This window comes from Elgaria multicarinata, chromosome 9, assembly GCF_023053635.1.
Source record: "Elgaria multicarinata webbii isolate HBS135686 ecotype San Diego chromosome 9, rElgMul1.1.pri, whole genome shotgun sequence".
In the NCBI taxonomy this organism is placed as follows: Eukaryota; Metazoa; Chordata; class Lepidosauria; order Squamata; family Anguidae; genus Elgaria; species Elgaria multicarinata.
The window spans coordinates 39,917,857-39,989,945 of NC_086179.1; the positions used below are offsets into that span (position 1 = coordinate 39,917,857).

Here is a 72,089-nt window from a genome sequence, read left to right on the forward strand (position 1 = left end):
TAGTTTCTTGGCCAAGTTACCTGTCTTTGAGCCATATCAATTTGACTTCTGTGCAATGGAGCAGAGAACAGTGGGTTCAAAAGGGTGAGTTTGGAGCTCAGATGCCACCTCTGTCTTGTATTTAGGTTCTTGACCAAGTTACTTTTTTATAATCTCACCAGATTGGCTTCTGGGAAATGAGTATTTTCTGACTGGCCATGTCCACCGCTGAAGCTATTTTATGAATGGTGAACTCCCATGGCAAACATTTTGTGAGATTACCCATAGCTCTTTCTCAAAATTCTAAATGTACCCGCTGGCCCCATAAAGTTTGGGACTTCTGGTGTAACTCATGTGTCTGAGGTAGATTAAGCCTTAGTTCCTTAGCAGTAATCATGTCATTACTTCTGAGAGTGGGCTCCTTTGTTTCACTTCTGTTTACCTCAGAACTGCTAGACCTCAGTGCTGCTGTATGGCTTTTAACACCCTCCAACTTTGTACCTCATAAAGGGAAGGGGCTACTGAGGTCTTAGCTAGACCTACCTGATAGTCCACGAAGGAGGAGGGAAGATCTCGCATTGTGATTAATGCGACATCCCTCCTCCATTTACACACGAGGTGCGATGACCTCAGGAAGAGAGGCGTCGCACCCGCCATTTTTTATTTTTTAAGGAAGAGGAGTGCACAAATGCTTGTGTCCTAAAGGTAGGTGCTTTTTAAAAAAACAATTTCATTTCCCCACTCCCCCCACCCTACCCTTGATGGGCGCAGCGCTCCTGAGGAGCACTGCACACCGTGCGAGTAATCGTGGCAATGGGCCACACATTCCACTCAGCCCGAGACCGTGGAAAAACTGGGCCCAAAGGGGAGTGCTCTATCCCAGGGCAAGGGAGGGACGATCCCTCCCTGATCCCGGGATCCCCTGTGTGTCATGTGGACGCACAGGAACGATCCTGGGGTTCACCCCGTGATAAAGCCTGGTCTATCTAAGGTCTGAGTTCCTTGTAAAGGACAGAGGGCCCAAGTGCATGATAGGAAGAAATTAAATAGGTTCTTTTCCATAGAAACTTTCACAAATATTTTGCCCAGTGAGTTTTCATTTTGCTCATGCACAATGGCACTATGCACAAGTGTACCTTCTGATTTTACAAAATCACGGTTGTTTTTAGTCATATGATAACAGGAAACTTCATTTTTTATGCTCACCAACCAGGCCTCAAAGCAAGATAGGCACTAGTGGGCACGCCGGATGATGTAGGAGGAAGAAGCCGCCACTGCTGCCATTAGAGGGAGGCCAAGTCAGCCGCCCCAGTGTAGGGCAGCGTGTCTCTGTCCCTGGCAGCGCTGTCGTGTTCCCTTCCATGCCACCCGCCCCGGGCCTTTCTCGGTGCGTCTGCATGTGGCCTCAACTCCCCGTTTCTCTTTGGTCCAGGCCTCCCTCAGCGCCCCATGTAGGAAGTTGAGTGGGCTTCGGCGGTCGCTGATGTGAGGCCACGGGAGCGGCGGCCACTTTACTGCGGATGGCAGTGGCCACTTCTGGCTCAGGTGGCGGCACTGCTGCTGGCAGGTGAAGCTTCTCCTTCAAAGTGGTTCTCAGCAAGGGCTGTGTGGGGAAGACCTCATTGGTGCTCCGCTACAGCTGAAGACCTTTTTATTCACTCAGTATTTTAACACTTAATTTTAACTTAAATTTAAATTTTACTGTTTTAACTCTGTATTTTAATCTTATATCAACTTTGCTGTGTGGTTTTATCCTGGTTGCGCTTTTTATACTGTATTTCATAATTGTGTTTTAACCTGTTGGGTGTTTTACTGTGGTTTTAATTTTTGTGAACCGCCCAGAGAGCTTCGGCTATTGGGCGGTATAAAAATGTAATAAGTAAATAAATAAATAAATAAATAAATAAATAAATAAATAAACAAGTTCAGTGACAAGCACATCACCACCCTACAGGCATCTTTTCTAACAAAGAAGCTAAATATTGGAGGAAAAAGAGTAAACCTTGCAATTTGGGATACAGCAGGGCAAGAAAGATTTCATGCACTGGGTCCCATTTACTACAGAGACTCTAATGGAGCTACTTTAGTGTATGATAACAGATGAAGACTCTTTTCAGATAGGCACTAGTGATATCATAGCTACTGCTTGTTTTGGAGGACATGTTCAAATTGTACATTTCAGCCTTGATTTCAGCTATGAACAGATTTCAGCACCAAAAAACAACAAAAAGCAAGGTAAACTATAATTGCTTTCTGAAGAGAATTGGACAACCATTTTTTGAAGACGAAATCCCTATTCTTCTGCTAATCCTTCCACAAGTGTTTGCAAAACATTGCTAGAGGCTATTTTAGTTGATCATACTAATTATAGATCATAATTATATCCAAGCCAATGTCTCCCTGTTGCCTAAGATAAGAACTTCCATTACTTGGGTTTGCTCTAAAGGTAGGCATTGTCCATAATTGTCTTTATTTCTCCTCCTAATAGTAGAAAGGTTAAATTCACTTCACCTGGGTATTCCACTTAAATTACTAGAAGTCACATTCCTTCCTTTAGGTGTCATAGAGCCCCACGTGTGTCCTTTTTCTTTCATCTCAAAGCCTTCTGGAAGCACCAGCAGCATCAGCAGCAAACAGTGAATGGTTAACCCAGCCTTCCCAAATGCAGTGTCTTCCATGTATTTTGCAAAACAAAAGAGAAAAAAAAGTTCTCAAGAGCCTGAATATATATTTCGCTCAATGCATTTTGTAAAGAGATTTCTTTCCCCAGGGGTCGCTTATCTTTCCTCAGATGTATCAAAAGCATCCTTCTAATGTTTCTCCTATTGCGAAATGCTGAAGAGAGAGAGAGAGACATTGGAAGGATTCTTTTCAATACATCTGAAGAAATATAACTGAAATCCCCTTCTGAAACTGAGAACTTTTTATTTTCTGTTTTCTAACACATAAGTGCCTTCCCTTCTTGATGTTTGCTCTATGTGTTTTGGATTACAGTGCTGGCCAATATGGCCAATGGCCAGGGATTCTGTCCAAAACACGTGGAGGTCACCATGTGAAGAAAGGTGGTTTAACACTGCTGCATCAATGTGGTTATGTTGTTTAAATAAAAGTGAAACTACATTATGTTGATGGGGATCTAATTTGGGGGCACATAATTTAGCAATCATGGGAGCACTCAGCAAAATTCACCACTAGGTGGGAGCACTCCGCATTAGAAGTGGTAGAAGTTTCTTACTTTTTAAGCTGGATATTGTTTTGGTGGCTTCCACTAAAGACAACAGCAGACCTCCTCTGGAGGCTGACAGGCCACCATTTTATTTTCCTAAGGCTGCATGGGATGCAGCACCATTCCATGGCTGCCATTTATGTCCTAGAATGCTTCAGAAATATGCTGCAGCCAGGGTACTCTGGGAGAAGCATATTGGCAACCAGAAACATAGTGGAGGCAACTGGGGTAAGGAAGGGGGAGTTGTTGTTTTTTTAAGTCACCTCTGCTGCTAATAGTGACCAGGACTTGCCAGACAATGTGAAAGCGAATTGGAGGGAAGGGGTATAAGGGGGGGGGAATCTTCATCACTCCCTCAGTCATATTTTTTTCTGGGTTGTTCTGCTTTTAACATTGCATCATAAAAATGAAATTTGAAGATACACCATTATTTCATATTGTACCCATCTCACCTTCCTTTCTCATGATATAACCTACTCCTTAGTTTTTTAAAATGTGTGTGTGTGTGTGTTTTATCTTCAAGCAGGCATCTTCATTGGGCTGTCAACAATTTCCCCTTGATTTTGGTGCTGAGATGTTGAGATACTTCAGACTATATATGATTCTTTCTTTCTTTCTTTCTTTCTTTCTTTCTTTCTTTTTTCTTTCTTTCTGTGATAAATTACAGGTTCTTTAATAGTCAGCAGGTTGATGAATGAGGATCACATTAAAAAGATGTATCATGATATGGAGCACTGACAGCCATTTGCCTCATATTTAGTAAGTAGAATTATATACATGTAGTTAAATTAGTATTAGAGCTTCATCCCATCAGCCTTATATTGTGCTGCTGCAGTGAATTCTATGCAATGGACTCAAATGATGCGGACGTTATAGTCTGCTTTCCCTGCGAAGGACTCCGATGACGCCGACTATCTCCTGCTGTGATTGCGGTTCTTCTGCCCCTCATAGCAAAATGTTTTGGTGCCTGGAAAGTCTGGTTCTTCCGGTCATGTGAAAGCACATCACTCAAACTTTAAGATGTATTTTCAAACATCGTTTCATTGTGTTGTTTTGTGGGTGTGATTTCAAAGGGGGGGTATTGCTGATGAAAGAGAGGTGTATGCCCATTGAAAACATTTCCTTCTACTGCTTCCGAAATCCCCCATTCTCTCCTTGTGGGGGAAACAGGACTGGCTAATCCCCAGTTTTACAAGCAAAAAGCAGCAGCAGCAACCCTCACCCTCATATATACAGGACTGTGAGGGAGGAAAGGAAGGTGAGGGGGGAGAGAAAGACTCTTTAGATTTGTGTGTGTTTTTAATGGAGCCTTTGCTTCAAAGCATGTGGAAAATGCACCCTCCTTGCCAGCAGCACCCTCACTTTTAAAGATAAAGAGATCCAAATTGGCACAGTGGAAGGTCTTAAGGAGTGCTTTCAGTATACCAAATTTTAATCAGATTGCTTCATCAGTTTATTATATAAGATTTTTAAAAATTTCCTCCCTTAAACCCTTACAGTTTATAGTTTTCCAAGAGCACTATTCAAAGCAATACAAGGCTGGTCAGTTTCACTCAACTGTCTTGTCAGTTTCAAGTGAAGTCCATTGGCTGCTTCTGAATCATGCGTATGTGTGTGCATGTGCATGTGCGTACACATGTGTGTCTTTTTCCATCCTACTCTGCCCCGTTCCCCTACCCCCTCCTTGCTCTCCGTGGGGGTGGGGCTCCTCCCAACATCACAGACACAGGCTGTGTGTCTCTTCCCTTATTGATTCGTCTCCCTAAAAACATGTGTTGCTCTTGTTCTTATTTGAACGGGAGTTGGTGGGGGAAGGACACAGATCGTACTTCCATTCCTTTGACCATGTGAAGCTGAGTGGGGGATGGCAGGAGACACAAACCGGGGGAAGCAGAGATGGAAACATTCTCCATGGAAACATTCTCCTGCATCTCCCCAACTTTTTCTTTTCTTTTTCTTTTCTTTTTTTTAACCAATAAACGGTAGGAGGAGGTACAAAGAAGTTCTGGGGGTGGGGATAACAACATGTGTGAGTGAACCTCAATAGATCTCCGCAACGCGCTACAGCAGAGGTGTAAGTTTACAAGTTTTCATATGCTGTATAAGCACTATAAAACCAAAATGGGATAATTCGAGGGTAAACCAGAACAAAAGTGCATGTGGGATGAACCTCTTAGTGTCATCTGCATCTAGTAAGTATGCACTTAGATACCAGGCCATGACTGAGTCACATTATATATACTATTCCTATGATGTAACTGAATACATTAAGCCAGGTCTACACTTGAATTGGCAAGCTAGTTGCACTTGGAAAGGGGCATGAAAATGAAGAGTGATCCTTTACCAAGTCAACTGCACTGTGCTACAGAACTGTGGGCTGTAGTTCCCATTCTGGCACCAATTGAATCCAGCCCTCTTGAAATGAATGAGTTTTCCAGGCCTCAGGGGTAACTAAAGAAGTGGTATTACTTAACCTAAATATTTCAAGACTATCCATCACAAGATGGGCTTTGAAATGACTAAAAAGAAGAAAAAGGATCTCTTTTATTTGCTCCCTTATTTCTGTGCTTTTTATCATAAAATCACACAATATCTTAAACTTTTTCTCTTAGTCATGAAACTAGAAACTAGGGATGTGCTCCGCTTCTAATCGGACCGGAGAAGCAGTAGCGGAGCGGGGGGCTTCGCCTGCCCTTAAGGCGGAGGCGAAGAGGATTGGGGGGCCGGCGGAGCGTGGCAAAGAGGATCGAGGTGAAGGCGGATCCTTCGCCTCGATCCAGAGCTCCGCCGGAAAGGTAAGTGGGGTTTACCGAGCCCTGCCGCTGTTGCTGTCGCCCATGCAGCGACGGCAGCAGGGCCCGGTAACGCCCCCAGCCCTCTCTCCCTTACCTGCCTCCGTCCGCGGTCCGTCAGCGTCTCCAATTGAGCCCGTGGTTCCAGCAGGAAGTCTGGGCCGCACTTGCGGCCCAGACTTCCTGGTGGAACCACGGGCTCAATTGAAGACGGTGACGGACCGTGGACGGAGGCAGGTAAGGCCCCCCTCCCCCTTGGTCCCTTACCGGGCTCTGCCGCCGTCGCCGCATGGTCGGCGATGGCGGCAGGGCCCGGTAACCCCCCCGCCCTCCTCTCCCTTACCTGCCTCCATCTGCGGTCCGTCAGCGTCTCCAGTTGAGCCCGTGGTTCCAGCAGGAAGTCTGGGCCGTACTTGCGGCCCAGACTTCCTGGTGGAACCACTGGCTCAATTGAAGACGGCGACGGACCACGGACGGAGGCAGGTAAGGCCCCCCTCCTCCTTACCGGGCTCTGCCGCCGTCGCCGCATGGGCGGCGATGGCGGCAGGACCCGGTAACCCCCCCATGGGGGGGACCGGAGCTCCGATCCGGATCCGGAGCTCCGAGCGGAGCGGAGTGGGCACAGGCGGAGTGGGGGTGGGGCGGAGCGGGCCAATCCGAAAATGGCGGATCTTAAAGTGAAGCGGAGTGGGGGGTCCGTGCACACCCCTACTAGAAACCTGCCATTCCCCCATACCCCACAGAAATACTGTAGGGTTTATCTGTGGTTTGCAGTGTAGTTGAATGCTCTGATGTCAAATTAATACAATCTGTAGACATTGTCTGACTGGTTGGTTGGTTAATTGGTGGGTTAATAGTGATTCAGTTATGAAAGAATATAAGAATATAAGTATTGCTTTTTCGGATTGAAACAAAAATCCATGTAGTCCAACACTTTGGCTTGGATCCAAAGATCCATGGTCAGCATTCCACTCATGCAACAGAATTTTCCTTGCCCCATTCCCCTTGCAGCCCCCTATGCTCCCACAAACAATCCTAAGAATCAACCTTGTTTCATTAGCATAAATCACATCCAGGCTTTAGATGAGAGGAAAGGCCTTTATTCTGTCTATGAGCTTCTTCAGATGAGCATTTTATCACATGCTCGCAACTGGCCACTCATGGTTCTTCCCTGGGGTATTTTGACGATGCAGCATTCCTCCCGTGTGTCTCCCGCTCCTTCTGCTCCTTTTTCCATCACAAAACGAGCCTCATTGTATCTGATTTTTTTTTTAGCTGTAACGAAATTTGCTGCCATTTCCTGCTGTGTGCAGGAGAAGCTGTGCGATAAAAACGCCCACTGAATGGGCCACGTGGTCGTTGTTTGCTTCCTCTTTCTTCACCATGTGAAGAACAAGGAAGTTGCTCATCCATATTGTGGGGCAGAAGCAGGAGGCAAAGTGACTGCAGGGAAATGCGATTCCGCCCCCTCCCCCATCTGATGATCCTCTGTGTGTGCTCATCCAGTCTGCCCCAGGCCAGCTGCAGTGAGTGAGAGGCCCTCCCACAAACTTCCTGTCCCAGGACTTCCTGTTCCCTTACTAGATCCTGAATCTCTCCACTTAGTTCCATTGCTCGTGATACATTTTTCCTCTTTTTCCCTTTTTCTTTTTTTTAACAATAAACTCTAAGAAACAGTAACAAATGTTTACAAGAAATATTTACAATCCTTAATACCTTAAATCCTGATCCCATCAAAGGTCAGAGGTTACTAGTACATGACCTTGATGGAGTTACACCTTCATGACCTGATCTGGATATTTTATATTCTTGTCCTTTATCACTGTTTTCTAGATCTGACTTTGCATCTCTTCCAATCTTTGGGTTTGGTCTCTGAGGGAGTTTCCAATTCTGGCAGTTGCTGCAGCGTTTCATTCTGTAACTCTTCTTTCTGCTTGTAAGGCCGCAGATCTCTGTGCTTATGACGTAGTACACGCTAGGGGTGTGCACGGATCCCCCGCTCCGCCCCGCGGGCCGATCCAAAAATTTCGGGTCGGCCTGCTCCGCTCCACGCCGCTCCACCCATACTCCGCTCCTCTTTGCCGCGGAGCTCTGGCTCTGAATCGGAGCTCCGCAGTGGAGGGGAGTGGCGCCAGGTAAGGCCGGGAGAGGAGGGCAGGAGGTTTACCGGGCCCTGCCGCCATCGCCGCCCGTGCGGCGATGGTGGCAGAGCCCAGTAAGGGACCAAGGGGGAGGGGGGGCCTTACCTGCCTCCGTCCGCGGTCCGTCGGTGTCTTCAATTGAGCCTGCGGTTCAACCAGGAAGTCTGGGCCGCAAGCGGCCCAGACTTCCTGGTTGAACTGCGGGCTCAATTGAAGGCGCCGACGGACCGCGGACGGAGGCAGGTAAGGGAGAGGAGGGGGGGTTACCTGCCGGTAAACCCCACTTAACTTTCCGGCGGAGCTCCGGATCGAGGCGAAAGATCCGCCTTCACCTCGATCCTCTTCGCCACGCTCCGCCGGCCCCCTAATCCTCTTCGCCTCCGCCTTAAGGGCAGGCGAAGCCCCCCGCTCCGCTTCTAATTCGCCGGTCCGATTAGAAGCGGAGCACATCCCTAGTACACGCCATCTCCTCTCTGCAATTTCCTACTAGTGTGGGAATGAGCAGATCTATGTGCATTCTTAGCAGAGTTTTAATCCTGCATCCTATCAGGACATGTGCTGGCATCCCCGGGATTGGATATTTTGATGAACCACAAGATGCGAATAGGGGCCCAACTCTGAGGTGACAGCTTTGTGCAGCAGCTTCTTTGCTGCTTTTAACTGCTGACTCTACATTTCCATTGCTCTGTGGATATGCTGGAAAGGAAATAAGCTGGTCAAATTCCCAATGCTGTGAGAATACTCTGAATTCTTCACATGTGAACTGAGGTCTATTATCACCAATGACTGTGTCATTTATTGCATAAATGGAAAAGTGAGCCTTTAACTTCTGGATCACCACTTTGGTTCCTACAGTATATCCTGTAAACTATTGATTTCCCATAAAATCAAATAGTAATCTACAGTTATGATTACAACTTTCCTTTAAAATTAGATAGGCCTAAACCAACCTTCTCCCATGGTCATGTGGGAAGTTCATGTGGCAACAAGGTCTCTTCCTATTGATGGTTGTCACGAGAGTAGCAGGCCTCACACCTTTCTGTACAACAGTGTGCTCATTCAAGGCCAGCACACACATTCTCGAGCTTCTCACCAGGAGCTGTCAACTTCCATATCTGAGGCATGAATATTTTCCATGACTTCCATGTGCAAAAAGACTGGGATGGCAAGAGTCTGCCTACATCTTGGGCAGTTTGTCCTGTCTCTATCCATCTTAGGGCATAGCTAGATGGGGCGATATCCCAGGGATCGTCCTGGGATCGTCCCAGTGCACCCACATGATGCACAGGGCATCCCGGGAGCAGGGAGGGATGATCCCTCCATTTCCCTGGGATATCGCCCTACCCTTTAATCTTGGATGATCCTGAGACCACAGAACGTGTGGGCAGGCGTCATGGGTTGTTGCGGCTCCTTGCGAGTAACCATGAGGAGCTGGGAGCCGGGCATGGGGTCTTTTGTGCACAAGCGCTCATGTGCTCCATCTCCCTTAAAAAAACAAAAACAAAATGGTGGGCCGACACCCCGTTCCTCCTAGGACGTCACGCGACGCATGTATACAGAGGGGAGGATCTTGCGATAAACATATCGCGATATCATACCCCCTCCGTCACGCTAGACCAGGTAGGTCTAGCCATGGCTTTAGACACTGAGTTCTTTCTTGAATTGAAAATACGCTTTTGCTCTTGCAAGCACCAGGGCAGGATCTACACTAGGGATGTGCTCTGCTTCTAATCGGACTGGCGAATTAGAAGCGGAGCGGGGTGCTTCGCCTCCCCTTAAGGCGGAGGCGAAGAGGATTGGGGGGCCGGCGGAGCGTGGCGAAGAGGATCGAGGTGAAGGTGGATCCTTCACCTCGATCCGGAGCTCTGCTGGAAAGGTAAGTGGGGTTTACCGGGCCCTGCCGCTGTTGCTGTCGCCCATGTGGCGACAGCGGCAGGGTCCTGTAACCCCCCCTCCTCTCCCTTACCTGCCTCCATCCGCAGTCCCTCGGCTTCTTCAATTGAGCCCACGGTTCAACCAGGAAGTCTAGGCCGCACTTGCGCCCCAGACTTCCTGGTGGAACCGCGGGCTCAATTGAAGACGGCGACGGACCACGGACGGAGGCAGGTAAGGCCCCCCTCCCCCTTGGTCCCTTACCGGGCTCTGCCGCCGTTGCTGCACGGGCGGCGACGGCGGCAGGGCCCGGTAACCCCCCCCCGCCCTCCTCTCCTGGCCTTACCTGGCACCACTCCCCTCCACTGCGGAGCTCCGATTCAGAGCCGGAGCTCCGCGGCGAAGAGGAGCGGAGTATGGGCGGAGCGGGCCGATCCGAAATTTTCGGATCGGTCTGCGGGGCGGAGCGGGGGGTCCGTTCACACCCCTAATCTACACTACTGTTTATAATGGTTTTGACAACTGTTCAGGCCCAGGACACATTCCATATACAGTTTTCAAAACATTTTTAAAGTGTTTTGTTTCCTGTTTGGTGTAGATCTGGCCTTGGCTTTTGTTTGCAGGCCATCGATTCGGAATTACCCACTTCACTCCTTGCAGTGGTGCATCCTGATCCATTGCCTTTTTAATTTTCTGTGGCTTTGTTGTTTTTGTTTGGAGGAAGTGCATCATGTTGATCAACTCAATGTCCTGATCCCCCTCCCCAACTTCTCCCGTGCTGGGTAGATAAGCACTACTCAGCTTGTATGCTTTTCCTGGACAATAGCTGATCTCTACCTGGTATTTCTATAGATGCCTCAACGTGTGGCGTAAACATGTTTAGGTGCACCAAGGAAAGGCTTTCTCACAATTGTCTGTAGTGGTTTGTGATCAGAAAGCACAATTACTGGGTACCCATATGTATACTGGTGGGAACGCTCTGTTTCGAACACCACACCAGGAGCTCTTTTTCTATTTGTGGATAGTTGCTCCTATAAAAGAAATGCACCAACTCCTTTTCAGATGCATTACACTGCTCTCCTGGCTGACAGTATCTGAAGATAGGGGCATCCATGATTAATTGGTTAAGGGGGCAGTCCCATACATGTTTAGACCAAAAAAAGTCCTACAACTCCCAGCAGGACTGCTTTCTGACTAAATATGCATAGGGTTGCACCCTTTATCGCAGAAATGTTTATTGCTGTGGCCCTGCTCAATCCCACTCTGCAGTGTGTTTTGTCAACTGAAGTAGAGGTTCTGCTTCTGCTGCCAAATGTGGGCAAAATTTAGCCAGGCAGTTTATCATTCATGTAAAGTGCTGAACCTCAATCACATCCATTGGTGGTGGCATGTTCTGAATTGCTTCTACCTTGCTAGGATCTGGCCCTCCTTGTTCAGCTGAGAGCACATGCCCTATGTATGTCACCTGCCACAGTTTGAGTTTCATTTTTTTTCTGGGTTTACTTTGATGTTCTTCTCTCTGCATGGCTGGTTGAGTGTACTTTGTAATTATGGTAGCTTTCTGCCTCTGTAGCATATGTCCCTTCTCCTATAATCACGATGTCATCTGCAATTATCTTCACACTTGGCAAACCTTTAAATGCCTGGTTTAGCTTCTTCTGAAACACTTTGGGTGCTGGCGAGATGCCCATGGGAAGGCGGAGCCATCTATAGTGGCCAAAGGTGGAGAAGACATCTTCTCCATCAATTTGCTTGACTCTTCGTCAAGCTTTACGTGCCAGAAGCCGCAGCCGACATCACAAACTGAATATTCGGACTCTGGAGAGATCCAGCAGGATAACATCAATTGTTGACAATTGGGAAATGGCATCTTTTGACTGCATGGTTTAATGGCCTGAGCTCAATGCAAATCCTCAGTTTGTCTAATGGCTTCTTGACGATGAGCATGCTGCTTATCAGAGGAGCGTGAGATTCTTCTGAGATGACGCTACCCCTTTCCAGCAAACTATCTAGTTCTTTACAAACAGGCTCACCCAATGCTGCTGCTGGAAGTTTCCTCCATGGCAAGCAAACTAGACTAACTATTAGTGGGTCAGTTTCTATTCGTGACTGTCCATGAAAACAACAATTTCCCTTGAAAACATCTCAGTGTGGTGTAGTGGCTAAAGTATTGGACTAGGAGTCAGGAGGTCTGGGTTCTAGTCCCCACTAAGCCATGGAAACCCACTGGGTGACTTTGGGCCAGTCACAGACTCTCAGCCCAACCTACCTCACAGGGTTGTTGTTGTGAGGATAAAATGGAGAGGAGGAGGAGGAGGAGGAGGAGGAGGAGGAGGAGGAGGAGGAGGAGGATTATGTACGCTGCCTTGGGTTTCTTGGAGGAAAAAAGGCAGGATATAAGTGCAATAATAAATAAATAATAAATAAATTGGCTCTCTAGGTCAGAAAGGAGCAGAAGTTAGGCCTAAATCTACTCCTAGTTCTATGGATGATTTTCAGTAGATCAGCAAGGATTTCATATAAAGAAAGCTTGGGATAGCCAGGAGTGGATTCTTGTGTGGAAGGACTGTAAGCTTCATTCAGTTCTGGTACTCAAAAACCAATCAATCAATCAATCACTCAGTCCTGGGCTCAGAACTCTTTAATTTTAGTGTATTTCTTTTTTTATGCCAGGCTCCTGTGGTGGATTTTGGGATTGTAGCCGAAAGAGAAAGAAACCCCAGATACTGAGTGAGCAAAAAAGCCAAAAGGCAAGGGATGCAACCAGGAGTTGTGTGACTGAAGGATTTATTATTGCTGATCTTGGGAATGTAGAAAGAGAAAAAGAGAAAAAAGTAGATCTCTACTAGGGGTGTGCACGGACCCCCCGCTCCGCTTCACTTGCAGATCCGCGATTTTTGGAGCGGGCCGCTTCGCCCCGCCCCCACTCTGCCCACTTCCGCTCCGCTCCGCTCCGCTCGGAGCTCCAGATCCGGATCGGAGCTCCGTTTTCCCCCCCCATAGGGTTGCATTGAAAGCTAAAAAATTATACAACTTTTTTTCTGTGAAAGTTAGAAACCTCACGTTTGGCACCATGACACCTCATGGGGGTATACACACGCACGCCAAGTTTCAAAGCAATCCCATCATCCCCTGATTTTTGGGGAATTTTTGAAAATCGGGCACCCCATTCACACCCCTTTCCATAGCTCCGTCAATTTGCACGTTAGAAACCTCAAACTTGGCACCATGATAGCTTATCCATGTGTCCCCATGGACGCCAAGTTTCAAGGCAATCCCATCATCCCCTGATTTTTGGGGAATTTTTGAAAATCGGGCACCCCATTCACACCCCTTTCCATAGCTCTGTCAATTTGCACGTTAGAAACCTCAAACTCGCCACCATGAAAGCTTATCCAGGGATACATAAGCATGCCGAGACTCAAGGCAGTCCCATCATCCCCTGTTTTTTGGCGGGGCTTAAACCTGCAAAATTTGGAACTTCCAAAACTCCAAGTGAGCGCAGGAAGGACTTCTCCCCTGAGTCAAAGCCAGACACACACAACATCCCTGCGAGGTGGGCAGGGGAGGAGGGAGGGACGGCAGGCAGGCATACATCTGGCATTTCTGGGGGCATAAGGAAGTGAGCCAGTGTTGCTCAATAAACAGCAAGAAGAGCTTTTTTAAAAAGGCTATATCTGTCTTTTACCAGCAATAGGGGGACGTGCCCGGGGGAGGGGGAAGCAGCTGCCAGTTCAGCTCAAGAAAGCCATTGCTTCACCAACAGCTCTGAGCTTGAGAAGTAAACGCTCACTTCAACTCATAACAGGCATCGCTCCACCACTAAGAAGTAAACGCTCACTTCGACTCATGATAGGCATTGCTCCACCGTTTTACTCTCTTTGGAAGGCTCTAATGGCCTTCCAGTGCAGGAGAGAGTGGGGGCACATCCACGATGAGATGCCCTAGGGGAGCTCATCCCCTTGCACCACATCTTTTCAGTTGTTCCCCAAAGTTAGGGTGGGTAGCAGTGCTGTGTTTCTATCTCTTATTCTTGGCTTAGTATATGATTTCAGGTTGTGTTTGTGCATTTGGTGGGGCTACTGTGTTAAAAAAACACTGGGAAAAGTCCGTTCAGATTAAGAAAGAGAAGTTTCCCAGAATCCCAAGTTACCCGTTTTGCCTATGCCCTCCTCTAACTTTGGGATCATGTGATCATGACCGGGAGCTGACTCTGCCCCTCAGCCCTTTGAAAAAGGTATTTTTCCCGCCGATTTTTCCAAAAATTCTAGCGCGCGACCCGCACCACGCAGAGAGGTGAGAGTAGTCTCAAAATGACCCCCATCCACGACTCTCTGTGCACAAGAATTTTCAGAACAATAGCTTAAAAATCAACCCAGTTATCCCCGATTGTTTTCCGCAATGCAATCCTATGGGCGAAATGTTTCAAGATGGCGATCGGAGCGCTCCGCCTGAACTAGGAGCTCCGAAAAATGGCCGCTTCTCTTTGCCTTGCTTCTAGGGGTCCGCGGTCCGCTTCTACTCCGCCTCTGGGTAAGGCGGAGCAGGCCAATCTGCTACTGCTTCTCCGCTCCTAATCGGAGCGGAGCACATGCCTAATCTCTACCCACCTTTGTAGTAGTAACACTACAGACAGCCTTTAAGGTCAAACTTGGTAGGTGTGTGATGGGGTATGTGGAGCAACATGAGATATGCTGAAAGAAAACCATTCAAGGAAGACTCTTCTGTACGATAAAGGGAACTGGATTTTATTTTTATTTTTTTTAATATTTCTTTTTAATATCCCTATTTTTAGGAACACTTGTATCAAAATATTTACAATGACTGCACTTGAAATAAACATTGAGAAATGGCAAGTACAATAGCAGAACATTATCTACCCCATTACAAAATTGTAAATGTAAAAAGAATGTAACAAAGAGAGAGAAAGAAAGAAAGAAAGAAAGAAAAAAAGAAAGAGAATACTGTTTATACTAAACTTGCAGCCCTGAATTTGTCTCCCCCTTTTACATGGCTGGAGTGGTGTACAGCAAAGAGAGTCTCAGCCTCTTGCCATCCATAGTTTCCACTCATTATTCTAACTGATCTAAATGGCAGGGCTACATGGACTTAAAATCCTGATGCAGACCATAATTATGACATAATAATAATTCTTTCCATCTCCATGCAGCCATTTCCTACTTGGCCTTCGGTTTGCAAAATGTAATTAGCTGGGCTTCTCCTTGTCCCCTGGGAGATGTGTTATAGGAGATGAAGGCATGGTGGGGGAGGAGGGATAAGGCAGGCACAACAAATTGAAGGCCTTTACCCGAGATGATCAAGCTAAGCAGAAATCTGACTCAGACACCCTATTCTCTAACCCATAGGCAACATTTCTTGTGGGATAGTAAGCCTTTAAAATAATAGTAAGGTACATACTATAGCATCAATGTAAGATCTGTTATGAAAAAAAACACCCTATTTCATAAACATCCCCTCCAACCCTACCCTATGCAACAATGAGAGAAAGTTGTTTATTACTTATAGGTAGTTGGAATTTGGTGGTGAGAGGTGAGATCCCATGAGCCAAAGTTGAATGCCTCAGTGATCTGACTAGAAACAGCCCTTTCAATCTTACTGTTCATGGAATACACACATCACACACCTAACAATGTGGTAGCATCTGAGGACCCCCTCAGATCTTCAGCAGCTGTGTCAAGTGGGTGCATAGTGAGCTCAAATGGAAAGTCACACGTCTTAATGACATCCCTCTGATCACTAAGGGCTCCATTTGGCATAATTAGGGTCCTCCTCCCTATCCCACCCTGCATCCACTTCTGCTTTCATTCCCGACTGGCAGCTGTTTTCCCTCTGATATCTTCAGCAGCACTGGCACTATTCCTTTTCTTTAAAGAAAAAAAGGAAATGAAGATGGTGATGGCAATAGAAAAGCTTACATTTGTTCTAGCAATGGGATTGGGCCTCACTTCAGTCAGGCTTCTTTTATGATTTCATGTTTTTCACTTTCCAAGAAAATGTAAGTAGGGATCTGTATTGTCGATCAATTTCACCGGCCTGACACACACCTCACTATGACTGCCACAATGAGAAGGAATGGGCAGTGGAATGCCTGGGTGACGGATCCTAGTTGCTGAAGGTTAAGGGAGGGAAGTGGACGAGCTCCCAACATTTCTGTATCCAGGGAGGCAGAACTTCAAAGTCCTTTAAGGTGGGAGGCACAGGTGAGAGGAAGGAGATAGCCTCTGGCTACTTTGGAGGTTCTTCAACCATTGTCATGGTCCCAGCATCCATGATAGTGGAGGATCTGCAGCAGCTCTTCTCTCTCCGCTGGATCCAATTCCATGATTGAGCACGTTAGGTGAGCAATGTATGAATTAATTACTTTTGGCAAACAGTTCTCATAGCAAAGTGATTTCACATCCCTCCCGCAAACCCTCCCCCTGGTTTCCAATCCACCCTCCCAATTCTACTCATGTGGCTGTCTCATTTCTTTCTGAGTATGAGATACAGAACCCCAATGATGAAACTGAAGCAGAAGCAGATCCAGGCGAGTATGAAAGAGTAGCCATGGTGGTCTATATGGTTTTTGTAGTATTGTGGAAACCGGGCAGTGTAGATCGAGACGGCAATCAAAACGAACAGCCCTGTGAAGGGGAAGAGAGAATTGGGGAGGTGCTCTAAATTTAGGGCTCATCGAAATGATCTCAGGAGCCACAATGTGGCACATGTAAATGAGCAGTGAGAGAAAGAGAGAAACAGATTGACTCCCATAATTTGAAGATGGGAAAAATCCATATGGAGTTTGATTGTATGAATTTGTTATTAGAAAACATCAAATCCATAACGTAGCTTTCAATGACTAAGTAGCTCAATAAATAAATAAATTCTGGCCTCTGCCACATGGATGGTCTACCTGAATATTTTGGAATAAATGCACTTTCACTATGGACTAGCCCATTGAAACCCCTGCATGAACATAGCAGTTTACGTTGTCACAAAGGTAGGATAATTGAAGGTTCATCTCTTTCCACTTTGAGGTCATTACCTGAGACTCTTCTCCAAATGCTCCTGCCAAATGAGGTACAGTGCATGGCCATGAATGAACAAGCCTTTTTAGCAGTGACCTCCAGCTGTAGAATGCTCTCACCAGAGAAGTCTGTCTGGTGCATACTTTAATGTTTTTCCAGTGTGGGGCAAAGTATTTAATCCACCCGCCCAACCAGCCTGCACCACAAGCTTTTTAATATACATGGTGGTTTAGTACTGTTTTAGCTCTGTAAATTTCTATTATTCTCCTTTGTATTTTAATTTATTTAATGGTGTGAAGTTGTGTACCGCCACTAATTCTTACATGGCCTTTGTTATGTGAGAAGTTCTTTCATTTGTTTGTCCTCAACCTACAGGACAGTAATTTCTTTGGATGACCTCAAGCTCCAGTATTTTGTGTTAGAGAAGAGGATTTCTTTCCATTTACTCTATGTTCAGTGTTCATAATTTTATAGATCTCCATTATCACATCCCCACATAATCAGCCTCCCACCCCTGAAGACATACTCCAACCTCATAAACCTTTTGTGATAGGGTAGATGCTCCAATCCATCTTCCTAATGATTTGAAGACTGCTTCATATGTAATTCTCTTAGAGTCTGATGCTATGCATGCTTAATCAGAAGTAAGTCCCACTGAGTATACTTGTTTTCAAGTGTGCATGGGAATGCCATCTTAATGATGGACTGCATGAACAGATGCCTCCCTATGCCTGTATTGGGCACTTGTTCCAATATCCACTACAGGTATGAATGGATGAAGAGCCTTGGGACTTACTGAGCTTTACAGTTATGGCAGAAAAGAGAAAGCGGTACCTGCCACCATGTAGTCCCATTTCTCTTTAGCCATCTGTGCAGTTGAGGTAGTGCTCAATCAGTAAACATTTCTGTTTTCCTTAGGTGAGTAAATGCACAGCTATTTTCAAGGCTGCTGTTGATCATCACTGCTCTTCTAATGGCTGGAAAGAGCCTTTTGACCCTAGTTAGACCTCTCCTAGATGGCATCAAGAGGGATGAGAAAACTGCCAGCACTATGGAAGCTTTAACCAATATTTCTTCTGGTTGTCCAGAAAGTTCTGGACAACCAGAACTTTCATCCTTGCTCAGCTACAAGTATGCTCATGGAGGCTGGTAAGATCCAGGTGTAGAGCAGAGGTGTAATCCCTTGTCCCTGTGTTGTCTTTCCTATGGTGGCCTACAAGGCAATGTGGCCAGCAATCACCAATATATATTGTAACCATACACCAGACTTCCCCAACCTGGTGCCCTCTAGTTGTGATGGACTACAGCTCCCATCATCCATGGTTGTGGGATGATGGGATGTGTAGCCCAACACATTTAGAAGATGCTAGGTTGGGGAGGGTTGCCATGCACCATGGTGGGTGGGTGGGGGTGGGGGTGGTGTCTGCGTGCGTCTTACTTACAGCAAACCAGCATAATGGCTCCAGTGATGTAGAAGCGTTTTCCTTTCTCCATAGTGAAGAGCTGCACCACAAACATGACCAGAGAGACAAAGGAAAAGATGATGGCCAGGATCATGAAAGCCTGCACTGCCTTGAGGGCAGCTAGTGACACATGGGAGAGAGGGAGAGAGAAAAGTTTGAGTATGAAGCAAGGCACTGCTGATCTCAAAATGCACCACAGTGTTTCAAATAGTACAGATTATTCAAACAAAAATAAATGGTCTCTTACCGAGATCATCACCAACAAAAGGAAGAGCTGTGCAATGGCTTCCTATGCATTCCGCCCAGAGCCCTGATGAGTTTGTGGCGCCACTGTTAGTCGTTGTCATCCAGACCTAAAACAAAACAGAATAGACGTGCATGTTTCTATTGCCCCTCACTTCAAGAAAACTGTCTTGCATTTGCAGTCCTATACGTGACACATGACTGCTCAGAAGTAAGCCCCATTGACCTCAATGGGATTTATTCCCAGGTAAGCATATTTAGGATTGCAGCCTTACCAAGCAGAATCCTGGGAAGCACAAAGAGGCTTGATCAGCAATGTGTTTTTAGAAGTACCATCGCCAGTTACTGTGCTTTATGTTATAACTAGAAAAGGTTGGCATGTCTGCACCAAAAGGATTTAAATATTTAACTGCAAAAGATCTGACATCAGAGTGCAATCTGGAAAACATGCACACGTGCATTTACTTTGGTTCGTTCTAATTGCAAATTTGGAGTCATTTGGGGTGGCACCAAATGAAAAAGAAAATAGTTTGTTCACATACGAAGACAATCACTGATGTGGTGTTAAACACAAAGGCTGAAATGCAATGAAGTTTTTCCACTGAAGGAACTGCTTCCATCCCACCCCCTCAGCCCTCAAAATCTGCTCTAGAGAGCTGGGGCAACTCTCCGGAGCAGCGTTCCAGGGGCTGCAGGGGGAAGAGGGTGGGATAAAGTCCTGTGAACAGAACAAAAATATCTGACCTTTATGATATAGCAAAGAAAAATAATATTACCATTATTATTTATATAACGTAATTCATATTAGAAATATTATTGAATAATAATAATAATAATAATAATAATAATAATAATAATAATAATAATAATAATAAAAAGCAGTGCCCTGCAGATCACCAACCACAGAGATGAGGCTGAAGACTCAGCCAGCAGGAAAAGGTAGCTGCATCTTTCGACTGATGCTGTAATTAACAAGTCCCAACTGGATGCTAGCCCAGCCCCCCATTTTGGGTGTCCTTTATCCATGGAGCAGGGAACCTAATTTCCAATAGTCAGCAGATGAAACATGCAAAGAGAGAGGCTTATTTTCCACATTTCTACTCTGCCGTCTGGAGTCTTGTGCTATTTGCATGAAGCTAATTATTATTGTTGCTGTTGCAATTGCAAATTTGGGCATGTTTGGGACAGAGCATAGGATGATGGGGGATGAGGCATGAAAGAGGCACTGGAGGCAAGAGAAGGTAAGAGAAGAAGGATAAAAGACTTGTGGCCCCGGAAAAGAGCACCGCTTCTCTTACATGGAATATAGCAACCTTCCCTAATCTGGGACCCTCCAACTCTCAGCAGCCTCATTCATCATGGCGAATAGGAAGTGATTCTGGGAGTTGTGGTCCAAAGCACCTGGAGGGCATTGGGGAAGGGTGGGATATAGGAAGCTGATTTATGTCCATCACAACAGTTGTCTTGACCCTCTCAAGCTGGGTCTTTCCCATCGTCTGCTTCCTGACCCTTCAACTGGAGATGCCAGGGACTGGACTTGGGACCTTCTGTATGCAGATCAAGTGCTCCACCACTGAACGGTGCACCCATTTCAGTGGGTCTAGCACATGCCTTCCTGATCAGATGTGCATTCGGTCCACAGATTTTCAGTCCTTTCTCTCCAACTCTGAAAGCTAGAACTGTTTGAATAAAATAAGAAAAAGAAAGAAAGAAAGAAAGAAAGAAAGAAAGAAAGAAAGAAAGAAAGAGAAAGAAAGCAGAAGGCAAGATTCTTGAGTGCATTCATATCTCATTGGATGATATGCTTAAACGAAGCATGTCTGATGGCCCTTGGTCTTTTTTGAAGGGTCAGAATCTAATAAGCAAGGTGTTCACTGAAGTTTGGAGCAGTAAATTCAGTACAACCTGATGTGAATACTGTAAATGATGGTCAATCCATGAAACTCACTACTTGACTTACTATCACTGTGTTAAATACAGGATAGATCTCCTTCAAAGACTTTGGCTCATCTTCTCTGGCACTAATACAGCTTTGGTGCTTTCTGCCCTCTGGCTATAGCACAGTAGTATACTTTAGTCTGATCATGAATAATAAGAAAAGGGTTGCTTGACGGTCTCATTAGAGTTGGCTTAGTTCCAGAGTGTGATCTGTTATGGGACCCTTCTGAGTTATCATCGTCATTCTGCAGATTGACCAGCTTATTAAATAATAACTTCTGAAGGTAAAGAAATAATCCTTAGAACTATTAAACACCACCTGCTCTGTGGAAAAGATCAAGAAAAGACCTCCAGATGGATCATCCGTGTGTTACGGCCTTGGACAGATGTTTTTCTCCTTTCTGATGTATTTTTGGACTACAACTCCCATTGTCCCCAGCCCAACTTGAAAATGGGTCCTTCCATTTTATTTTCCTTAGAGTTTGTCTAGATGACTATAACTCTGGGAGTCATGTACACACTCTAAATGGGATGAGTTCGACCGTAAAAGGAAGGTTATCAATACTTTGAATAATGTTTTAAAAATGTGCTAGCTGTTGTGCTTCAATTAAAGAAGGTGCCCGTAGTTCCATACACAGTTGACAGCAACACTTTTCAGAGCAGAAAAGTGCTCTGTTGTTTGTGACAGAAGAAAACACAGGCCAGCTTTGCATGATCATGGAGGGGAAATAAGCCATGGTTTGTAAACCCCCACCCCCAGTCACCCACCCTGGCGAGGTTCCAACATCATGGCAGCCCATGCCCAGCAAGGGTAATTATGCTAATTAGGCGGCTTATGACCAGTACACACAGAGAGGGAAAATAAGCCACCATGGCTTATTTTCCATCTGTGATAGTGCAAATCCTATCAGAGAATGAGGAAAAGCAGAGACTGGATAGGATCTTTCCTTTTCTTTGATGGGATTCCTACTTCACTCTAGCAGTTTAAATAGCAACACTTCTTTGCAAAATTGCTTGCCCTTCAAATTAAAAGCCAACCATTTCATTTCAGCTGGCTGAAAAAGAGCCTTTGTTAAACGTCTGCATGTTTTACTAGTTGAATCAATGCAGTTAGAAGTATGATGCACAATGCTCAATAGAGTTTATTCCCAGGAAATTATACATAGGACTGCAGTCATGCTGTTCCTCATACATTGGGTATTCAATGTATTGCTGCTCTTTGGTGTGTTGGTGGGCCTTCCTTGCTCTGCAAAGCAACACCGTCAGGATTATCTCCTTTACTTCAAAATGGTCTGCATGGTCAATGTGGCATGGTCAGTTCCTCATGTACCAGGGAAATCCATAGGGGGAAAGGTAGCCACCTTGTCCCAAATACTTCCTGTATTCCATACCCAACGAAGAGCATGGGGAGCTGATCCCAGGGTGGGTGTGACAATGCTCTTCCCAAGCCTCAGTCTGGGTAATAAGCCTCAGTCTGCAGAACTCTGTTCCCTTGGATCTCTGCTAAGGCAGGAACTGTGCCAAACATTGGAACAACAGAATGCTGAGAAAATAAAGAACTCCCTGTGGTTTCCTGTGCTTTTTGGCTTCAAAATGTCCTTCCTGTTGTTGTTCAATGTTAAGCTGGCTGGCTTTTCTTTTTTTAAAAGAAAAGAATAAATGATAGGCTGTTTTCAGACAGGAGCATCCAGCAGGGGTCATCATAAACTAAAGCAAAAGAGCAATTCTTGGGTTACGTAAATACACATATCGTTTGAGTAGCCATGTGTAAAATTTTCCCGTAGCTTCCTGCCTTTGAAGTTCTATTACTAGTTGGTGGCCCCATAGCAGTCCAAGTCGAACCAGGCTAACTCCCCAATGCAGTCCGGTGAATCCAATGGGACTTACATCCTAGCCAGTATGTTTATTAAGCAGGATTAGGTATAACTCATTTCAACCTCAGTCCTCACACCATTTTTCTATAGAGTAATCCTGGAGACATGGAAGTGTCTCTTTTGTGTCTTTGTTTTTCATTCTGGAAAAAGTGGTTTGGAAAGCACCAGTTTTGAATCTTTCACCAGACATTTCTAAAAAGCCACAAATATTCCTCCTCTCCCCACCCCCCTCCACACCTCTGGAATTGCTTAGTTATGCCATGAAACCATTGGAAACGTGGAGGGTGGCAGTTATACTCCTAGTTTGCTTATCTCGTGGAGACAGCACTTATCTGTGTGACATTTGTCCAATTCAGATTATGAGCTGCCTCTTAGACCACAAGCTGCTTTGGGTCATTTCAAATTGGCTTGCAAAGTGTGTGGCATCGCAGGAAACCAACCTCAACTGAGATGACTGCACTTTGGAGCTAATTTTACAGCAATACAGCATCAACCCTACAGTGACTTGATTGAAATGATCAGGGGAGCCTGAAGTAGCGATAGGAATGATGTTGGGCATTCAAAGAGAAAACAAAACCCTGTGTGACGAAGTGTATCAGATATTTATGAATGACAGCATATGGCTCAAGTCACCCTACATGTAGGGCTTAGCGAACCAATTGGCTTGATTGTCTCATGACATTGGAAGCATCAAGCGAGTTATCAGAATAGGGGCTTTTATACATGAGGCTTTTAACTCGCCACTTTACCAAGGCATCTGCTTCAGGATACTTTGGGGGATTAAGATCAGCTCCTTTCCATTTGTTATATTCTGGGGAGGTTCTTTCTCTGCCTTTCTGTATGTTCCATTACACAATCACTAGGTGGCACTGTGGTACAGTGGAACTGCACAGATACAAGAGAGTTTCATACTGCCGTTCACAGATACACCAGACTTCCCTCATTAGGGGAAAAAAAGTGCTAAAATGATTGCAAACAATGAGAGAGGCCATGCAGAATGATGATAGCATGTAAAACATCTTTTTTCCTAAGTGTAAGCCGCTCTGAGAGCCTTTTTTGGCTGAGGAGCGGGGTATAAATATGATAAATAAATAAATAAATAAATAAATAATAAACATCCACAAATGTTGGACTCTTATGACCTATTCACACACCCATCAGGGGAGGTGGTCGTTGCCAGGAAAGTCAGCTCTTGGGAGAATCTGTGCACCTTCCTCTAATATAGCTATTTTTATGTGCACTTTCCCCTAAAATATACATTTTTGTATGCACTCTTCTATTATATGCATTTTATGCACATTCTATGATTTGCACACCATCACAAATTTCCAAAATGTGTGAATATTGCCATGTAAGTGTATTCTGGCTCGTGTGGAAGGTCAGGAAGTGTGGCTTTGGTAAATTTGCAATAAAATGCACACCCAATCAATCTCTCTCCCATCTCCAGCCTGCACAGCTTAGCTTCCAGATGATTTCAAGGTAGTCCTATACATACGTTCATCCTTAAGTCTGTTCCATCCTATTTCTGCATTAGTCTACATTAGGGTGACCATATGAAAAGGAGGACAGGGCTCCTGTATCCTTAACAGTTGTATTGAAACGGGAATTTCTGCAGGTGTCATATGGAGAACCTGGTGAAATTCCCTCTTCATCACACCAGTTAAAGCTGCAGGTGCCCTGCCCTCTTTTAAATCTGGTCACTCTAGTATAGCTTCTGCAACTATAATTGTTGTGATGAAGAGGAAATTTCACCAGGTTCTACATATATACAAATGACACCTGCTGAAATTCCCTTTTCTATGCAACTGTTAAAGATACAGGAGCCCTGTCCTCCTTTTCATAAGGTCACCCTAGTTTACATTAAAAAAAATAATCTGCCCCAAAATTCATACTTCAATCCAAATTTTAAATGTATTTTCTCTCAAAATGCAAATGTTAAAATGTTATATGTTAAATGATCCAGAGCATTGAGGAAGTGCAAAAACCTGTAGATAACTAAAGGTGTAAACCTATGCATGTTTAGACAGAAAAAAGTCATACAACTCCCAGCATTCCCAAGCCAGCCATGTTGCGAGCTCTAGGGCTTTTTTCCTGCCTAAAGGTGCCTAGGGTTGCACCCTCAGTTCTGATCTGCACATTAGTCTGGGAGGTGTGGGTCAGGTTAGTTCATATCAGAATTCACAAAGAACAAATTCCTCCAGTATTCCTACACTCAACCACAAACTTGCTTTGCAATAGGCTTGTGGTGATGTGCTAAAAGCCAAATTCTATCCGTGGCAATTTAAAAAATGGAAGTGGAGTGGGAGGCTACCAGAACAGGAAAGGAGGAGCAAGCATAAAGGATGCACAGGAATCAGTTGATTTACTTAAGGCTCAACAAAATTTCAGTTCACAGAGTCTTCTTCACGGGCAATTAAACTGGTTTTTCAGGGGCAATTAAACCAGTTTCTTCAGAGTAACTGCTTAAGCAGTCTTTATCGATCTTTTATCAAATATGGCCATTCTGCCCCGCCCGGCATAGCCTGGGCGTGGGGAGGCGTTTGTGGGCGGGGGAGATAGGAGACGTGCCCAGCCACCATTGGCTGGGTGCTGGTATGGTGCCACATGGGTGGAGGGGTTAAGGAGCCCAGAAACTGCGGGCTCTCCCTTCCTTCACCATCTGGCCCTTATTGGAAACAGCACAGTTATGTAAATACAATATTTCTTGCCATGCCTAATTGGAACTAACTAACTTCCTTCCTTCCTTCCTTCCTTCCTTCCTTCCTTTTGTTTTGTTTTGTTTTTGGTCAATACAAAACCCAGGACTAAATAACTAAGGAACAAAATCTAGAAACGATGTCAACCTCTTTTGTCATAGGAACTGCCACATTGAGGGCTAGAAGGCAGAGTTTTATGGAATACCTTACGCCCTTTGTGGTAGCGGGAGCTAGGCTTGTCAGCACCCGTCCACATTTAAATGTTAACATTCACCGAATTTGGACACACACTATAACCTAAATACCTAGTTACTAAGGCCGCTTGACTTTTAATCTTCTTCTTCATAGGGTGTCTTCTCCTATCATTAGCTATCATTGCAGGTATTTTTGTTTTGGATGCCTCTGCTCTAAATAATTGTACCGCTATACCATTCCCTCAAGATCTTTAGCCATGATGCCCATCTGTTAATAGACAGGCTTGTTTATTTTTTGTTTGAATTAGTGATTTCAACTAGTTTTCATTTTTAGATTATTGGAATTTTTTAAAAAATCAATCAATCACTAAATAAATAGAAACAGCTCCATAAAGCACATCCTTTGGTCCTGAGCATTGCTGTTCCCCTGTCTTTCCTGAGATGCAATAGTAAATTGGTGTTCCAGTTTGGGCAGGGAGGCATCAGTTTAGGTTTGCAATACAAATCAAAGACGTTGTTAAATAACACCCCTGCCTTCCCATCATCCTCGGCTTTGCCCAAAGAGTTCACAAGAATATTTTATGATTCCAGAAACAGATGTGTAGGGAAAGACCTTATAATTATGTAGCAGACTGTCTGGCAGGTGGGATAGCGAAGCACCTCAAAAGTATTATGTGCTTATTCCCCTCACTTGACTGGTTTCTGATTGGGGTGTGTCTTTATGTTTTTACTCCTGGATAGGAGTGGGAACATCGCCACTTAATGCCTTTAGGCTGCCTTGAATTGCCGCTTTGTTTCAGTTAATAAACAGAGAATGTTCCAGTTTTCAGGGTGTGACTTCTGCGACAGGTTTCAACAGCTAGGAATGCAAAGTGAGGCACCCTAAGCCATAGACCAAAAGGTTTTCTGATAGTTTTTTTCCCCTTGGAAGTGATTTCTCTTCTGAAGGTAGAACAGCATACCTGCAGTATCAAAGGCACAAAGCCTATATACACCAGTTGCTGAGGAACATGGGTGGGAGGGCACTGTTGCACCATGTATGCTTTAAGGTGGATCCCTGTATTGAGCACGGGTAGGGCAACCCTATGGAAAGGAGGACAGGGCTCCTGTATCTTTAACAGTTGCATAGAAAAGGCCATTTCAGGAGGTGTCATTTGTATGCATGCAGCACCTGGTGAAACTCCTTCTTCATTGCAACAGTTAGAGTTGCAAGAGCCCTGCCCGCTTTTGGATCTGGTCACTCTAGTATAGCTCCTGCAGTTTTGACTGTTGTGATGAAGAGGGAATTTCACCAGGTGCTGCCTGCATACAAATGACACCTGCTGAAATTGCCTTTTCTATGCAACTGTTAAAGATACAGGAGCCCTGTCCTCCTTTCCATAGGGTCACCCTAAGCAGGGGGTTGGATCTTGTGGCTTTATAGGCCTCTTCCAACTCTACTGCCCTATGGCTCTATGTCCTGCTTGTGGGCCCCTCGTTGACAGCTGGTTGGCCACTGTGTGAACAGAGTGATGTACTAGAGGGACCTTAGGTCTGATCCAGCAAGGCTCTTCTTACGTTCTTATGTTCACGGCTGATGAATTGGCCCCTGTTTGTGTTCGCAAAGAATGTGCTGGACTCTTGGTCAGGAAATGGGTACTTTGGTTCCCTTGGTCTATACCAAACTGGAAGAGATCAAAAGGCCCTGTCAACACTATCCCAGAAAGGTCTCATTGGAAAGGTCTTGCTACTTACATTAGCAATGGTGGAGACAAAGAGCATGACCACAGTGGCAATGTGGACCACAAATATACCAGCCAGTAGTACCAACATCTTGGCTCCTCAGTGCAGCGGTGCCTCAGATACAGAGAAGTCTGTTGGGAAGAAACACATATTATAATTTTTAAAAAAGTGAGCACTGTTTAGAACTAAACCATGCAGGCAGCTATAGACCCTTATTTTAAACTTCTGGTGGCAATTTAAAGGGACGCAGCGCTGCAAATGCTAGCAAATTTAATTGAACTCTTCTGAGATGTACTGTAAGTACCGCAACTAGTTTTTCAGGAAATTAAAAGCAGGCTTGTAGAAAAATCCTGGGTGTGTTTGGAAATACAGATAGAATATGTTTATATCCACTCAGAAAGTGTATAGCTATGCACAGTTTCCTTAAAAAAAGAAAAGAAAGTTACACTTTATTTATTATATTTTTATCCTACCATTCCTCTAAACCTGGGGCCATATATGGTCTTTGGCCTAGTTCCATATAGTACCTGGCCTAGTTTCAAAGCCTACCCACTTCGCAAACTCTGCCCGTGTTGCCTACAGCCTCACCTGCTACCGGAATGTGAACCCCAAAAGGTTTTGACCAAGGTAATGCAGATCCAGATGGAGGAAAAGGTTCCCCACCCCTGTTCTAAATAGCTCAGGGGAGCTTCATGACTGTCTCTCCTACCCCATTTTAGTTTCACAACAACCCCTCAAGCTAAGCTGGACTGAGAGTTAGTGCCTAGTCCAAGGTGACTCAGTAAGTGTCATAATGATTGGGGATTTGAATCTCAGCCTTAGTCCAAGATGCTAACCATTACACTACAAACCACTACGTGATATTTCAGTATCATGTTCCACGTATTAAGGTGTATGTTAGAGTCAAGAAAGGAATTTTGCTTTCCATGAACCCTCATTCTACTCCAAATATTCTATAACTCAGGCCCTACCTAAATGCTAGATGGGGGGTCCATAGCTGCTGCTGCTGCCGCTTATTATTATTATTATTATTATTATTATTATTATTGGTTTAGAGATTCGTCGACTTAATAGTCTTGCCAAGTTTAAGAAAGCCATAAAGACTGATCTCTTCCAGCATGCCTACCCAGATGTTTTTTAAAACATATCTAATTGTTATTTCAATATTTTATCAGTTCCATATGTTTCTAACCAGTTTAAGGCATTTTATTATGATTTTGTATTTAATGTTGTTCCTTGCCTCGATCCAGAGGGAGAGGTGTGTAAGAAATAGTCTATTCTATTCTATTTGGCGGGGGAGGGGGAAGGAGTTCCAGAGCCTGTGGCAGAGCAGCCACTGAGAAGGCTCTGTCTCGTGTTCCCTTCCAAACATGCTTGTGATGTTGGCAGGACGGAAAGCAGAGCCTTCCCTGAAGACTTTAATGCCTGGCTAGGTTCAGAATGGAGAATAATGTCAACTGACCTGCTCCCAAGTCATGCTGGGCTTTTAAAGTCATAACCAGCCCTTTGAGTAGTACCAGGAAATAGACTGGTAGCCAGTGAAGCTGTTGTAACATGGGAGTCATGTGCTCCTTATAATCAGCCCTGGTTAGTTCTCCAACACACCAGGCACCAGGTTGGGAAAGTTGCAGTAGACACCTATGTCCCTCCAGCTGTTGATGTACTACTAACCCATCATCCCTCAACTTTACCCAGGCTAGCTAGGGCTGATTCGAATGGCAGTCCAACAACATCAGGAGAGCCACAAGTTGCCCAGCCCTGCTGTAGACTATAGTATACAAGGAACTGGATATGATTGGTAGTGGAACGTTTGGTAATGCGTGACTTCTCTGACTGGTGGAAGGTAACTGGAGAGGGGGCTACTTGGGCTTCATGGGGCAAGGTGCTCCATAGTATTTGTGCAGCCACCAAGAAGGCCCAATCTCTTGTCTCAACCATTCATGCCCCCATCATCAATGGGACAAGAGAAGGACACCTCCCCTTGATCTTAATGAATATACAGGCTGATACAGGAAAAGGTGGTCCTTCAGGTATCCTGGACCATTTAGGGCTTTAAAAGTAATTGCCAACAGTATGAATTGTGCCTGGAAACAAACTGGCAACCAGTACAGACACTGCAGGATAGTGTAATGTGTGGACCTAAGAGCAAGCACCCACCAATATCCTTGATGCAGCATTCAGATATGCTAGTTCTTGTTCTCTCTCTCTCTCTCTCTCTCTTCATTCAAGCATACAACCTCCCCACTCGTAGCCTGAATTGGAATAAACCGGTCCCAAGTAACCAGAATTAATGCTGGCATCCCCAGGGCTGCATGCTAGATTATTGTCAGGCCAGGCACCATGACATTTAGGAAAGCCCGTTGTTGGAGGAGATGGATCAATGATGTTACTGTAGCAGTTCTTGCGAAAGAACAAACCCTGCTTTGAAACATGGGACCCACCCAATCATTTTTTAATACAATGAGCTTGCCTCAGTACATTTCCAAAGAAAGTAGCCATTTATTTGTAATTAACTTGATTCATTTCCCCATTCTTTCCTGTCCATGCAACTGTGGAATTTCTCAGTGGCGCTGACTATTTTTGTTTGGAAGTGGGAAAAGCTTGGTGTCTTAGTCACTGCTGTTGCTGCTACTGCTGCAGGGAAAAAGGAGCAGTGGATGGGTTCTTCATGGCTGCATGGCAATCTCAGGCTTCCCCCTCTCAGAATGCCTTCTTAACTAAGGGCATGCCTTCCCATGCATCCCCTGAGCATGAGATAATAGGCCAGATCTACACCAAGCAGGATATAACACTTCGAAAACAGTTTGAAAACTGTATAGGGAGTGTGTCGTGGGCCCCAATGGTCGTCAATACCGTTATAAACCGTTTTAAAGCAGTAGTGTAGATCCTGCTATAGTGTGCTAGCACAAAACTAGAAGAAGTGGTGAAGATTTCCTCCAGCCCCCAGCCCCAAATATGTTGTAATATCAATTGCTGAATAACCTTGGGTCTATATGACACGTCAGATGTCATAGACTCCACTGTTTATATCAAACCAAGAGCTTTTCTACCTGAGGCTGTTAATTGGCTGTTAATCGGCTTATCTACTTTCACTTTCATCACAGAACTGAGAGCTGAGCACCACACAAAGTGTTTTCCCTTTCCTGGCTTCCTGCTACATAACCAATCGCAAATACACAAGTGAAAAAAGTTATTTCTTTTGATTTTACAATCATATAGTGCATTTTCCTTGCTCTCATTTTTGTTGTTGTTGTTGAAAGTGCTCTTTACTAGAGGATCACAACATCATCTAAAGAACCCACAAACAACTGTTAGTAGGGAATGATGAAGGCATGATAAATGCCTTCTGAAGAAAAGCCCTCACAGGCAGAGGATCAGCATAGGTGCTGCTTTATAAATTTCCAGAATGCATCGAGCCCTTTAGGTGCCACTTTGTGGAACTGCTGTCAGTGCAACCTTGTCTTGGGCGTGGCTTCTGCTCCTGTTACCCCCACGCCCACAGATGCAGTGTCTTGCTTTCCCTGTAGAGGTGGTCAGCTGTTCCCTTACATAGCAGAAGGTAAAGAGCTGCACTGCATGTGGAGACACTGCTGGGGTAGGAAATAAGGCTGCCCTCAGCCTCTGATGCCCCCAAATGTGTCCCAGTTTTCAGCCCACTTATTTCGTCTCCTAGATCTCAAATCCATTAAGAGTGGAGCCCTTCTCCCTCCCTTGGCCCAGTCTGTCCAGCCAAATACCCCATGTATGCTCCAAATTCTCCATGTATTGTCTCTGTTACAACCTTGGCAACTCTCCCACATGAGTCCCATATTCTATACCCAATTATTTGGGAAGCGTTGAAAAAACAAAGGTCCTTTTCCATTGGCCCATCACACATCCCATGAGCCAGATGCCGGTATGGCAAGCACAGGTCTGCATCTGAGTTACTACAAACGAAGGTTTCAAACACCAAACTCTAAAACTGGCCCGTGGAGTTGTGCAAATTAAGTCAGCTTCCTAGTGCTGATCTCCGTTCTGCCTGTCCCTGGTCTAATCCATTGATGTGGTCCAGGCAAGGTTGTTGAACTCAGTAGCAGCAGTATGATTTTGTCAATGGACCCTGTCGCTGATCAGGAAGAGATGTAGCAGCAGATTCGAAACAGGGGGAGTGGTGATGATATAATAGCACAGCTTCCCTTTAATAAGGCATTTTGTGGAAATCTTAACCACAGGGCTTTGCACAGTCACACGTGTTACTCATTTATTCTACCTTCCCCACTCCCTCCTCTCCATCTAATTGCAATCTTGCGTGCCTCAGAGACCAGCTTTTAGAAATTATTAGGCCTTTTTTGGAACCAGATGATACAACTTGCCTTTTTTTTTTTTTTTTTACTGGATGTGCAGAACATAGCGACTCCCCCCCCCCCTTATCCTCCACCAAGATCAGCAAGTAACCAACAGGATTGTTCAGAATTACACACCTAATGAGAGGCGAAAATTACTTGATTGGTCAAACTCCGGCCTGGACAAGAGTATGCTTCCTCACTGAATGCTTCCTCAAGGCTATGAGGGTGGAGTGGGGTGTTTGCACTAGCCTTTCCATATTGTGCCTGACTGCCCATTCACCCTCCCCGGCCAGTGCCCCATCCTTGCTGCTACTTTGCTTGGCCATATCGTTCTCCTTCACCTTTATCCCCTCCTTTGTGAACCCCCCACCCCACCTCAGGCAAAACCTCTGCATTCTGCACAAGGCTCTGTACGCTGCCTCAAGAGTATACTATTCCTATTATTGCAGTGATAGTGATATTAATCTTTCTACCCATGAAATTGCCTGACAGAAGTGTCCCTGCATTTTCAATTGGCCATCCAGAGCCAAGAGAGGCCCTCTGATTGCAAACTGAGTCCTTGTCTCATGCAAATGGTATGTTCTGCTGCCCCAATCCAGCCAACCTATCCAGAAAGTGTCAAGAGATACTCCCCATCTCAGAATGGTTCTTCTCCTTGGCAGGGAAGTCATCAATTTACTTAATTCCTGGATCTATGGCTTAAGCCCAGCCCTCTGATCTACGAACCCTGATAGCCACCCCTTGAAGGCAGATGTATATTTTATTACAGAATGGCCACGTTTGATTAAAGTACAGAAAACAGAAGGCTGTGGTTGCAATAACAAATCACAATTGGGGTCCTAAGCACTCAACCACAAAGACTCACACATGAAGTGAAAGATAGACAAAATGTATTACAACTGTGGGTGATATTTACAACAATCCTACATATACTGTTTGTAATCAAGCATACAAAAAGATACAATTCTCCTTGCTGATACACAGCCTTAAACACCTCAAAACAAATCCAACGGGGCAGAAGCCTCCAATATATGAATAAATCAAGAAAATAATAACAAGAATTTTCCTTGCTCTAAAATAATAGCCCATTTTCCCCATTCTAAAAACAACAACAACAACAACCAGGGAAGTGCTCTGAAAAAACAGAAGTGAAACTGGAGGATTGCAACACTGTCTAAAGAGACTGCAAACAACTGTGAGTAACAAATCATGAGCACACATTAAATCTCTTGTGTATAAAACCTCTAAGTCTGCTGATTTTTACTGCCGTTTTTATTCGAGAATTATCTATCTTATTCCTCAATGTTTCAGCTATGTAGCCCTCAGCAATATGTGGCAAGTAACTATGTTTTTTGCCCAGTTATATATTTGCATACAGTTGTCAATTTCCTCATAAAGAGCTGGCTTCTGATTTTGCGTTGAAATTCATGCTCTTGGTACTAACTCAATGTGTGCTCTGTTACACTCTTTCTATCTGCCCTCTATATTCAGGCCCTGTGAGATCCTCCTGAATCAGGGGTGTTTAACCCTTTCAGCCTATGGGCCAAATTCCACTTTGAAGCAGCTCTCAAGGGGGTTGGCTTCTAGTGGTGGGCAGGGACAAAGGCAAATGGGGGCAGAGGCAACAATGCAACAAATACCAGGATCTTTTAGCTTAAAGCTCTTACTGCCAGTAACTACACCTTAGGAGAGGCATTTCAAGCTGAATGAGGGGGAAATGCACAAAAGCTAGGAACCCCCGAAGTAAAAGTGGTTGGTGGGGAAGAGGTCATGCCCATTTGGGACTCCCAGGTGGACTTGATGTTCTACACCCCTGTTATAAATGCATCATATCTTAGCCTCAAAGATGGAGAGAGAGAGAGAGAGAGAGAGAGAGAGAGAGAGAGAGAGAGAGAGAGAGAGAAGTGCTCACTAAAACATAGACCCCTGGCAGTTCATTTGAGTTCGGATGATGTACAAAGGGGAAATCTTGTAAATGTCAGGACAGAATTGCAAAGGCTTGATAAAGTTCAACTCCATGTGAACTGAGACAGGAGAATGAAAAATATGCACACAATGCACATGAGCAATACTTGCCTTTGCTATTTCCTTGCGGCCTCACCCCACTCCAAGACACAAACATTTCCCACACCTCTGAGCAAAGAAGAAACCCTCAGCCCTGGTTCCTTCTGTGCTGTCAAGTGAGGAGAAGAGGAGAGTCTGCAGCCCAGGTTTGGAATGCTGAAAAGGGGAGGCCCTGCCACAACATCAACAATGAAACCATTCATGTTATGCAGGTTGTCAGGCTAGAGGACTACAATCATACCGAGGGGTCAACAGAGAACACTAGCAGGGGCAGGAATGCAGAAGAGAAATGAAGAGTCTGAACATGCTTCACCAAGCCCTTACTCACAAGGTCTCATTCACAGAGAACATAGCAATCTGCTTTATACCAGGACATAGGGCCGGCCCTACCATTAGGCAGAGTGAGGCAATTGCCTCAGGGGGCAGATCTTTGGAGGTGGCAAGAAGGTGTTGGAGGAAAACCCTGTCTGTTTTGCAGCCTGCTCTGGGCCCCCTAAGTTAGGCTGCTGCCTTCAGGTGCAGTTGGAGGATGCTGTACCATTGTCAGTGTTGAAGACAGATTCATCTAGCAGGCCAGTGGGAAGGGAGGGGACGCCATCTTATTCTTTGCTTCAGGCAGCAAAATGTCTTGGGCCGGCCCTGCCCAAGACAGGGCTGCCCTATTCATCTTGATCAGTGTCATCTACTCCAGCATGAGCTCTCCGGGGATTCAGGCAGAAATTCCCACCATTAGGGAGAGATTCCCGTCATCTGCTATTGGAACCTTTGGCCTAAAGATGCTGGGCACTGAACCTGGGACCTTGTGTGCTTGAGGTGGTGAAAGGGCTTCGGGTGGTGAATGATGAACTATACAAGGGGCTGTGAAGGGGATGTTGCAGAAAGGGAGGGAAAAGAGAACTTGCAGAGCTATGGACCTTTGGCAATTCCAAACAGCCTTCACTTTGGAGGTTGTTTATAGTCATGAATTTCCCCTTTGACCAAGATTCTCAGACAGTATATTAATTACACTGTGTTGCCCCAGTGGAAGAAGCAGCTGTTAGAGACAATCAGGTGATCTGGTGGTTCTTGTTTCCAGCCTGTGGTAATATGGAGAGAATGGGGCCAGAAGGGCCCTCAAAACATGTTTTCAATCCCCCCGAGTCTGGCCCTGGGGAAGCAGAAAACGTACACACACACCTTGCTGCCCCACAAATACACGGTTGCCTAGGGTGACCATATGAAAAGGAGGACAGGGCTCCTGTATCTTTAACAGTCGTACTGAAAAGGAAATTTCAGCAGGTGTCATTTGTATATTTGGGGAACCTGGGCAGTGTCTACACTATTGTTTATAACAGTTTATAATGATTATGACAACTGTTCAGGCCCAGGACACATTACAAATACCATTTTCATACTGTTTTTAAAGTGTTATATCCTGCTTGGTGTAGATCAACCCCTGGTGAAATTCCCTCTTCATCACACCAGTTAAAGCTGCAGGTGCCCTGCCCTTTTTTAAATCTGGTCCCTCTAGTATAGCTCCTGCACCTTTAACTGTTGTGATGAAGACAGAATTTCACCAGGTTCTCCATATATACAAATGACACCAGCTGAAATCCCCTTTTCTATGCAAATGATAAAGATACAGGAGCCCTGTCCTCCTTTTCATAGGGTCACCCTAAGGTTGCCCTCACTGGTTCTGCAGTGCTTACAATCGACTGAAGTGGTGAAGTGTATCAGCTTCTAATGCTCCCAATGTGAGCGTGGTGATAAAACCTCGTCTGTTATGAACCACCCTGCATGTGTACTTGGGGCTTGGAGGGGAGAAGAGGCAAGACTGAGAGGCTCCCAAGTCTCTCTGTGATACAGGAGCACGTCACGGCTTCCAGAGCAACTGACATGATGCACTCCTCACCCAGTTTTCACTAGCAGCAACACTGTAGCTCCTCACGATTCACCTTTGCTGCCTGCAGTCAGCCAACTTTGTGTGCTCTTCTACTCCCATAATACATAAACACACAGAGAGAGAGAGAGAGAGAGAGAGAGAGAGGAGTGCAGAAAGTGATGTTGAACTGGTGGGAACCAGGGGAGAATATGGAATGGGAAAGAAGGTGGGCGAAGGAAAGAGGGGGAGATTGTCCATTGATTGGGTAGCTAGCAGGGGATTTACACTACTGCTTTAAAGCGCTTTATAACAGTTTTGAGAACTGTTGGGGCCCAGGACACACTGCATATATACAGGTTTCAAAACGTTTTCAAAGTGCTTTAAAGCGCTTTAAAAGCAATAGTGTAGATCCCCCCCCCCCCGGTGGGGGACAGAGGAGAGGGCTGTGTGCTGAGGCATGCTAACTGCAGGCCTCCAGGTATTTTGTTTGTTTGCTTGCTTTTTGTTTATGTCAGGCATAAACTAGAGGAAGATGGGAGTTACAGGCGCACATCTTGGAGAAAAGGCCAGGCAATAGCAGCCTTCCCCTGTTAGTGGCTGGTCCCTCTCTCACAAATGTGGCAAGCTAGCTCTGATTCAAAAGGATGAGTAATAGAGCAAATACTGGCTTAAATCAAGGGCTTCAGCAGTTGGAAATTAAAGTGATGAATCAAACGCTAGAGCAAATACATGGCGAGATTTGTGACACGCCAAATAATGGGTGCCTCCCTCAATAAAATATATCATTCATCTCAAAATCAGTACAACTGCATTTGGGATTCTTGGATCATTTATGCCCACTCTGCCAAATCTGCTGAAAGGAGGCCATCAAGAGGTGAGTGCATGTCTGGATCTCTGTTCTCACCATCTCCTGGGAAAACAGCATTTGGACATGTGCTGCTTTGGTACCAGAGCAGGTTCCAACCCTAACCCTAACCTTAACCCAGCACTGGAGCAGAGGGATTCCTGCGGCTTCTAGTGCTTTGTTCCAGGGGCGTGGACATTCACATCAGCCTACTCTCCTCCTGGCGGGAGGGAAAGGCAGGGACCGCAGCTCAGTGGCAGAGCACCTGTTTTGCATGCAGAAGGTTCCAAGTTCAATCCCCACCATCTGCAGTTAAAAGAACCAGGTGGCAGATGAAGGAAAAGGCCCATTTCAACCTCAGATCCTGGAGAACCACGAAGAGCAGAATGTGAATTCCCCTTTATGTCATAGGAAACTGACTTCTACGTGATCAATCTATATGTCCATCTAGCCCAGTATTGTTTACATGGACTAAGTAAGCAATACTGGGCTAGAGGGACATACAGTTAGATCATGTAGAAGTCAGCTTCCTATGACATAAAGGGGAATTCACATTCTGCTCTTCCTTTTTTGCACAGGAAGGAACTGCGTTGCATTGCGAGTCCAGTCTAGGATATACGACAGAGAAATTCAGCTTCCTGGGATGACCTAATGCCAGGATCTCACCATCCACTAAGTCATTTGTTCAAAAGGATGCAGCAGTCATCAGGACTTTGGCAAGGTACCCATTCCCATCAACACCAACATCAGCACCAAGTCACTTACAGGGAGGTCTTGATTCCAAAAGACAGACTACAATAAAGACAAATGAATCCCACACGGAGTTGTCTCCTCTTTCTGATCCTCTTCTTCCCCTCCCCACATCCCTGCCTGCGATGCCATACTGATGTGCTACAACAGGCAGGCAGCCATAACCTGAAGCCGGTACACCCTGTCCTTGACACTTTAACTTGATTCGGCAAGTCGATTCTTTCAACAGGGGGATCCCTTGGATGTGTGTCTGGATTGTGTTTGTATGTGAAAGCTTTAGGGCTTCTCTATTGATGAGTAGCAATTAAAAGGATTCAAATATGCACTCTGCATGTACACACAACAGCTCGGCGGCAGGGGTGGGGAGAGGCATTATGTTAACTGCCCGGGAATATGCAAACATTCACAGCAAAGTGGGGCAAAAGCAAACAGTAACGGGAAGTGCAGCTAAGCCAGCCAAACGTGTGTTGGCTGGTTATGAGGAGCAGTTATGTAGAAGAGAAGCTAGTGGAGGCTGGTGGCTCCGGTGTCAGTGGGGCAGAGAATCCAGTCCGGTTTTCAGTCAGAAGCAGTCAGGGTACAACTTGCCACCTAGCCAAATCTCTGGCTATGTGGAGGTGCAGAAGAGCACCTTGGACAGCTCCTTTAGGGTTTTTGACTGAATCTCAGAGCGGATTCACGGCCCCACTGTCATAGGAGCCACCAGCCTCCACTAAGGGAAGCCCATGAAGCAATGGAACAATCTCCCAAGGGAAGCAGTGGAAATCCCCACTGAGCAAGCCTGGTCTGACATACTGGTGGGAATCATTTTGCTCTCACTTGCGGTGAGGGGAAGCATGGAAAACATGAGCTACGTCTTGGTTTCCCAGCAGTGGGGTCTGTGATTCATTCGGAGAGCGGGTGATGCTCTCGGCTGTGAAGGCCAGTGCCGAGCAACTGGCATTTGCTCCGAAGGAGGCAACCCTGGAGCGCTAAGCCCTGCGAGAGCCTCAACGGAAACTCCGGCACTCTCTGGGCAAAAGGGAAGGGCTGAGGCGGCAGCTTGAGGCCTGGAAGGCAGCCAGGAGCAACCACTGGAGGAAAATACTGTATCTTCTGTTTGCAGCCACCCACTTCTACTCCAGTCATGCAGGCAAGAGGGAAGGGCCCAGGCCAAGGAACAGAGGAAGGGAGAAAGCAATGGATGGAAGCTGCACATTAGTCTTTCCCCCATTGTAAGTCCACACACTTTAAAACCACGGCCTGTCTCTCTGCAGCATTTTACACCTCAGGAAGGAGTTGGGTTTATGTGTCATTCACATACGTCACATTAGTTTCCTGGAGAGCTCTGTGTTGCTGTTGCTGTTTTGAAAATGGTTCATAATTATATACCCAAGGTGCAATCCTACGCATGTTTGGACAGGAAAAGAAGCCCTACAACTCACAGCTTCCTTCAGCCAGTGTGACTGGCTGTGGCATTTTGAGAGTTGCAGGACTTTTTTTCCTGTCTAAGCACGCATGGGGTTGTGGTCTTAGAAAGGCATAAGAAGAACTCCTGAAATTCAAGAGGAGAGGAGGGAGGTGAGACATGGGACATACGAATTATGTAAAATCCATTCCGTCTCTTTTTCATAGATTAACAGGCACCTTTCGTTCTGTCATTCGCCCACCTCTGGAATCAGACTTTTTAAAGTTACCAAATTTGCACAAACTCACACATCTGAAGGTGTACAAATTCTCCCCCAAATGCACAAATTTACCCATTTTCATGTGCGTTCTTGGCCATTTAAAAAAAAATTGTGTATTTTTTTATGATGAAATTTGTGCAAAATTCCTTAAGGTTAGACAGATGGCCCACAAATCTGAGGAATCCACCCAAAGGGGAAAGCCAGTCCGCTATGGAATCTTCACAATGGGTTCATTAAAAATAAATAAATCCAAAGTCATTTGGTTCTGATGCAGATTTCTCTGACAATAGCTTTGGCTATTGGGCAGCATAAAAATGCAATAAATAATTTAAAAAATAACGTTTATTTGAACTGAAAGTCCTGGTTTCAAATTTTACCTCAGCCATGAATTCACTTGTGTGGTCTTAGGCAAGCCATTCTCTCTCTCTGTCTCCCTCCCTCCCTCCTTTGTGTCTAATGCAAGAAGTATAACACTGGCAGAGTTGTTGTAGTGATTACTGAAATAGCATAAGGAAAGCACAGGAACTTGCCAACTGTGTGAACCCCAGATTTCTGGGTACATTCCGAGAGAAAAGATTTTACCCTGCTTAGAACTTTTCATATGTGATTGTCAAGGTGTTTGCATAGTAAAAAGGAGAAATTTTAATTTAGAACCAAAAAGTACCACCAATCTCTCACTGCTTCAGAAGGCTCAGATTGAAACAGGCTTTGTGGGCTTGGGCTACTGTCCTGATTCAAGTCTTTACATGCACAGGCACCTCCTCTGAGTTGACGTTAAAATCATGCATGTTTTCATAACCGGGGTTTGACTAGGTTTTCTCAGACAGATTAGTAAAAGGATTTATTTCATGTCATAAAATATAAGCTGATTTTTAAAGAAGGTAACCAACCCTTCTGATTGATCACATATTTATTTATTTATTTATTTATTTATTTATTACATTTCTATACCACCCGATAGCCGGAGCTCTCTGGGCGGTGCAAATGCTTAAGTTTACCAGCTTTTCAACCAGCCCTGCCCTGTAGTTCTGTCCTTAAGGGTGTAATCCTATGCATGTTTAGACAGAAAAAAAAGTCCAACAGCAACCAGTATTCCTCAGCCAGCCATGCTGAGAGTTATGGGACATTTCTCTATCTAAACATGCATTGGATTGTGCCTTAAGACAGCCTTGCAAATAAGTCTACAAAAGTTACTAGTCCTCAAAAATATTTACTAGCCTGTCTATTCCCACATACACCTATATTAGTCAAAAGTTTAAAATAAAAATAGATTGTATTTTTTTTTGGGGGGGGGGAATCACCCAAAAGTTTTCAAGTTGGTTGCTTTTAAGGAATATATTTTCATTGCCTGCAGCCAAGTCCACTTTAAGTGTCACTTGATCTACACCAATTAGCAGGTGACAGCATTTCTAGCCATGTGCTGAAAGCTGCTCCCGCTAATTGCTGAAGAACAAGCAGCTGTTAAAGGCACAGCTGAAGAAGTCAGTGGAAAGCTGGGGAACCCTACGACTGCTGCTTGCAAAGATCAAAGACGGAGTGAGTGTTATCCTAATTTGGGTTGCCCAAAAGTATTTCTCTTGGGTAGCTGGCTCAGCATCACATACAGAGGATCACAACTGCGTACTTTGCAAATATGCACTTTGCATCCTTGGGACAGAGCTGTAGCTAGGAATGTATAGATTTTTAAAAAATCCATTTCGTCTGCATTGCGTGGATTGCCAGGTGTCTTTCATTCCATCATTTGCTCACTGAAAGAATTGGTTTTTCATCCAGTCTCCTGAGTTTGCACGAATTTGCACATATGAAAATGTGTGAATAGCCCCCCCCCATGTGCTAATCACCTCCAGATGCAATTTTTGATGCTTTAGCCAATAGAGTAAATGCACATTTTTGGCCAGTAATTGTTGTTTTTAAAATATATTTTTCTATGACTACAATCCCAGAATTTGGTCCACAAATCTGCAGAATCCGTGCAACTTGGAAAAAGCCGGCCCACTGCGGGTCAGATTAATAGAAATCTGAACTCATGTGATTCCATTGCAGATTTCTCTGACTTCTCTAGCTGTAGCTTGGTGGCAGGGGATCTGCTCTGCACACAGAAGGTCCTAGGTTCAATCCCTGGCATCTCCAGTTAGAACTGGAAGAACTCCTGTCTGAAACCCCGGAGAGCTGCTGCTGGTCAGGGTAATACTGAGCTTGGCAGACCATTGGGCTGATTCGGTAGAAGGCACCTTCCTATGGTCCTAGAAGGCACCACCCTTCAAGAAGGATGTGGACAAGCTGGAAGAGGTTCAGAGGAGGGCAACGAGGATGATCAGGGGTCTAGAAACAAAGCTCTATGAGGAGAGACTGAAAGAACTGGGTGTGTGTAGCCTTGAGAAGAGAAGGCTGAGGGGAGACATGATAGCACTCTTCGAATATTTGAAAGGTTGTCACATAAAGGAGGGCCAGGATCTCTTCTCGATCCTCCCAGGGTGCAGGACACAGACTAATGGGCTCAAGTTACAGGAAGCCAGGTTCCAGCTGGACATCAGGAAAAACGTCCTGACTGTAAGAACAGTATGACAATGTTCGTGGGCTCTCCCACACTAGAGGTATTCAAGAGGCAGCTGGACAGCCATCCGTCAGGGATGCTTTAAGGTGGATTCCTACATTGAACAGGGGATTGGACTTCAGGGCCTCATAGGCCCCTTCCAACTCTACTATTATATGATTCTATGAATAACTATCACCTTCTGGGTCCATTTAGTTTATAAAAATTCTCATTCTACCCTAAATGTATACTAAAAAATTGTGGGTGGAGTGAGATTATGAGTGCAAAAGTCAGATCTGTGAGGGTCACAGGGTTTAGGGCTAGCTAATGCATATGAAGACAGCCTCGATATGCTCCGTCAATAGTGTCAGCTATTGGGCGGTATAAAAACGCAATAAATAGTTTTTTAAAAAATAACTACTTCCATAGCCTGTGTCATCCGAAATGAGCCAGTTCTGCTTCTTCAAATCCTGGCATTGTTTGTGTTTTCCTGCCCTGGGCGATTAAATTCTCTTCCGTCTCCATTTCTTTTGCTGTGTGAGTTCATCTCCCTTTTAATCAGCTCCCCTGACCTGTCTCCTTTAAAAGGACCGCAACCCGTTGACATCACAGATAGGGCATTGGACTCCAACCTTTCTGTTTTAACACATCTCAAACAGACTCTGACCTGAATCTGCTGGATGGAAAGAATGCCCGTGCCCTCTGTTCTCTTTATCAAGAGGTGTGTCCATCCACAACCCACGTAATCACTAGGGAGGACTCCCAAGTGAGGGCTTGGAAGGTGTGGTGTGTGTGTGGGGGGGGGGGGGGGAGAGAGAATAAGGTGTGGTCAGCTGGGAACACGAGATTCCCAAAGCACCCATATCATGTAGCAATAGACTAAGGCACAGCATGGCCTGTGACCCCTATTTTTATTGCAGATGTGGAAGGTGGCATCTTTTGCCATGGCAATAAAAAGACTAACACCCTTTTTGGACATGATTAAAGTGAGCTGAGCCAAACATTTGAAAATGTCTTATTCCCCCCCAAATTCATTACATGGGTGCAAATTGAAACCCTCCTGACAAATCAGGGGAGGCAGGAAAGGTATTTCCCTGAAGTTTTCAAGAGGGGGATGCTGTTTTTCCCTTGTTTAACCTCTTTCTGGGTTTTTGTTTTGTTTTGTTTTGTTTTCACATAAACAACAACAACAAAAAAAGCCTACACCAGACACAGTGGTGCAAGGCTCTCTCCACAACTTTACACTGATTGCACTTCCCAGAATGCCTTGAGAGCAATGCAACATCAGTACATGTCATGTTGTCCCAGGGCATTCTGGGAAGTGCAGCACCACAGTGCTGTAAACAATTTAACAAGCCACACACACAGAGAGACCACTCCAGAAAACCCTTGGCCACCTCAAAAGGTTAAGCCATGTAAGTAGTAACACCCCTATGACAATTTCAGAGAATTTTTCCTCCCTTAAAGAAAGCAGCAGAAAGTTAGCTCCTGTTTTTGCAGGGGAGAGAAAATTCTCAGGAACCTGAGACAGTGGGGGATTTCGGCCCAGGCTTAGAACAATCCATACATGGAAGGGAACACCATGACTGCATGATCAGACGAAGAGCTAGAACCTTTGAAACCAGATGTCCCCAAGGAATAGGCCACTTCAGAGGACTCCAGGACTGCTCAAAATGGTCTTGGGCCCTCAGCAATGGAGGCAGGTGGCTCTGATGTCAGTGGTGTGGTGAATCCACTCTGAGTGTCAGTCAGACCCTCAGGAGTGATGCCTTCAGGTCTCCCTTGAGAGGTAGGGTGCTCTGCATCTAAGAAAGAAGCTGAGTCACCATTTAGTCCATGAGAACATTCATGCTTAAGAATACGTCTAGGAGAGTAGCCAAGCAAAGGAGTGCCTGCTTGTTGAAGAAGTCTCCTCAAGAGTAAGGGCCTTCTTGTGAGCAAGGCCCTGCATGTGCGTAGATCTCTGACAAAGTGCCTCTGAAGAGCTGCAGCTGAGTCCTGGGTGGGGCCCTGGAAGCTCCAGCTTATAAACTCTCATTGGAGACTTGCTATTTTATAGAACTGCATCTTATTTCAGCCCTCCTGATTATGAAACCTTGCTTCTACTCTCTTGTGCTGCTGATTTGATTCCTGATAAGATGTTGCTTTTGGACTGTCCTTTTTCATAGACCGGGAGTATTGTGCTTTGGGCCTTCTGCTTGCTTACTGACTTCGCTAAACATTTTCCCTATGTTGTTTCAGGGCTGAGCCTAAGTGAGTCAAAGCAGAGCAAGGAAGCAGGATTGGACCTTTAGCCCCCCTTCACCTCCTGCCCTGCAGTCCCTTGGTCTCAAATCTTCACCTGGGGATCATCTCCCATACAGGAACAGCACAATGACATGTAGGCTCTGGATGGGCAATCTGGCATGCTGCAAGACACTTCTATTGAATGGGGAAAGTCTACCCAGACCCATGTGCATGTTGTACACAGGTTGGCTCTAGGCAAAACAGCAGATCAATATGTGTAGGTCTGAAGTGGGGACAGCACTGATTGCACATGCTTTAAAATTCTCTCAAAATGGCTTAACATGCCTTTACATGGATAAATATTTAGGTGATTGCTTTAAGGATAATTAAATATAATGTTTTCAGTTGCCTGAGATATTTGGCTTTTTATGACAACATAGTTGTCTGAGGATGTTCAAAATTATTGCTATGTATTTTTCTTATGGACATGTTAAGAGAGGACCTATGGTCAAGACATTAAACAGACAAGTTCTGTCCAGCTGTCAGGCAAAGCCATGAAATGGATGGTGAAGAGGCATAACTACCCAGCGCACTCTTGATTATCCCTCTGTCCTTGCTTTGCAATGACCATCTCTGGAAGGCAAAGGGAGATGAAGGCAGGGCCCTGTCTCGAGTGCTTGACTGAGGAATACACACCTCAGTACTGGGCAACAGTGTCTGGATTCTCTAAATCATGAAAGGGCAGTAAGTAGGTCTCCAAATGTTATGAATTTCATCTCCAAGCATTCCTGGCCATCTGCTCTGCTGGCAAGGGCTTCTGGGAATCGAAGTCCAAAATATCTGGAGATCTTTCTTCTGCCCATTCCCTGCTCTAAATCACCACACTGTACAACAGCCTTCCCAACCTGGTGCCCTCCAGATGTGTTGGACTAAAATTCCCAGCATCCCCCAGCAAGCATGCAGTCAAGGGTGCCAGGTTGGGAAAGGGTGCTTAACACACACAGAGAGAATGAATGAACAAGTGAGTGTCAAATCAAAGGCTCAAAGATTAGCTCAGGTCTATACTTGTGCATATTTCAAGGTTGGTGGTTATAACTTGGCCCTCTCCTTACTCTTCTGAAATGCTGGGAATTGTAACATAAATTACCAATTTCTGCTAGAAAAAAACCTGCACGTAATTACAGAGGGCCTATTAGAAAAAGGTTGTTTGCTCAAAATAAATCACAGCTTTGCAAATTTTCAAGGTGGCTTACATTAAACATCTGTTAAAAATGGCAATAAAAGGAATAACAGCCTTAACAATAACTCTAGCACAGAACAGCAGTAAAACATAATACTCATAAAATAGCAGCAGTTATCATTTTGGCCTAGGTGATGAAAAAGCCTGGGCATATAAACAAGATAGGTCTTGGCCAGTACTGCCTGAAACTCATTGGACTAGGCACCAGGTGAGCAACCCTGGGGAGAGTGTTCTACCATTGGGGTGCCACAACTGGAGAGGACTTTTCCCCAACTATCACCTGTCTCCTCTCTGACAGCAGGGACACATGGGGAAAGGCTTCTGATTATAATCTTAGCAAGTAGGCAATTCACTGTGGGAAGACAGAGCCCTTTAAGTGACTCCTAAGAGAACATAGGGCAAACATGTACTGATGACACATCAGAGAGGTTTGTGGGATTTGACCATCAAGGTGAATAGTTGCTGGTTCAAATCCATGATTATCAGTCATGGTAGCTAAATGGAACCTCTAAGTTCAGAGGCAGTATACCTTGAAATACCAGCTGCTTCAGAGAAACTAAAGAAACTGGCCGCTGTCTTCCTGCCCTGCTGGTTGGCTTCCCAGATTGAGCTGCCTAGCCACTGTTGGAAACTGGATACTGGGCTACATGGATCCCTTGCCTGATCCAGCAAGGCTGTTGTAAAGCAGCAGACAAGGCATCAGGTCCCACTCCCTGTCATGTGGTGTTCTTTGAGCAAGTTCCATCTTTTCTTTCCCCTCCTACACACTGCAGGCTGAGTCACCTGAAACATTCTGGCATGGCTTTACATCCAACCACACTCCTTGTATTCATACAGAGCCCTCTGTCATGTGGCCTTGCACATGCAGAGCACCGCCCAGTAACCATGGGCACAGTCCACATGATGTGTCTGACATGAGAGCTGCAACGTGATCCAACTTTTGGGGAAGACCACTGCTGCTCATGAGAGCTCCTACTCTCCATGAAGTTCATCTGGCACTCACCCAGTTTTGCTTTAAAGTTGCTGGGGGTGCGGCATGATTAGCAGTACCTTGCTTCTTTGTCTACCAATGGGACTGTCTCTTAGTGCTACCTTGAATCAATAAGGGGTGGGGTGAGAGTAGAAAGCAAAGGTATTTTCACATGATCCCTGAAGTGTCTTCTGAATTCTGCACACCTGTAGCGCAGACAATGCAGACGATTAAATAAAAGGCAAAACGTCCTGACGGTAAGGTCTGTACAACAGTGGAACAGTCTCTCTACAGAGGTTGCGGGTTCTCCATCTCTGGAGGTTTTTAAGAAGAGGCTGGACAGCTACCTTTCATGGATGGTTTAATAGGTTTTCCTGCACATTGCAGAACCCTAGATGATCCTTGTGGTACCTTGCAACTCCACACATCTATGACTCTATGACATATGACTTATATTGGGTAGAATGCACATTTGCTTTTGCTTTTTAAAGCACATTAACCCATCACACATGCATGCTCAATAGAGCTTCACATTTATCATTCATACAAATGCTCTTATACAAGCATTTGGAATTAGAATAGAAGAATAGTAGAAGAGCCATGCTGGATTACACCAAAGGCATATCTAGACGAGCATTCTCTTTTCACGGTGGTTAACCATGTCCTGCCCCATGAGAAACCCACAAGTAGGACATGAGTGCAGTAGCACCCTCGCTTTGTGTTCCCCAACAACGGGTATACACGGCACACTGCCTCTGATGCTGGAGTGAGTATATAACTATCAGGAGCAGGAGCCATCTATAGCCTTATCTTCTGTGAACTTGTCTAGTCCCCTTTTAAAGCCCTCCAAGTTGATGGCCATCACTGCATCTGGTGGAACTGAATCCCATGATTTCACTGCATACTGTGTGAAGAAGTACTTCCTTTTCCCTGTCCTGAATCTCCCGCCACTAACTTTCATTGGATGACCCCTGGTTCTATCATCATGAAAGACCTGTTTCTCCAGACCATGGATAACTTTATGCTCCTCTATTGTGTGCCCCATTTATTTGCCTTTTTTTATTGTAAGCGAAAAAGTTCCAAATGTCTTAACCTTTCTTCATAGGGGAATGGCTGCAGCCCCTAAAAAACCTGATTTAACTTGTTTCAGCTATTCACAAAATCCTTGTTGCAATGTGGTGAGCAGAACTGTACATGTTCCTCCAATGAGCATCTGAGTTGTAGTATCTTTTAACAAAACCATCTCAAAGCCCTTCCTTGGTGTGCATATCATAGGTAGTACAATGGGACCCCAAACCTTAGTGAAATGTTCATACCACAACACTGATCTTGTCAATAAGCATATCATAATTGTTGCTTGGTAGGAGATGGTAAGCCTTTATTACACAAGGCTAAATCCATTTAGCTCACCAGTTCTGCACTGCCATGTTATCTTGTAAGATCCAGGGGTGTAGTCTAGGACAGCCTTCCCCAACTTGGTACCTTCTAGTTGTGTTGGACTACAACACCCACCATCCACAGTCAACACATTTGAAGGGTACCAGGTTAGACAACGTTGGCCTGAATGATTTGGAATACTTTGATGGGAGTACCAAAGGGAATACTTAACATGGCCAGATCAGTTACCCTAGGGGCAAACTGAGCTGTATCTTTATCCAAATCCAAGTTTCACTCTCTATATTGAATGTGTGCACAGAAAGAACCCTCCCTTCAGTGGAAAAATGTTGAAATGGACCACACCTAGGGAAAGCTGCATTCCTTCAGGCAGCGTGCAAGTCTGTTCAAACAAAATATTTCCACTACATATTATATATGTGTGTGTGTGTGTGTGTGTGTGTGTGTGTGTGTGTATGTGTATGCTACTATTAACCAATAACATACTTTAAAAGTGCAATACCGCTGCTATTTACCAAATGCCTTTTATGCACATGGGGCTGGGTTTGCAATCCTATGCATGCCTATGCGGGAGAAAGCCCCGCTGAACACCACAAGACCTGCTTTTGAGTGGATCAGGCTGTAATATAATCCCAGAAGTGATTTCTCATTTTACCCACTGTTGGGATGTGACTGCCGCCAGGGTGAAAAGCAAAGCAATAGCCAGCCACTGAGATAGCCCAATGGAAGCTTTCTAGTCTGGACTACTGACTGGTTAGGAGTTTCAATTGCTTAACTGCCTGCCATCCAATTCATAACACTGACTAATTAAATTTCACTCTCCGCAGGTGATACTTGGCAGAAGCATCCAGAGGTGCACTCAAATTGCTTGCAATAATAATACCATCTGCATTGTGAAAACCCAGATGTGCATGGTGCAAGCCACTTTCAAAACAGCATGCTAATTGTAGCCATTAACTAATGAACACTTCCAGCCAAATAAATGCAATGTGGCTGAAAGGGGAAGAGCCTTCAGAGTGGTGGCCCCCCTCCTATGGAATTCCCTGCCTCTGGAGGTCAGACAGGCGCCAACTTTGTCTTCCTTCCTCCGAAATTTTCAATGGAGAGCGGTATATAAATATCGTAAATAAAATAAATAATAAATGAATATCGATTGGTGGATCACCCTTGGAGGAAATGCATAAGAGAAATAGCTGGAGAATGGACAATGTGCCAAGCTATGTATCCGCCTCCTCCTCAAAGACTTGCTTGGAAACAAATGAAGGGTGTAATCCTGTGCATGTTTAGACAGAAGGGAAGTCCTACATCTCCTAGTATTTCCCAGCCAGCATGGCTGGCTGGGGGATGTTGTGAATTGTATGTCTTTTTTTCTGTATAAACATGCACAGGATTGCTCTCTAAGCCACTCGAATCAATGTGGATCCACCCTGCTTCAAATACACCCATCCCTTCTTAAGAATTCCTAATCATTGCCAGTCTTTCAACTTAAAACAAAACACATTTTTAACATCATTCTTGCTACCAAAGAATCTTCCAAACTCAAGCTAAATTCTCTTGGCTCGGGGCTGGGGAGCTGGGGAAGGGACGAAGTGCCAGACCAGACCTACTGCTAATAGAACTGGGCTCACTAAATGGCGCAGGGACAATATATTGGGATCAGCCACATTTGTGCAGCAGTTGACCAGCTGTTTCTTCCAGGGTTTATCAGCTGCTAAAACAAACTGACTGCTCCAGAGTGTGCAAATTGTGGTCTTAGTTGCGGCCATTTGAAACAGCAGCCCTGCTTTCTGTTGAAGTTTCATTCGATTCCTTGATTTTAGCCACCACTGAAGTTCGCAAAGGCAAGAGTGCCATAATAAAGGAAGGATGCGGCAATTCCCCTCTCTGCAACAGTCTCACATTACGACGCCCTTCCATAATTTTTACTCTCTTAAGTCAATAGGCAGGCTTGTATTGTTGCAGGGCAATGGTGCCTGTGGCATCTCTTTTCCTGCCCGGGACGCCAGCAAACAAATGTGGCCAGAGGGACCTTCCGAGTGAAACAAATACCGCTAACAGCTGGGACAAAAGCCTCAGGAAAGTTCCAGGCATGGCTGTGGAGAAAAAGACAAGGCAGCCTGCTCCGAGCTCAAAGCAAGCGATCGCACTCACAAGCTTAGAATAGAAATGTGCAGACAGGTATGTGGGAAAGCAGCCTTACCTGGGAGAAAGAGGTCTTCTGTGGAAGGAGCTTCCTTCGATTCCTGCTGCCTTAAAATGCAGAGCTGCAGTGAAGGGAGCACCCTGGCTGGCAGCGTTATAAGTTTCCCCTGCTGGTGTATTGGGATGTGCAACTGGGTGGTGTCCTTTGACTGTGTTTTAGTTGAAGAGTTTTCTATGAATCAGCCTGGCTTTAAAGTGGGGAGGGGGGTGGAATTAAAACACTACTACGCCCTGCTTTCTTGGCAGTGAGCCAGCAGTCCTGGATGGGAACCAGCAATTGCAAAGTCTCTCTTTCTTCATGACTCAGTGCAAGAAGAGCCTGTAAAAAGGGATGACCTCCAGCCTGATGAGTAAGAAGAGGGGGGACACACCCAGCCTAGGTCTGTTTGGACAAACTTGACTCGTGGTTGCCAACCATAAAAGAGAGGGGGGGATGCATGGTTACAAATGTGGTAACAATGCAAAAGGGAGTACAGTGCACACAAACAGACAAACAACTGCTCAGCTACACGGGGTGATGATGTCCTCGTGAGTCACTGTCCAACAGCAACACCACCCTCTGCCACAATGTGGAGAATGTTGGCTGTGCAGAGAGAACAGCGCTTGGGGATACTGAGAACTTTGGCTCCTTGGAATGCCAAGTTCTCCAATCTCAGGGTGTGTCTGTCATGGAGCTGGTGGTGAACCCAGTGAGAGCAGCTCGGGCCCCTCTCCAGAAGGCACGGATGCATGGAAAGGACTCAGTCTGTGGGCTTGGTGTTCTCCTCTGGCACACCCACCCCATGTCTCCCGGACCAAGGGGCTTCAGCCCATGAAGTTCCCCTGCTGTCTCCAAGTTTAGAGGCTAGAGCAAGAGGCCTTTGATATGCCCTCCCTCAAGTGGGCGGCCAGGTGTCCTACTTTATAGGGGGCGGTCATCTATTTTGAAGAGCTGCCAGAGGTGTCCTCTGAATGAAAGACTGTCCAGTCCAAGTCTGAATGAAAGTCAAAGAACCATCAAGAGGGGGAGCAGGACAAGGCCCTTGAAGTTGCCCATTGACAGCTACGACCTGGACAACAGATGGAGCAGGCAGGGCCATTTCAACTGGTTGCCGTCTTTGCCACTATAGTGAGACGTCTAGTGTTTCTATTGAACGTGTAGGTAACTCTTTCTGGATTTGCATTTATACATGTACATTCGCACATGCACATACCGTGCAAACTGAGGCCCTCTTTCATCCTCGTTTTCTGTGATGCATAAGCAGCCCCCGGTGGCTCGCCTCTTCCTCGCCACTGCCACCATGGGCCATTTGTTTGCCTTCTCCCTCGGGCCCCGATCCACAAAACTGCTCAGAGGAAGAGCACAAAGCAAGCGGCCGATGAGGCTCCATCTCCTCACTCGTGCCGCTGCTTGTGTTCTCAGGGAGGCCAGGTGAACAGGCAGCAGCAGCAGCAAGGTGGAGCCACACTGCGGCCAGCAGGCTCTGGGGATCGTCAGGCTGCCCCCTGTGGGTGTGGTTCTCGTGGCAGAAGAGCATCTTTGAAACGAGGACACCGGAGGATTTTTAATTTTTTTTTTAATTTTATAAAAATCAAATTGAAAGAAACCAACAAGGCATAAATTTCTCCTGATACAACTGACTGAGAGAAGGCCTAAGCCAGGGTTGGGGGACTCCAGTCCACTGGCCTAATCTGATCTGCAGAGGTTCCTCAGCAAGCCTGTGGAGGCTTGAACTCTGCAGCAGCGGAGGCTGGCAGCTCCGATATCAGTTGGGTGGCAAATCTGCTCCGGGTTTCATTCAGAACCAGTCAGAATTCTAAAGGAGCTAACCAAAGCACCTTAGATAGCTCCTTTAGAATCCTGAGTGGTTCTGACTGAAACCCGAAGCAGATTCACTGCCCCACTGACATTGGAGCCACCAGCCTCCACGGCTCTGTAAACCCTTCCCCCACGGTCCATTCCCTGGAGACCTCCAGGGTGTTAGGGAGGAGGTGGGGTGAGGAATCCCCACAGTTATCTCTGAGCACAAATCGGAGAAAACAGTGAGGATTCCCCTTACTTAGCACACCACTTCCCTTCCAAACTGGTAGGGGAAGTGGCATGCTAAATGCTTTGCCTGCCCCCCTTCTCACTCAGGGTGGAGTTGGTGGGGCAGATACCCGAGGGAGGAATGTCCTCCAGCCAACCCTTCGGCAAGGAAGGACTCATTGGGGGCAGGCTTTCCCCAGCCAGGGAAAACTGGTGCGCACTGACCTTGGGTCCATGAGTTCCAGCTGGCACGTCGGCTGGGAACCAAATGTTGGCAGGGAGCATAGCATGCCCCCTACTGGCAGGAGACACGGCCAAACACACCTGACATCAGGTTCCCCCAACCCCAAACAAGTTTGACAACCCAACCGAAGCCTAAAACTACTACAACAGAGAGAATACTACATCACTTCCTCTTTCACTTTCCTGAGAAACTGTTAACCTTTTAGAGCTCCAACAGGCCTTGGCATACACCTGATGCTGCTGACCCCTGAAATTAGCCCAGTTGCCTGGCTACAGCTTTGACACAGACATTTCTGTTAGGGCTGTGCACCACCTCAGTCCAAATCTGAGCCAAATTGGGCCAAATTGGTCTGGAGCGGGAACGATGGTGAGCTGCTGCCCCCACCCGCAGGACTTCCTTGATGCATCTGGCAGCTGCCTGTCCTCAATGAAAGCAGCCATTTTTAATGAAGATGGTGGCTTTGTCATTTTCTAGAACTAATGTTCAAACTACGATGGCCATAAAGGGCCATTTCCAGAACCCATACCATCTGACCTGCTTCAGATGTCCGTATTTCACTTCGGATGTGGATCCAAAGTGGGTCGGACCAGGCTAAAGGATTGGGGCTGATTTGGAAGCTCTAAATCGGCCTCCGAAGTGGATCCGGGGGTCCCTGTACAGCCCTAATTTCTGGAACAGAGGGAGACAGTACTGGCAGGCAACGTGCCTCCTTAGTGTCCCAGGTCCAGATGATACTTGCCTTTTTGAGGCACATTTCTTGCACTTCTGGGTCTGAGCTACAAAGCTGCTCTACCACCAGAAGTCCCTTTTATCATGTGGACACAGAATGCAACTATAAATTTCTTTGCCATCAGAGAGAATTGTGGCAGCTGCCTTGGGATGCCCTCCTTTTGTGAGTGGGGAGGATAAGCAGGGTTCATTGAGGGGGTGTATGAATTTGTTGTCTACGAAACAATCTGCTAAGATGCAATCAACAGGGAACATGACAGCTAGTAGGACCAAAGCGATATCAGGAGATGAGTCTTAAACCTGATGTCTCTTCCTTGAAAAGGAAGCATTGACAAGCCTGGTTTAGTGTGAAGCATTTATATAGCAACAATTGAAGCTCCTGTGCAGGCACACCCATTGTCTCTGGAAATGGTTTAAGCCTTGGATCTAGTGGAGGCTCTGATGTGAGTGGGGCAGTGAATCCGCCCTGGCTTTCAATCAGAACTCTAAAGGAGCTCTCCAAGGTGCAAAGTCTTAAAAAATGTCTTCGATGTCATTTTTGCTACCTAAAAATTTTCCAAACTCAAGCTAAATTCTCTTGACTGGGGGCTGGGGGCACTGGGGAGGGGACCCAGCACCAGATCAGACTGAAAACTGGAGCAGCTTCTGCACCCTACTGATATTTGAGCCCCCAGCCCCCACTGGCCTTAGTATTGTCTTTACAATGTCAGGGGCAAGATCCAGAAAACAGTTTTGGTCACCACACCTAGATAGATAGATAGGCTGGAAAAAGTGCAGAAAAGGACAACTAAAATGATTTTTATTTATTTTATTCATTATTGCATTTATATCCCACCTTTTTTCCTCTTAAGGAACCCAAGGCAGCATACATAATCCTCCTCCCCTCCATTTTATCCTCACAACAACAACACTGTGAGAGTCTGTGACTGGCCCAAAGTCACCCAGTGGGTTTCCATGGCCGAGTGGAGACTAGAACTTGGATCTCCCTACTCCCAGTCCAACACCTTAGCCACTACAACACACTGATCAAGGGACTGGAGCATCTCCCCAAGGATGGAAGGTTAAAAGAGCTGGGATTGTTTAGCTTGGAAAAAAGGAGGCTATGGGGGTGTTGGGGGTGGTGGTGGGGGTGGCGGCTGATAGAGATGTACAAAATTATGCATGGTGTAGAGAATGTGGATAGGGAGACACTTTTCCTCCCTCTCTCAAAATACTAGAACCTGCGATCATCCCATGAAGCTGATCGGTTGGAGATTCAGGACAGATAAAAGGAAGTATTGCTTCACACAGCACATAGTTAAACTATGGGATTCACTATCACAGGTTGTGGAGATGACCAGCAATTTGAATGGCTTTAAAAGGGGGTTGGATAATTCCTAGAGTAGAAGGCTATCAATGACTGCTTGCCCTGATGGCTATGTGCTACCTCCAGTATCAGAGGTAGTAAGCCTGTATACACCAGTTGCTGAGGAACATGGGTAGGATAGTGCTGTTGCACCGTGTTCTGCTTGTGGGTCCCTGGTTGACAGTTGGTTGGCCACTGTAGGAACAAAGTGCTAGATGAGATGGATCCTTGGTCTGATCCAGCATGGCTCTTCTTATGTTCAGGGATGTGCGAAGCAATCAGCAAAGCATGAGCACGTCGAGGTTGTCCAAATTCCACCTTGAAGCTCATTCTGACTCATCAGATTGTGAGATATTTTTTGTTTGGCTTTTGCATCAAAATTGGTGTGTATTTTTGGGCTGATTTCCCCCAAATGTTCACATCAGCTGTGCATTTTTCTCCCATTGACTAAAGCTTGCTTGTGTGCATTTTTTCAAAAGAATGCATTCCTCCATGCACATTTTTCCAAAGTACACATTTTCCGAGCACATTTTGTTTTGCCCCACAAATTACGTCTCAAACTCAGAAATATCCAGACTTTAGCTGCAGACTGTGTTGGGTTCACATTTGGGTCTGGGAGGTGCAAAGTGGGATCATTTGGATCTACAGAGAACCAGAATTAATTTCTTAGGCTCTCATCGTCAACATTAGGGATGTTGGAGAAATCCACAATGGATTCAGAGAAGTTCGGATTTCCATGAATCTGACCTGTGGATTCTGCAGCAAACTGTTTCTTTATGAAAATGTCTATTCCCCACTCTATCCAAGGATCAAGATGGATTAAAACACAATTTGTCACATGATCAGCGCAAATGTCTGGACTTAAGAATCAGACTGGAATCATTGTCCCATGGGCACTCCCAAGGTCCTCCAGCCACATGCAAGTCCTCCCTTCCAGTTCACACACATCTGGGATGGTTTGCTTTGCCCCAGATGGTGGCTTCCTGGGCTAAGCTGGAAGCTGCCCCTGAATTGTCTTAGGAGTATTTTGGGGGTGGGGAAGGAGGACCTCTTTGAGAAGAGATGGACTCAGAACCCCACTGAGCTTGGGGAATTTGCCACACAGCCCTTTGGATTTTGACCTGTGAATCTCTCTTGTAGTCCTCAGGAAGAAGGAGATCCTATATAGTGCACTCATGATGGCCTAAAACCCATCCTTGGGATGCTAATCTTTGAATCAGGAAGCCCTGTTTGTGGATGAGACGGGGAGAATGCAATGCATCCCATACTGCAAAACTGGAACTCTCTTTTTCCTGTGGCTTCAATGAAAGCTCCTATATCTAGCCTGGAAGAGTCAACCATGACAAATTCAATTCATCGCAACGTCTTGAAGGACATCACATGTTTTTGCAAAGCACCATATCACATGGATATCTTCAGACCTTGCACACACTTCATGTGCAGGAATAAAACAGTCAGTCTTTCAGCGTGATGTGCCCTTTCTTCCATAAAAAATCTTGTGCATTTCAGTCTTCCCAGGCTTCTGGTAAACTATGGCTGACAGTTTGCAGCCATTCAGAAGAATTACTGCACTCACTTATGGGAAATGACATTTTCCATCTTCACCTTGCCTCTTCAGTTGCCACTTCTCTTTTGCAAAATAGGATTGGGAGGGCAGGGTTTGCTTCATGGAAGAAGGAGTTTTGATCTTTCTTCTTTCTTTCTTTCTTTCTTTCTTTCTTTCTTTCTTTCTTTCTTTCTTTCTTTCTTTCTTTCTTTTTACCCCCATTTTACTCTTCTAAATTCCCCATTCCACCTGGTAGCTTTCCCTTCAGTCCAGACTTGGAAATATGTGTTTATGACAGAAACCCAGGTCTGGAACCTCTGCTGAGGGAAAAGTGGCTGGAACGAGAGGATTGCAGGGGACAACTGGTAGGGGGAATAATTTAGAGTGCTCCTCCCAATGGTGACCTCCAGCCCTTGTTTTACAGTGGCCAGGCATTGAAGGCATGCACTGGAGAAAAGGCAGAACTTGTAGGTTTGTCCTGAGAGTGGACTTCACTATCTTCCCATCACTTACCTAGCTATGATGAAGGTGTAATCAGCTATATGGAGTGTATCCAGTCAAATATACATTATTGTGACAAGTTGTCGTGTATATGGCTAGTTGATCCCTTGTCCTTAAAAGACAGTTTGTTCTTCCATCTAATTTGCTGACCTTTCCGGCTTGTTCTGCCAGAACCATATGCATTCCTCTATCCATGCCACTATTCATTGCATCCTGTATCTCAGAGTCAAGAGAGGACAGACTTTGCGAAGCCAGCATTCACATGGTTTCTGAACATATTTACTTGGAAATTAAACACAGAGAGAGTTGTAAAGCCAGCCTGAGGAAGCTGGTTTTGAGAGAACCCACTATAATTAAATAGTGTGCATGTTTGCATACAGATACTCAGCCTTCCCAACCTGGTGCCCTCCAGATTTGTTAGACTACAAGTCCCATAATCCCTGAGTCATGCAGGTATGCATGATGGAAGTTGTATTCCTACACATCGGAGGTGGGCATCAAGTCGGGGAAGGGTAATATACCAATCTGAGCAGTGGAGGCTGGTGGCTTCAATGCCAGAGGGGTGGTGAATCTGGTCCAGATTTCAGTCAAAACCAGTCAGAACTCTAAAAGAGCTATCCAAGGTGCTTCTGCACCTTGGATAGCTCCTTTAAAGCTCTGACTAAAACCAGAAGCAGATTCAGCATCCCTCTGACATCAGAGCCACCAGGAATCCTAGCATCAGGAATCCTAGCATCTGTAGTCCAAAACATCTGGAGGGCACCAGGTTAGAGAAGGCTGTGGCTCTCCAGGATTTCAAGCAGGTTTTTTCCTCAGCCCTACTTGCAGATGCCAAGGACTGGACTGGGACCTTTTGCCTGCAAGCACGTATGCTGTCTCTGCACCATGGGCCTTTCTTTAAGTGGAATAAACACAAACGGCCACAGATGAAGAATCTACTTTTCTCTGCTGTTCTCTCTTTGCTGCTATGATGAAAGATTTCTTTGCACCTTGGATAGCTCCTTTCGAGTTCTGACTGAAACCCAGAGCGTATTCATCGCTCCACTGACATCGGAGTCATCAGCCCCCGCTGTCTACTGAAACTTCAGAGGCATACGGACAGGTGGCACCAGTATTTATTATTTTTAAACAGATGCCACTTGAGCAAGGTGATACTACAAGATGAGACCTGCCTAGAAACCAGCCGCCGTGTCTTGCTTCCCATTGCACACAGCTTCTGCTGTTGTTGTTGCTGCTGCTGCTAGAGTTACGCTTGACGGCCTTTTTAGAAATGCAAGCCAAGCTCCTTCCTGCAGGTGTACAACTGGGCAACTCCAGTCACATTCTCACCCTCCCATTTTTATTTTTTATTTTTTTTGGCAGGTGTTCAGCAGAGCTACCATCCCTCCCATGCAAGAAAAACAGATGCAGGGATCTCACGTCACCTTTTCCAAACACTATTTATTAATAGCAATGTAACGCTAATCCCTTTCACAGAGATGTCGAAACAGTAATTAAAAGTAACTGATACGCAGGTCTATCCCATGGCTTACCTCTCTCACTAAAGCGAATGGAACCTGCAATTGCTTCACTTTGGCTGCATCGCGCCCTGTGATTGTATAGCTGGGAAACTGAAACAGTTCACTGGCAGCCTTGGGCTGTAATCCAAGATTCACGGCGGACTGCCTTGAAACTGAGGCAGTTTTAATACTGTTATCAATTTTCATAACAAGACAATTTCAGGTTTCATGAAAAAGAAATCTAGTCCTCATGCTTAGAATGTGGTTGAAAATAAGAAACCTTCAAGACTAGGGCATAAGTTTTGTTTTTTTTTTTTAAAAAAAAAGAAAGGCAGGAAAGGAAAGGAAAGGAAAGGAAAGGAAAACCTCAACTGTTCTTCTTTCATCTCATGAATTTAGGAATCTAGCTCATGTGCTTTTAAAATTTGGGACCCTCAATCATTGCATGCTTTTTGAGAACAAATAATTAAAACCAGAGCTGTGCACAAATGGCCTCTTGAAATTCTCCAACCTATTTGTGGGCAGAGAATTGAAAGGGGACAATTTCCAAATTTCTCCAGGGGGAGGAGAAATTCTTTGCAATTTCTCACAAGAAGGAATCACCATTATTTTGTAAGGGGTTTGGAGAGCTTTGTGCTGCCACTACAAGTGGCAACAACATCAACTGTGTTGCAGGCTGCCCCCCCCCCCATTTGCATCCACTACATTACAGGGGTGTGTGGGTGGGTGTGGGGGCAACGTCTCTATCTCCGGACCAGAGGTGAAGCTAGTCCTGAGCCAAAATTTGTCCTCCAATTTCCTGAAAGTTTTCTTCCCATGTGAAAGAGGCTTCCATTTTTCTGCCCTATTCTCGGGGTGTTTTATAATTTACTTTTGAGGTGTTTATGAGCTTACATAATCACTGCCAGACAGCTGGGGGTTTGCTTTCTTTTCTATTACACACCTCTCCATTGCTCTGCGGCCTCCCAGGCTACCTGAACATCCTGATCTGATGTCTTCCCTAGTGTGGGAAGCTGAGGAGGCTACAGTCTGCCAGAGAGATGAGTGCACAATGAAAGACAGTGCAGTCGTGCACACTCCTCGGCCACCTCCAAACAAAGTCAGGTAAACACAAGAAATCCAAACCCAACCCATGAGAATTTCTCCAAAATATCCTTTACCACAGAATTTCCTTTTTGAAACCAGTTTCCTTTCTATCAAATTGAATAAGAATGGTTAAAATAATGGGAGAAATTTTCAGCACAGCACAAAGTAAAACCACCTTGGAAATATGAAAAACAAAGTGATATAATTTTAGTTTCAAAAGCTCTGGAGTGAGATTCAGATTTAAGCATGTGCAGCTGGACCAGAAGGAGTAGGCTTCCCCACCCCTCTTCTCCACAGCAACCCTTCCAGCCCCCAGAAAGTGCTACATAGAGGGTGAATTAACCCTACTGAATGGGATGAACTATGGTGCAGGGTGGAGAAAGGATCCCACCAAATCAGAAAGAGTCACCTTTGGTGAGTGAGCCCTTCCATCAATAGAAGGATCCAACCTCTGGATTTTAGAATTATGCCCAGCCTACTCATTTGTCATTCACTCTTGCCTAATTTCATGAGTCTGTGTGAATTGTCATCCAGCCAAAAGCCACATGCCTTGTGAATGAGTGTTGCTGGTGTGTTTGCTGCCTAGCTGGGTGAAGAAGAAGGCTGGGTAATCTTCCTACTTTTTCACAAGCAGAAGGGATCATAGCAGCAAGGAGAGAACAGCGGAGAAAAAGTCAGTTCTTCATCTGCTGCCTTTTGTGTTTATTCTGCTTAAAGAAAGGCCCGTAGCTCGGAGATGGAGTATGAGCTTCGCAGGTAGAAGGTCCCAGGTCCAGTCCTTGGCATCTGTAGGTAGGGCTGGGGGAAATAAACTCAGCCTGAAATCCTGGAGAGCCACTGTCTGTCAGTGAAGACCAGCCTTCCCCAACCTGGTGCCCTCCACATGTTTTGGACTACAGCTCCCAGGATCTCTGGCCATTGACCGTGCTGACTGTGGCTGAGAGTAGATGAAGTCGAAAACATCTGCAGGGCACCAGGTTGGGGGTGTCTGGTATAGATAATACTGAGGTAGATAGACTACTGGCCTGACTCCATATCAGGTGACTTCCCATGTCCAAACATTCCTTCTGATGAAAAAGGATTAGCCAAACAGGTCTTCTGTAGGCTAGCAGCTCAGTGGAGGCCGGTGGCTCTGATGCCAGTGGGGCGGTGAATCCGTTCCAGGTTTCAGGCAGAACCAGTCACTAAATGAGTTATCCAAGGTGCTCTTCAGCCCATCAACATAGCCAGAGATTTGGCTAGGAAGCAAGTAGTACCCTGCTGTGGCATTCTTCCTGCTGTTCCATGTTCCCAGCAAGGTACTGCTGCTCAGCATGTGCTGAAGTAGCTGCAGGGCCAAACCTAGACCCGGTAGCCATGAACTCGCTGAGTAATCTTGAGTATCTCTCTGTCTTTCAAGCCCAGTTCTCCATCTGTAAGATCAGAGGCAGAATGGCGCCCACATCTTGGGATGAGGAACAAAAGGACAATCAACCTGCCCATGAATGCCAGTTCTATGATGCACGTCGATCTGACTGCTGCAAAAAATATTTCACCCTGACTTCTTTCAGGCCCAGTTAATTTGGTCTTTGGGCTGAAAGGGGTTCCTTGCCCCTGGGCTAGAAGGCTACAAAAGTCGTGAGCAAGGTTGTTCTAGCTGTCCCTGTGGGCCCCAATATATTGCTGTCCAAGTGTAACTTCTACTCATCTGGGTTCTATGGGGATTAATTAGAATAAATTTGCAAAAACAATACAGTATATAACTTGAACAAAATATGTCTTTAGTAAACATAAGTTTACAGAAATATGCCACAAATTGTCCTTCTATGTGCATATATGTGTATATGTATATATATATATATATATATATATATATATATATATATATATAGATCTCTTGCTTGTAACCCAGTCCCACATGGTTCTGTATCTCCAGGCACTGAGTATTTTGGAAGTCCCTTTTGTAGTTTTTTTCTTAACTTTAATTTCACAGGGCAATCCTCAACATTGTATTTCAAAGTATTAGCCCTGCAATAATATAATTAGTACAAATATCAAGGCTGGGGGAAAATGATTCCCCATCCCCTTGAAATTCTACTGTACACAATTAACAGTTCAATTTACCTTATACAAGGTGATAAGAGCCCATAATTAAACAGCAATCTTCTAACATTCAGCTTTCAGCAGAACAACTGGTTCTCTTTTTTAGTTGTTTCTTCTCCAGCCCTCCCTCTGAGTGAGAGCCCTGCCCAGGGGACTAAACCATCTACTCCATAGGGATTACACAAGCACTTGTGAAGTCTCTTCTCCCTTTTCCTTTGAGACGTAAGTCAACCCTGGCTGACGTGTGCCACTGGCAATGGCATTTGTGCCCGATGGTTTATGCATGCCACCTTCAAAAGCACAAGGGGGCAGTTCCCTGCCCCAAAGGAGCTCACACTCTAACCATCAACACAGGGGAATCAGCAGGGGAAGGGGAGCCAGGGGGAAATAGGAAAGCAACAGGCCACTGTTTCAGCTCCATGTGCTTAGGCTGAGATCCATGCTGAGATGCAGTGGGGCAGTCTTCACCAACCTGGTGCCCTCCGCATGTGTTGGACTCCCATAGGCCCCCAGGCAGCACAGTTGTAGTCCAGCACATGCGGAAGGCATCAGGTTGGGGGAGGTATAGTAGGGCATGGGCAGATTGTGTAAAACGCTTCCCAAAAATAAAGGGATTTGAGAAGGGATTGGAAGGAAGGAAGGAAGGAAGGAAGGAAGGAAGGAAGGAAGGAAGGAAGGAGAGAAAAAAAGAAAGAAGATAGCATCACACAGGATTTTCTACACACACACACACACACACAGTAGCCCACTGGGCTAGCCCCAGATGAAACAGGCCCTTTGCCCTCCCGCAGCCACTGTTCAACCTTTGAATATCTTGCTTTTTAATTTCCTCATTTTATAGCCCATTTCACGACTTTGATGCAGGATTTATCCCCGTCATATAAGACGATACATTTGTATGCATGGCTCTGATCTCGATCACTCACATGCATACTTTGTGGAATGGGCACAGCTGTTGCCATTTCTCCATGCCAATTCAAATAACGGAACGTGAGCGACCGTTGGCCGTGCAGGTCAGCGTTGCCAACTTTGCAAGTGGTGATGGACCCTTTGTACCAACTGTTTTGGCTGCTGAGTGGATAGTTGAGTAGATGGTCCGTGACAGGTGGCACCCCTCAGAAGCACAATGCCTGTCCAGCCCCACGGCCAGCACCTCAGGCTGTCAGCTGAATCAGCTGCCTCTTGATCCGGCTCTGGTAGCAATGCAGATGACAGTGAACCACAGTTTGATTTGCCTCCCTAGCACAGGGATGGGGCAGCCTGGTAAAAAACAACAACCCAGCCATTGTGGACTACAACTCCCATAAACTCTGATCATCATGGCCAGTAGAAAGGGATTATGGCAGCTGTAGCCAGGATCATCTGGAAGGCACCACATTGCTCTCCTGTACATATTAGCCCATCGACTTAAAACTGGCCATTGGTAGGGATACTTTGGGAATCTGAGCGTTGTGGATTATGATGAGAATATACCTGATCTGCACCTAATGTGCAACTTGGAACATTGTTATCCTTCAGCCTTTGCACTTCTCTGAATTTTAGGATAAAATGCTAACACAAATGTTTACATTTAGGTTCATAAATGTTTACAGGTTCATAAATGCATATTTTGTTTTATATATAATAATGTTTAGAAATAGGTATTCCAATACATACTTATATAGGGATATTTGTGCAAATGTTTCCAAACCTATTTCACACATTAATGCAGAAAGGGGACAGAATGGATGCATGAATGAGCACTGCAAGGTAGGGCAATACTATCACCCCCATGTTGCAGATGGGGAGCACGCTTGAGGCTGGAGGAGAAACAGAGAGGCTTGCATCGAACCTGTTACTGGGTTTGTGACTGTTGGTAAAACTGCTCCCAGTTCATGCTCTTAAGCACTACACTATTCTGCCTCTCCCCTTTGACACTGAAATCATGTGTATGCCCATTGTAATTCTTGCAGGTACTATGAGAGTGCTGCTCCCAATTAAAGAAAAAAAGTCTTTGGGCTTGTGGGAGGGAGCAGCCATAGGCAACTTGGGCCAGTTTGTAGGCGTGTACTAGAAGCTATTGCCAGGGAACATACACTTCGCGTTTCTGTCTCCTCATGATCTTTGAAAAGTTTAGAAGTTCACATGTGGCATTGTGCATATGCACCTTGGAACCATGCCTAATGTGTTTAGGATTAGGGTGTGTGTCTCTTTCTCCCTCAATTTCAATCTCTTTCTCTTCTTCATTCATACCCGAATACAATTTGCTTTGCTTTTTTGAAAGCATCGCTTTCCCCCCTCACAATGCATTATCACTCCATTTTATGACTCCCTGGTTTTTGAGACACCATATGGGCAGGAAATAATAGTGTGAGATTCAGCATAGAAATATGCAAGCCGTTCATCTTGGGGAAAATAATGGGAAACAGATATTTCAGTGGGTGGGAGAATTTGGAACTTTAAAAAGGAGAGAGAGCTATTGTGGAAGCAGATGTTAACTCAAGAAGGTGCAGCCGTGAGCTTGCTCTGCCAATGTCTTTGCGTTCAAAGCTCCATGCTCACCCGGGTCCCTCAACCCACTCTTTGATCAGAACAAACAATGCTGCACGTTTGTATATGTTTCATTTCTCAGAGGCATTCAGACTACAGATTTGCAGAGCTTTGCATCTTTAGCAGAGCCTGGGCTAGGGGTGGGGGAACAGGGTAATGGGGGTAAAATAGGAGGGAACAGATTCTTGTAAAAATTACAAGGGGATGCAAATGTTTATTATACATTGACCTCATTCCACTGACTGATGGATGCTCAGTCCAGATCTCCCCTAGTTTCTGAACTTTTAGGAGATACTAAGTTTTCAGGTTTCTAGTTTCTCTACCATTCTGCCAAAGAACACAATAGAAAGTTCTCTTCTGGTAGATTATTATTAGGCAAAATAACTCATAACATAACATGATATAGTCACAATTAGGGATGTAGGAGAATTTTGCATATGTCCAAAAATCATTGGAAAGTGTCATGCATGCAATCTCGAACGTGAGTGCGAGCATATTCAGTAAATTCACAGATATTACGATCAGGTTCAAAAAGCACATTGTTGTTGTTTTATTAGGTGCAGTTTTTACAAAGTCAATGGTGGGGGGAGAGTGCACTTTTGAAAAATACCCACAGAAATGTCCATTTTTCCTGGTTGAAACACACACTTTCCCCATTCAAAGAACCTCTCCCTCCCAAATCAAAAACTAAAATGCAAGCAAGGTGAAACAAACTTGAAACTGCATTTTGGAGAATTTTGATGAGCTCAGAAATTGGTGGTTCTTCCATCCCTAGTCACAATAGCTGCAGATTTTAATCTGTTAATCAGCAGGACTGTGGCCAATCAAGTAAACCTTCACTGGTAAAATGTGCTCCCCTATTCGTTTGTGGAGAGACAACAAACAAAGATCTTGGGACAGCTCTTTTGAAAAGCTGCTGTTGCGGGTGTCTCTCCAATGGAATACACCCCCCCTTGCACTGAGACCAGGTGAAGACGTAGCTTAAGGGAAACCTCTCGTTTGGATTACTGCAATACGTTATACGTGGTTTGAAAACGGTCCGGAAACTACAGCTGGTACAAAACAGGGCAGCCCGCCTACTAACAGGGACTGGCCAGCGAGATCTCATTACGCCAGTCCTTCTACAACTTCATTGGCTGCCAGTCCAGGTCCGGGCCCGATTCAAAGTGCTGGTATTGACATTCAAAGCCCTAAACGGCTTGGGGGCCAGGTTATTTGAAGGAACGCCTCCTCCCATATGTACCTGCCCAGACCTTAAGATCATCTACAGGGGCCCTTCTCTGTGAGCCCCTGCCGAAGGAAGTGAGGCAGGTGGCTACCAGGAGGAGGGCCTTCTCTGCTGTGGCACCCCGGCTGTGGAATGAGCTCCCTAAAGAGGTTCACTTGGCACCTACATTATATATTTTTAGACGCCAGGTGAAGACCTTTTTATTTTCCCAGCATTTTAACAGTCTATAAATAAATTTTAACTTGGTGTTTTAAATTTGTAATTTTGCATTGCTGCTGTTTTTATCTGGTTGAGCTTTTATATTGTATTTTATATTATGGTTTTATACTGTTGTTTTATACTTTGAATGTTTTTAATTTTTGTGAACTGCCCAGAGAGCTCCAGCTATTGGGTGGTATAGAAATGTAATAAATAAATAAATAAATATTCAATGTTGACCTAATGTAAGCCCCATTCATTTCAATGGCTTGGCTGTTGTCAGGAGCTGCTCCTTTTCAGTATGTAACTCCTTTGCTGAGGGAACTTATTTACTACCAGGCCAGCTTTACAGTTCTAGTACTAGTGTACAAAACCCTAAACAACTTGCGGCCAGGATACCTGAGAGAGCGCCTTCTCCATTACCAACTGGCCCTTTGTGGTCCACCAGGAGAAGAGCCTTCAATGTGGTGGCCCCCTTCCTTTGGAATTCCCTGCAATTTTGTTTTTAAGCAGGCACCAATGTTATGTTACTTCTGGCAAAATCCCTGTTTCAGGAAGCTTTCCATGAGTGACCAGACGCTGTTTTACCAGAACTTGAGTTTTATCAGAACTCTGTTCTTTTAAAAATGTTTATTCTTTTATATACTGAACAGTATATAAATATTGCAAATAAATAAATAAATAAATAAATAAATAAATAAATAAATAAATAAATATGTCTATTCTAAGTAGAACTAACATTGCTTACAACTCACAGTATGCTACAGCATCAAGCTCTCTGTGGCTCCCATGCAGAAAACACAGTGATTACACAAGTGTGTGATATGGATCTAGCCTACAGTGAAATCATGTGCTGGGTAAGGAGCCAATGTACAACCAGGGTTGGTGCAGAAAATCCAAATGGCATCCCCATATGCTAATTCACATTGGGGCACCAGCCACAGGGAAAGTCTCCTGTGTAAGCAAACCTCATTGAAATGAACACTGCTGTGTTCCTCCAGAGCTCTTGGTTATTTCCATAGGGCTTGTGTAGGACAATATTATTCTGGTGGTTTCTGCCACCTGTGACAGAAACTGTGACTCCCACTCTGCCATCCTCAGTGGCATAGAAAATTGATGAGCCCAGCTGACTGCTTCATCTTACCTTATGGTAGAGCCACCTCCATGTACAGCCCATCTAGAGTGCGGTGCAAATCACATAGAGATGCAGAGATGGCCAGATCTATCAGTTTCGGATTCTCATTTTTCTAAGTTTAAGTTTGGTTTGTTCCACACTTTGAGAAGTTTTCCAATCTTAAATTCAGTTTGTCCCAAACTTCAAGATTATTTCTTTTCTTTCTCTTTCTTTTTTTAATCTCATGAAAATTTGTACACAGTTTTAGGGTTTTTTTCCTGGATGTGTGCATTTTTGTATGCAATTTTGCCTAATAGATATATTTTTGTGAGCAATCTTTCTAATATAATGCATCCTGAACTTTTTTCACTAATATACACAATTCTGTGTGCATTGTTCCTTAATATACGCATTTTTGCACGCATGTTTGCATTGAAGAACTTCATATCAAAATTTGGAGAGGTGTGAATTTTGAGGAATAAGTGAGTTTCAGTTCACCATCTTGCTTTAAAAGCGTGTAATCAGGTAAATTCACATTAAAATGTGAGCCAAGCAAATTTCTTCTTCATCCCTAGGCATATCAGAAGTTCATGCAACTTGGTGATTTGCAGCTGTTCAGACGCACACTTAAGGAAAGGGGTGATATGAGAATGACATTTGAGGTGGGGTGGAGAGGAATCTTTAGAATGATCCCAACTGTGCCACACACACAAAAATATGAAATTAATGGCTACCTGGCCTTGATTTGCCTGTTCAGCTGAAATCTGACCAAGTAGGATGTTCCAACACAAGGGAGGCTTGAGACCAAGCAAGGATAACAGCTCCACACTAGGTAATTGTATTTTGAAATGTGCTCGGGGCGTAGGTGAGTGTGAATGCTTTAACTCATGAAGATACCAAATGGCCCAGGAAAGAAAGCTGTCAAAATCAGTGGTGGCTGGTGGCTCCAATGTCAGTGGGGCTGTGAATCCGCTCCAGGTTTCAATCAGAACCAGATAAAATCCCTAGGGACTTGTCTTGCACCACCTCGTAATGTAAGTTGAATCTGTGCCTACTTCAGTGGAGGCTGGTGGCTCTTATGTCAGTGGGGCAGTGAACCCACTCCAAGTTTCAGTCCGAACTCTAAAGGAGCTATCCAAGGTGTTTCTGCACCTAAGAGAGCTCCTTTAAAGTTCTGACTGAAATCTGGAGTGGATCCTCCACCCCACTGACATCAGAGCCACCAGCTTCCACTGGTCAAAATGTCTCCAAAGGAGCCACAGAATCCAGGCAAGCAGGGGCTCTGAAGAAGCTTAATAATGCTTAAAGTCAGAAGGGGTTTCACATTAGAGGGGCTGGGAGACAGTCGAGTAAAGCAGTTGGGATACACTGGGCAGTGGAGAAATGGTATTGAAGCCAAGGAGAAAGTAGGATTGAGGTAAAATCTTACATGGGGTCATGAAACAGGAGGGACTGTGCAGAAAGCAGAAGGACAAGCAGCACAAGATTGGAAGGCGGGTGACTGTGGACCAGGTCACCACAACAGTGTTGCTGACAGAACTACTGTTCCTTTAAGCAGTGAAGGCTGGCAGCTCCGATATCAGTAGTGGTGTGAATCCGCTCCGGGTTTCAGTCGGAACGCTAAAGGACCTATCCAAGAGGCAGAAGCTGGTACCCTCCAGACGTTTTGGTCTACAACTCCCAGAATTCCTGACCACCAGGCATGTGGGCTGGGGCTGATGGGAATTAGAGTACAAATATCTGCAGAGTACCCAGGTGGTGAAAACTGTTTAAATGATGCACAACATGGGGATTTTGACAGCTGTGGTTTCTATTGCCACTGCTGAATTGTGTTCTGATGAACCTCAAGCGGGGAAGGAGTCCCAGAAACAATGGGGTACAGATGGGTGGATGTGATTGGCTGGGAGCAGAGCTGAATCTTCCCATGGCGATTCTATTAACCCGTCAATTCACTCTTTTACAGAGTATGTTTGCATTGCTTGTCACTTCTGCCTGCAAATGTAACATCCACTCCATCAGTGAGATGACAAACTCTTGCATTGATAGGAATCTTGTGCATATAGTAGAAAGGAGGAATGGCCTGAGACGGGCTGGGTGTAGGAGACATTCGGCGATCAGGAACACCTATGGTTAACTGCATACCTGAGGAGCCTTTTCGATTTTTCCTCTCGGCCAAAGAAGTGCAATACTAAGAAAAGGCAACCTCTTACTACTCCTTTTCATGAGCATTTCTGCACAAATATTTTAAACATGGTTTTAAAATGCCCCCACCCCAAACACCTACGCACATTCTTCATATTGAAACAAAGGTTCAGCAATGATCATGCAAAATAAATTCCATCAATCTGTGCAGCACCATAAGCTGTCTATACACACGTATAGGTTTGAATTCAACATGTGCACTGACCCCCATCTTCAACTTAGACCCAGATTCAGTGCTCTGGAGAGACGATCCACTTCAACTTGATTCTGAACCCCAGCTGAAGTGCAGAAATCCAAGGCTTTGTGCTTCTCATTGGGAAATCTCACCCCCACCCCACCAACATGGAAAATCCAAAAATGGCTATAACTTTTTTCTCTCTCTTGGTCAGAGGTGGATGTTATTTGCAGACCTAGTAGCCCCTCCCTCAAGGCCCAATGATTGGAGACCCTGGTGCCTAAAATTAAAAGGTAGGGATGTGTGAGAATTCTGTTTTGGGGATGAAATCTCAACAGATTTGATGGGCTCAGTCCTGACAGATTTCATGTCATTCCCCACCCACTTTCAAATGGCATCAACTTGACCTGTGTAGTGTGCCAATCCAATACACCCATTTTGAATTTTGAATTATTATTTTTAATGGCTGCATTAGAAAATGGCAGCTGGCCGATGGTGCCTCTACCCAGGTTACAGGGAACCCCTCGCACTGCATCCTATCCTATTCAGTAGAGTCACTTCTATAGTTTGGCAGGGGGCTGGAGGAAGGAAGGGGGAGGTAATCTGCACACACGGAGAACTGGATCCAATCCAATCAGTTGGAAAATGATTTCAGTTGGCAGACAGGTGTGACTATTGTAAATGTTTTTGGGGTCTCTGCCTTACCAAGTGGGTTCACCGAGCATTAGGGCACTCACCACTTGGGCAGGCACTCACCTGACTAAGAAATCTAGTTGACATGGGTGACCAGGCCAGTGCATTTGTGGAAAGGCCTCCAAGTCCTTGGAGAGCACAGCCAGTTTCAGTGCAGCTTCATATGTTCATATAAACTCCCCAACATGCTCTGATCTAGATGTGCAGTTAATGTTGGGGTGGGAGGTGAGCTTAGAGGAGGGAAAGGAAGGGAGCAGCACAAGTATCATAATTGTCAGATGGCACAAAGCATGTTTTCAAAAGGAAGCCATGGAGTTTCATTGACAATATGTAAAATTAAAATAATAAAATACAGGTCAAATACCAAGCCAAGCCATTTTAGTTAATAGGTTCTGGCCCTACCATTAGGCAGAGTGAGGCAATCACCTCAGGCAGCAGACCTTTGGAGGCGGCAGCAAGGTGTTTGAGGAAAAACCTGTGTGCCATGCAGCCTGCTCTGTGGCCCCTATGTTGACCTGCTGCCTTCAGGTGCAGTTGGAGGATGCTGTACCATCATCATTGTTGAAGACAGATTCACTGGCAGGCCAGTTGGCTTTCATACATGGATTGGGAGGGAGCAGTATCTTGGTCTTCGCTTGGGGCAGCAAAATGTCTTGAGCCAGCCCTGGATTGATGGATCACTTGCAGCAGTGTCTGGTGATGGCAGTAAGTCGTGGATATCTGTCGGGTGCAAATTATGCACAGACCTACATCAAAAAGTGTGCATGGTGGACACAACTGTTGCTGCCAAGCATAGTTTCAGCTGCGTTAGCTGATGATCGCTGCCTCTGTGTCTCTCAGGAGGAATTTCAGAATGTAGTATTGAATCAGAAGCCCTGATTAGCCGGGGCGGGGTGGGGGGAGGCTTGGTTGGGCTTCCTGAATGTTAAATCTCTTCCTCTTTATCACCCACTTGACAAGGCCCATCCCAGGCTAAATGGCTTGAGGTTGGATTACTGATGGCTGGTGTGTAATTTAAGATACTACCCTGCACACAGGGGGAACATTATTTTAAACACAACACACGCCCTGAAATGTTTCAAACAGTGGTTCACTTTTTCCCCTGGCTGCTTATTTCAAGTTCTGCACTGTCACTGCCTCCTCCTCCTCCTCTCTCCCTATTGTAGTGAAGGCGTTTTTCCGTTTCACTATAGAGAAACACTGGAGGCGTCTCCTGCTTCCTAACCCCAAGCCTGGATAGGAAGAAGAAAATGTCCACATCTGGAGGTCATTTATATTTGGAGGATCTCTTTTGACATTCCTCCCTTTGAAATCCAACCCACTGAAGGCCTCACCAAACAAGCCTTTTGAATAGTGTGCATTGTTAAAGAGAGCTTGGTGAAGGAGGAGACGCTAAGAATCGCCTGCAAGAGGACTGATCAGCAAGGATCAAATCCATAACAGAGGGGAGGTTCTGCAGAATTTTCCAGTAGTGATGTGTCAGGGGTGTGTGTGTGTGTGTGTGTGTGTTGGGGTGGGTTTTTTAAAAAACATATTTACTCAATTCACACCTCCCGGAACTGAACGTGAACCTGAATGCCATTTCCAGTTGGAAATCTGCACATTGCTGAGCTTGCAATGTGTTCTGCAAAACAAAGTTTTCAACATGTGCACAAATGCACACAAACATGCTTTCCACAATGGACACCTATGTCCAAAAATGTGTGGATTTAAAAATGAGCACAAAATTAATGGACATCACAACCTTGTGCAAAAATGGGGAGTAATCAGCTTGACTCAAAAACCCGATAATCTCTGCAAGACCGAGACTGACTGATCTGTCCCGCCTTAGTTTCTGCTGAATCTATGAAATCAGTGTTCATTCACTTGAATGACGTTGTGTCTTGAGGACATTCCTAAAAATAACTTCATATGTGATGAAATTGCACAAGATGTAATTCTTCTGTGCTTACTCATTCTTACAAAAGCATCCTTGGGTGGAGAAACTGAGGGCCTTGCTAGACCCTGCAGGATAAGCCGGCAGGGAGGCGGGGCAACGGCGCGCTAACTTTAGCACGCGCCACCCCGTCTCCTAGGTGGCCGACGTGCAGGGACTGCGGAAGCCCTGTAGCGTCGGCCATTTTTTGTTTGTTTGTTTTGTTAAAGGGGCCACGTGCGCCCTGAAGACTCTGGACAAGGTAGGTGGGTTTTCTTTTAATTAAGCCCCCCATCCGCTCTTGATCCCCTCCCATGCCTCCTGCCCACTCTTTCCCCGCCCTCCCTCCTCGTCGCCGTCCCCCCTCCCCGTCCTCGTCCCCTGTGTCGCCCTCCGCCCTTCCTCGCCGTCCCCTGTGTCGCCCTCCGCCCTCCCTCGCCGTCCCCTGTGTCGCCCTCCCCCTCTCCTGCCAGTCCGGCCTTCCCCCCCTATCTCCCCCCCCGGGTTCCCCCCGGCCCGATGGGCACAGCGCTCAGCACTGTGCCCAGTCCGTGGCTTTTCCCGGCTACTTGCGAGTAGCCGCAAAAAGCCACGGACCTTGCTAGACGTTCCGCAGCCCCGGCCTCAGGCCGGGGCTGTGGAAAAGGCGCATCATAAGCGACTTCGCTTATGGCGCGTTAAAGGAGGCTTCAGTGCGCCTTGACCCCGGATTCCCCTGTGTGTCGTCTGGAAGCACAGCAGGGAAACCAGGCCTCACAGTGAGCTAAGGCCTCGTCTAGCAAGGCCCTGAGATGCAACTATGGAAAAGAAACTTTGTTTTTCAGTGGAAAATTGTTGTTTCATTGTTTCAATGGCCTATTTCACACATAACATTAACCCATGGTTTATTTAACTGTGATTTGTTGTGCTGCCTGGGGTATGTGTGGCAGACGATTGAACAAACCCTGGTTTGTTTCCTCAGTCCCTGGATTATTTGTTTCCCTCCTCCTTCTCCTGCTCCCCCCCCCCATATCCCACCTGCCTCTGCAGCAGGGTAGTACTGGCATGTAAAGAGGTGGGGAGAGTTGACCACTCTTCCTTCATAGCCTGGTGAAACAATCCATGAACAACTCACAATTCCAGGTTTGCACATAATGACAATCCAGGTTTAAATAATCTACAGTGCACTACCCAACAACATACCATGTATTCTCTTCATGGGTTGTTCATCGTTAACAACCCATAAATAACCCATAGCTCTAGGATCACACGTAACAACAACTCACGATTCAACAAACTGACAAACAAACCATGCAAACCAGGTGGGATACATTTATTAAACAAAACAAAACATGAACAAGCAATCATAGAAGAATTAGGCACCAATCCTATAACCTCTTACCAGGGAGAAGCTGTATATAGGATTGCACTGTTAGGCAGATATATAGTTTTTAGCCCTGTGGTAAGATTACTTTACCCTCAGCCCTCACTTCATCCTCACTTCTAAATAAAATGTTCTAAATAAAGTCTTTGAAATATCTCAATAAAATATCATTAGACTCCTATAGACAATTTGAAGAACTGAATGCAAAAGAATTTCAGTGGTGGTCCTCATTCTCTCTGTGTGTAATATAATCTGCCTTTCAGTATAAAAACATTTCCAGGATAGCTTACCCCACCGCACCCCAAATCATGCCAAAATAATAGGTAAAATCAACTGATTAAAAAAATAAACACGACAATGAATAAACAGCAGAATAAAAGTGCAGTT

The 72,089-nt window shown here is 45.3% G+C and overlaps 1 protein-coding gene across 1 annotated transcript; it reads right to left on the reverse strand.

Annotated features, from left to right (window-relative positions):
• Positions 1-14,752: 14,752 nt before the first annotated feature.
• On the reverse strand, positions 14,753-49,444 carry EMP1 (epithelial membrane protein 1). The gene is made up of 5 exons (XM_063133658.1): positions 49,244-49,444; positions 27,181-27,299; positions 18,749-18,854; positions 18,481-18,621; positions 14,753-16,654 (listed from the first exon to the last, which is right to left on the reverse strand). The coding sequence occupies exons 2-5, from the start codon at positions 27,256-27,258 to the stop codon at positions 16,494-16,496; spliced, it is 486 nt and encodes a 161-aa protein (XP_062989728.1). The 5' UTR covers positions 27,259-27,299; positions 49,244-49,444; the 3' UTR covers positions 14,753-16,493.
• Between the last annotated feature and the right edge of the window lie 22,645 nt (positions 49,445-72,089).

Coding starts and splice junctions, on each gene's coding strand:
- EMP1 (XM_063133658.1), bottom strand. CDS start 27,258: ATGTTGGTACTACTGGCTGGTATATTTGTGGTCCACATTGCCACTGTG. Junction 18,855..27,180: donor TTGTCTCCACCATTGCTAAT/GTAAGTAGCAAG, acceptor GTTTTGTTTTAG/GTCTGGATGACAACGACTAA. Junction 18,622..18,748: donor TTTTGTTGGTGATGATCTCG/GTAAGAGACCAT, acceptor ATGTGTCACTAG/CTGCCCTCAAGGCAGTGCAG.